Source organism: Humulus lupulus, chromosome 2, assembly GCF_963169125.1.
Source record: "Humulus lupulus chromosome 2, drHumLupu1.1, whole genome shotgun sequence".
NCBI classification, from domain to species: domain Eukaryota; kingdom Viridiplantae; phylum Streptophyta; class Magnoliopsida; order Rosales; family Cannabaceae; genus Humulus; species Humulus lupulus.
The window spans coordinates 120,874,017-120,946,105 of NC_084794.1; the positions used below are offsets into that span (position 1 = coordinate 120,874,017).

The 72,089-nt window shown below is 41.0% G+C and overlaps 1 non-coding gene across 1 annotated transcript; it reads right to left on the minus strand.

The window, feature by feature from the left end:
- Positions 1–9,037: 9,037 nt before the first annotated feature.
- Positions 9,038–9,144, minus strand: LOC133820537 (small nucleolar RNA R71). Its single transcript, XR_009886944.1, has one exon. It is a non-coding gene; the product is annotated as a small nucleolar RNA R71 (small nucleolar RNA).
- Positions 9,145–72,089: the final 62,945 nt, after the last annotated feature.

The following is a 72,089-nucleotide window of genomic DNA, read 5'->3' on the forward strand; positions in this document are numbered from 1 at the left end:
CCAAACTCTGAATTGAACCTAGAATTCTTATCCCTATAGCTTAAACATCATATCTAATCTATAAACAATTCTTACTCTCCTTAACACCCAAGCTTCAGCCTTAGAAACCATTCTCATGCAAGCTCTAAGTTTCAACATTATCCCAATAGAATTCAGTATTCAAGGTTAGATTTTTACCTGAATTGATAGCCTAAAATTCTCAGAAATCCTTGTCTGACCTTAGCTTGGATTTCTCTAGCTCAAACTAGCCTAAAACCTTGAGTTTCTTTCTGTTTTTCCTCAGCTTCAAGACACAAGGAGAGGAAAAATGAGAGTACGGGAGTGAGAGGGAGAGAGAGAGTAAGTTTCTAAATGTTCCAAGAGTGTTCTGATAGTTTCCTAAGACCTAGCTGATCAAATACCTTAGCTAAAAAGACTAAAATACCCCTCAAGTTTCCCAGCCCTCTAATAGCCTCAAGGGTAAAATGGTATTTCTCCCAATTCTTGTTAATTCCTCAAGTCATCCTATAAATTACCAATTAGTCCTGTTATGCCCAACTAATTACCAAATATTTACTCGTTACTCAATAAATCCCAAGTATACATTGAACTTCCCAAAATACCCCAAAGCTCACCCCGTGCTGGGTATTAGACCCTGCTGTGACTATTCCGCTAATCCGCTCACTAGGATCGCCTTGAGCCATATAATACAAATATATCCACATAATAATGTGTTCTCAACCATTTATCATATATAATCACATTTATGCCCTTAACGGGCCAAAATTACAAATACGCCCTTATAAACAGTAAAGGGCCCACATGCATATCTATTTCTCATAAACATGCATATAATTTATTTACATAATCATATAAATCATGCATGCCACATAGTCACACATTAATTAACATAACCACATACAAATATCCAATTATGCCATCTCGGCACGCTAAGCCAGGCACTAAACCTTATTAGAATTTTTGGGTCGTTACAACTATCCCCTCCTACTGAGAATTTCGTCCTCGAAATTTACCTGAATAAGTCGGGATATTGATCCCGCATCACTGACTCAAGCTCCCAGGTCGTTTCCTCGACCTTGCTATTCCTCCACAATATTTTGACTAAAGGAGTCATCTTGTTCCTCATAACCTTATCTTTTCTATCTAGGATTTTCACTAGTCGCTCCTCATACGAGAAATCTGTCTGTAACTCCAGATCCTCATATCTCAACACACGAGTCGTGTCTGAGATGTATTTCCAAAGCATAAAGATGTGGAATACGTTCTCGATCCTCTCCAAGATCTCAAAAGGTCATATAAATCTAGGGCTTAGCTTGCCCTATTTCCCAAACCTCCTCACCCCTCGTAATGGTGAAACTCACAGAAACACGTGGTCCCTTATCTGAAACTCCATGTCCCTACGCTTAGAATCAGCGTAGCTTTTTTATCTGCTCTGCGAAGTGAGAATTCGAGCTCAGATCTTCTCAATAGCTTCATTTGTCTTCTGAACCATCTCAGTTCCCAAATACTTTCTCTCACCCATCTTATCCCAATGGATGGGCGATCTACATCTCCTTTCATACAACATCTCGGATGGAGCTACTCCAATCGTTGATTGATAACTATTGTTGTATGAAAACTCAATCAATGGAAGATACTTACTCCAAGACCCCTCGAAGTCTAGCACACACGCTCTAAGCATGTCTTCCAATACCTGAATTGTTCTCTCAAACTGCCTATCTGTTTGAGGATGTAAGGCCGTATTGAACTTCAACTGAGTCCCCATAGCCTTCTGCAAACCACCCCAAAACTTGGAGGTAAAAATAGGATCCCAGTCCGATACAATAGATTTAGGAACTCCAAGGAGACGTACAATCTCCTTTACATACAACTCTGCATACTGGTCCACAGTATAGGTTGTCCGCACTGGTAGAAAGTGAGCTGACTTGGTGTATCTGTCTACTATCACCCACATCGAGTCATGCAGCCCCACTGTCCTGCGTAAACCTCCCATGAAATCCATGGTGATGTCTTCCCTTTTCCACTCGGGAATACCTAAAGGCTGTAGCAACCCCTCTGGTCGTTGATGCTCAGCCTTCACCTACTGACAGGTTAAACACTTGGCCACGTATTCAACTACATCCTTCTTCATCCCAGGCCACCAATATAAAGTCTGCAGACTCGTCTAATACCCATATCCATCGGAATACAGATCTGATCCTTGTACCATAGTAAACCTGTCTCTGTAATAGAATAATCCTTAGCCACTCAAGCTAGGACATTCCCTCTAACCTCCTGCAACTGAGTATCATCCAACAGACCCTCTCTCATCCTTTCTAGGAGGGTAAACTGTAAAGTAATATTGGCCAACCGGTCCACAACCAGTTCTATCCTCGCTATGGTCATCTCTTTTTCCAATTCCTTTTATATATGCTTCGAACTAAATAGTTGTCCTTGGCCTATCTAACTCAACGCATATGCCACAACATTGGCTTTCCTTAGGTGGTAAAGGATGTCACAGTCATAGTCCTTCACCAATTCCAGCCAACGTCTTTGTCTCATGTTCAGGTCATTTTGGGTAAAGAAATACTTTAAACTCTTATGATAGGTGTATATCTCACACTTTTCTCCATACAAGTAATGTCGCCCAACTTTCAATGCGAATACCACCGCTGCCAGTTCCAAATCATGGGTAGGATATCACTGCTCATATTCCTTCAACTACAATGACACATAGGCAATAACCTTCTCATTCTGCATCAATACGCATCCCAACCTCGATGCATCACAGTACACTACAAACTTTCCTCCCTCTGAAGGAAGACTCAACACAAGAGCAGTAATCAATCGTCGCTTCAGTTCTTAGAAACTACCCTCACACTTGTCTGACCAAGTGAACTTCAGATTCTTCTGTGTCAATTCTGTCATCGGTGCAGCAATCTTTGAAAACCCTTCCACGAACCGCCTGTAATAACCTGTTAATCCAAGGAAGCTTCTAACCTCCGAGGCGTTCCTTGGCCTTGGCCAATCCCTAACTGACTCTACCTTGGCTGGATCTACCTTAATCCCATCTCCATTAATAATATGTCCAAGCAATGTCACTTCTGGTAGCCAGATCTCACACTTTTTAAACTTGGCATACAACTGATGCTCTGTCAATCTTTGTAATACCTGTCGGAGATGCTGTTCATGCTATGCCTCAGAACTGGAGTAAACTAAGATGTCGTCGATGAATATACTCACAAACTGATCTAAGAAGTCCTTGAACACCTTGTTCATCATATCCATAAATGCTGCTTGGGCATTGGTCAAACCAAACAACATGACCAAGAACTCATAATGCCCATACCTCGTACATAAGGTCGTCTTCAGAATTTCCTTGTCTTTGATCCTCAGCTGGTGATAACCAGATCGAAGATCAATCTTCGAGAATACCGTCTTTCCCTGCAACTAATCGAATAGGTCATTGATCCTTGGTAAGAGGTACTTGTTCTTAATGATTAACTTATTTAACTCCCTGTAGTCTATACACATTCTCAGAGTCCCATCCTTCTTCTTCACAAACAGAATCGGGGCACCCATGGAAAGAAGTTAGGTCTGATAAACCCTAGATCCAGAAGCTCTTGCAACTGTATCTTCAACTCCTTCAATTCTGCTAGAGCCATTCTATATGGTGCCCTCGACACTGGCTCCGTACCCGGCGCTAACTCAATGATGATCTGAATCTCCCTGTACGGCGACAGTCCTGGTAAATCCTCAGGAAACACATCCAAGAAATCGCGTATCAATCTGGTCTCTCTCGGCCCCACTGGTGTATATCTGGTTGTATACACCACACTAGCTAGAAAAACCTATACAACCTCCTTGTTAAAGGTCCCTAGCCATGAATGCTAATATCATGGGAATGAGGGGTCCATGCACGAAACCCACAAAAACAAAGGGGTCCATGCACGACACCCACAAAAACAAAGGTCACCATTTTCTTCCTGCAATCTATAGTGGCCCCATATCTGACTAACCAATCCATTCCTAAAATCATATCAAAATCATCCATACTCAATTCAATCAAATCTACTGATAGTTCCCTACTATCTACCATCACTGGCAGTGCTATAATCCATCTCGTAGAAACTATCAGCTCTCTAGTAGGCAGTATAGTCCCAAACCCCTCAGTATAGTACTCACTAGGTCTACACAATCTATCAAACACTTTACTAGAAACAAATGAATGTGTAGCACCAAAGTTAATCAATATAATATATGACGAGCCAGCGCTAAAAAGCTGACCTGTCACTACTGAGGGACTAGCCTCAGCCTCTGCCTGCGTCAGGGTGAACACTCGAGCTGGAGTCAAGCTGTCCACCTTCCCTGGTTCCTCCTTTTACAATGTATGACAATCTTTCTGAAGGTGTCTAACCACCTTGCACAGATAACAAGCCTTGGCTCGGCATTCGCCCAGATGGAACTTCCTGCACCTCGTGCACTCTAGATAACTCCTCCATGCCTCACCGCCTTCCTGGTGGCCACCCTGGCCCCTCCTATCAGGACCAGTAGTGGTCAAGGTGTCAGGGATCTTTCTCTTCAGATCACTGGGGCCTCCACCCCTACCAGGCCCTGTATATGGAGGCACTACCCTGCGAACATCCCGTCTCGCAGCATTCTCCCTCTAGATCTTATTCTCTGCCTCTTCAGCAGTAAGAGCCTTTTCAATAGCCTGGGCATAAGTCGTCTGCCCAGGTGCTGATGTGATCCTCACATCTCGGGCTATCACAACCTTAAGCCCTCGAACAAACCTATCATGTCTGGCTGCATCTGTAGGCACTAAGTCTGGTGCAAACTTCACTAGCCTATCAAACTTTAGGGCATATTCAGTAACTTTCATGCTGCCCTGTACCAATTCCATGATCTCATTCACCTTTGCTGCCTTGATGGCAACGCTGTAATACTTCCGGTTGAACAAATCTCTGAACCCATCCCAGCTCAAAGTAGAAACATCCCGAGTCTGTGATGCCACCTCCCTCCAAATACAGGCATACTCTCTAAGCATATAGGTGGCACATGCCACCCTGTCATTACCCTCCACCCTCATAAATTCTAGGATGGAGGTGATCATACTCATCCACAGTTTAGCCTTCAGTGGATCTGGTCCTCCCTCAATGGTTGGAGGATGCTGTCTCTTGAATCGTTCATAAAGTGGCTCCCACATGTTTCCAACCTCAGGTGGTTGTACAGCTGGTGCCACAGCAGGTGGCACAATCGGTGCAGCACTCCTTGATGGAGCCCGCTGTCTCAAAAGGTGAATATGCTCTTCCTGATTATGTAGTATGGCTTTCATATCAGCAAGTATCTGCTGCGAGTTCTCAGGGACTGGCGGAGGGTTTTGGCCCTACTCATCATCTCTAGCCTCGACCCTTGTGGCAGCTAGTCATATTGATCGCCTTGGATGCATATCTGTCCAAGTTTATCTGCAATCAATGACTCAGCAGTCAGGCAATGATGACAGGTTAACATTCTTTCCATGGTCCAATATCGAAACTCAACCGACAATATGTAGTCAAGATGCAAACAAGCATTTAAAGAATTATTCACATACAGTAGCAATGCTAATAAGCATGCCACATCATAATCACATAGCAGTCAAGGGCCAGGCCCTATCAGTATCTCATGCTCCCTATTAATCATGCAACAAAGCATTTATATTTCATTTAAACATTTAAGCATGTAATCACATATATATAGTTACCAAACCCTGAGTCGAGCTTATCTTAAGTGACGAGTGTACATGCCCAGCTATTCTTCATGAACCCTTAAACCTAGACCACTCTGATACTAAATTATAATGCCCTAGATAACCAAGACCGTTACACTGTGTATTTTAAAATAGTGCAAGACTTGCTAATCAAGTCATTTGAACATAAATGTGATTCTAAATTCAACTAATAGGTTAGGGTTAAAATATTTTGATCATAAACGGTTAATTTTCATTAAAACAAATGTTTGATACATGGGATCCCAAAAACAAGGTTTATGTGGTAAATACAACTCTCAAAAGTTGATACAACAAAAGCAAGTCTAACGGCAAAATACAATTTAGAGCTTTATTCCTATAACTTTCCCTCGGCCATGGCGGTCGAGTAGCTGACGATGTACACTCTGCCCCCAAAGCTCTCCAACTCATGGTTGGTCCAGTTTCCTTTTGCCTTTACTTGCACCACGTAGCACCCGTGATCTAAGGCCAAGCAAAAAAAACCATAAACAACAAACACATATAGCAGTAGTAGCATTCAATCAATTTCAATCCCATTAATGCAATTATTCAGTAGAGTACAAGCATTAAGCTAAACAATGGTAAACATGTATTTTCAAGCATACATCTCAAAAAGTAATACAAATGTTTAGGTGCCGGGGCCCTTAGGCCGAGCCCTCTGTTTGTTTAGCTGATCCCGACTCTCTTAGAACGAGCTGCGTTTAGTACGCTTGTCATCATCCCCAGCACCATCAGGTCATACTTTCATATAATGCATAACAACCATATAATGACATAATAAATACATTTAATTACAGGAAACTCAGTCCCGTTCACAACCACATGGTGTGCAGTTTTCTTACCTCGAATCCCTAACGATAAATAAAGAGCGGTCTTGAGCACGATCCTCAGTCTTGAGCCTTAACGATAATCCTAGTCACAAGCAATGATGGATAACTTATCAAATTCTATTCCAATTAAATGTTTTGGAAATAAATACTAGCCTCCGAAACCTCGAATTCTACTAAAATCGGTAGTAGAATTCATCTCGAGCGCTTAGGTTTGAAACCTCGTGCTCCGCCGAGCCTAAGCGCCCTTTATTTTCCATTTAGGGTAGTGACTTGCCCTTAAGGGTCGCGACCCGCCCCTTAAACAGAGGCCCAGCCCTCCCTGCTGGAGGACATGGGTTGTGACTTGCACCCCCTGGGTCGCAGTGTGTTGAGTCTAGTTTTTGTCATGTTTAGGTGATGTTTTAAGTAGTCTTTTATTTTGTTTTTCTTTCATTTAGTGCGGGTTTATGCTTTGTTTGTTTATCTTTGTGAATATCAGGAAGAATTGAGCACATGGAGGAAGATGTCAAAGAAAGGGAAGAAATAACCAAGTTTTTCAACATATTTTGAGAAAGAATGGATCTCAACATAATTTGGAAGTGTTGGTGATTTTTTGGGATGAAAACTTGAAAAATTGAGAAATCCCTCAAGAGCCACGGCATGAGCAAAGTAGAGCCGCGGCTAGGTGGTGAAACAGAACCACTGTTTTGAAGGAGATCCTCGGGCTGCGGCATGGCTAGAGAAGGCCGCGGCATAGATGGGCATCAACCCAGAAATCGTCGACACGGGCCGCGACATGGCTGACTAATGCCGCGGCATGGAGAGAACATTTCGCCCATGAATTTAGACACGGGCCGTGGCATGGTGCATGTAGGGCCGCGACCCGCCTCTTTTAAAAATTGAATCCTAGGTTTTAATATGGCGAAAAAGAGAGAAGAAACACGTACGGACTGGGGGAGAGTTCTTGCTTGAAGGCTGAAGGCTTGGAGTATTTCTATCTACATGTTTTTCTTCTACTTTCTGATGTTATCTTTAATTTTTGTTGTGATTAGCATTATGATTACGAACTAATTTTTTGTTTAGGATGTTTAATTGAATCACTCGAATCCCTATTATGAACTAATGCAATTTCAATTCTCTTCTTCTTCAATCTTCTTCAATTCCATATAACCTGTTCTTATAGACTGATTATTGATTGGCCTTCTATAGTCATATATATATATATGTTTTTAAGTCAAAATCTGAGAAGTGAGATTTAAATCTGCTGTGGTTATATTGGACATAATTCTAATTTAGAACGAAAGTATCTGAATTAATTGTGTAACTGTTTATTAAGTTGTCAAGATTAATGCTACCTTTGTGGTTCAATTTACCATAGAAATATAGGAAATTGTCACCTAGGTTGAGTTTATAATTCATAGTATGATTATAGGCTGCTGTTTCAACTTGTTAATTGAATTATGTAAAAAGAAGAAGAACTCATACTTTGCATTAGGGAATAATAGGGAGGATAGTTGATGAGATTAAATATCCTAATTGTTTCTTCAGAGGTTAAATCAAAGGTTTTACTATTAGTTGTTAGTCCATTTAATTTTCAATTATTGTTTCTGCACTTTATAGTTTCTCTTGCTGTATTTACAAAAATCAACAAATTTTAATTGATCAAATAGAAAGAGGAATTAATTGATTGGTAATTGATAATTCAGCCCTTGAGGACGATACTTGGTTTTTACCATTTTATTACAAATTGCGACTGTGTGCACTTGCATAGCAAAAATATCGCAACAAGTTTTTGGTGCCGTTGCCGGGGACTGAAAATAATTATCAATATCAGTCTAATTAATTTTTATTCTAATTTGATTTTAATTTCTCTTGTTTCTAATCTGTTTAGTTGCTTAATTTGTCTGTCTCAGGTGAATTTTGGTATATGCGTGGCAGAAGAGGATCAGACAGTCTTGTTCCTTTGAATCCTGAGATTGAAAAGTCCTGCAAGCAAATCAGAAAGAACAAGAGGGAGGCCCAGAAATCTGTGAAGATGGCACAGAATGATGGGGATGGCAGGAATGTTCTAATTCCTACAATTGTACAAGGGGGTCAGGCTCAGAACAATGTTGAGAGGAGCCTGAGAGATTATATACTGCCCACTCTGACGGGAGTACAAAACAGTATACGCCCACCAGCTGTAGAGGCCAACAATTTTGAAATCAAGCCAGCTATTCTACAAATGGTGCAATCCTCTGTGCAATTTAATGGGTTGCCTTATGAAGATCCTCACACCCATTTGTCTAATTTTTTGGAGTTGTGTGGAACCTTCAGATACAATGGGGTGAGTGATGACGCAATTAAGCTTAGGATTTTCCCATTCTCTCTGAGGGACAGAGCTAAAAGTTGGCTGAACTCTTTGCAATCCAACTCTATTGTCACCTGGCAAGATCTAGCTCAGAAGTTTCTGTCAAAATTCTTCCCTCCGTCCAAAGCTGTTAAATTGAGGGGAGAGATCAATAATTTTTGCCAGAATGATGGAGAGTCATTGTATGAAGCTTGGGAATGGTTCAAGGAACTCTTGAGAAGATGTCCTCATCATGGCATTGAACAGTGGATGTTAGTACAGAATTTCTACAATGGTTTATGTCCTACAACCAGAACCATTATTGATGCTGCAGCGGGTGGTACTTTTATGAGCAAGAGTGCAACTGGTGCTTATAAGCTGCTAGAGGACATGGCCACAAACAATCATCAGTGGTCAGAAGAAAGATCATCAGGAGTCAGAAAGGTAGCTGGGGTGCATGAGCTGGATGCAATCATTGCTCTAACAACACAAGTAGCCTCCTTGACAAAACAGTTACAACACAAGTATCTGCTAATGCGGTTCAAATGGCAGCTAGGTGTGAAATCTGTGGTGGTCCTCCTTTTTTGATCAGTGTCCTACCAATATTAATAATAACATTTTGATGGATCAAGCTCAGGTTCAAGCGGTGGGAAACTTTCAGAGGCCAGTAAATAATCCATTCGCCAATACTTACAATCCTGGGTGGCGAAATCATCCTAATTTTTCTTGGAGGAATAATCAGGGCCAGCAACCTTAGTCTCAAGGGCAATTTTAGAATAATATGCCTCAGCCACCAATGCATCAAGGCTCTTCATCACAACAGCCTAGGCCTCAACAGTCAATGAATCAAGCTCCACCTGAAAGGCCTAATGAATTGCAAGCTACATTATTGACTCTCACCAACACTCAAACACAGTTTATGAAAGAAACTCGCTCATCCATCAGGAATCTTGAGATGCAAGTTGGTCAATTGGCAAATATGTTACCAAGTAGGCCTCAAGGAAATTTGCCAAGTAATACAGAGGTGAATCCTAAAGAGCAGTGCAATGCAATCTCTTTGAGGAGTGGGAAGAAGTTGGAAGAGCCAGTCAAGAAGTTTATACCTGCACCAAAAATTGAAGTTGAGAATGAGGGTAAGGTAGAAGAAGAGGTTATTGAAGACCTTGAGAAGAATCAGTCACCAGTGAGTTATGAGCACCACATCAAGATTCCATATCCTCAGCGACTTCAAAAGAAGACACTTGACAAACAATTTTCGAAGTTTCTAGATATTTTTTGAAAACTTCACATTAACATACCTTTCGTCGAGGCACTTGAACAAATGCCAAGTTATGTGAATTTTATGAAGGAAATACTGTCCAAGAAGAGGAAGATGGAGGACTATGAGACGGTGGCACTCACTGAAGAGTGCAGCGCCATTCTACAAAGGAAGCTTCCTCAGAAACTGAGAGATCATGGGAGTTTCACAATACCTTGCACTATTGGGAATTTTGAGAGCATGAATGCTCTATGTGATTTGGGGGCGAGCATTAATCTAATGCCGCTTTCTGTGTTCAGAAGACTGAAGCTTGGGGAAGCAAGACCTACAACAGTGACTCTTCAGTTGGCAGACAGATCAATAGCACATCCTCGGGGTATTATTGAAGATGTTTTGGTAAAAGTGGACAAGTTCATCTTCCTAGCAGACTTCATTGTACTTGATATGGAGGAGGATGCCAACGTCCCAATCATTCTTGGAATACCATTCTTAGCCACAGGACGAGCTTTAATCGACGTACAAAAGGGGGAGTTAAGGTTGCGAGTCCAAAATGAGGAAATAAGTTTTAATGTTTTTACAGCAACTAAAATTCCTACCTGTTGTAGAGTTGACGTGGTGAATGATTGTCAAGATTCAATTGATAAAAAGAAGAAGAAGACCAAAGAACGATTTTGAACAGTTCGACGTCGTATGAAAAGATTATTGTGTGGCAAGTTTGAAGGATTCGATGACATTGGAGATAGTTTCAATATTCTCAGCAGTAGAAGGGAATTCCCCTCGTATGACACGATGGCTCTCAAGGATGCAAGGGGTGGAATTGACCCAAGTTAAAGGTGTAGAGAGTTCAACATCCGGCTAAATGACGTTAACGACAGCGCTTTTGGGAGGCATCCCATTCTTTTAGTTGTTTTGCTTTAGTTTTGAACAATTTTTAAGTGTTGTTTTGGTTTTTATTATTTAGGAAAATTTTTGGATTATTTTTGTAAGTTAAACCGTGAAAAGCGTGAGAATTACTTCACTCCTCCGCCGCAGTACTCTCCATACCAGTGGCCGCCTCCACCACCTCCGCCATACTGATGTGGCGCCAGGTGAGTTCTCTTCCTTTGTTCTTTTCTTTATCACATTGGGGACAATGTGCATCTTAAGTTTGGGGGGGGGGGGAGCTTATTTTGTTTTATTTTTGTTTTGTGTGTTGTTTAGTTTAGCTTTTAGTCTTTTGTGTTATTTTTTGTGTTGTTTAGTGTAACTGTTAAGCCATCATTCTGGTCTGTTGTTGCTTTGTCTTTGCTCGTGAAAAGGAAATTGAATTCAACTATGTGCTTGGTTCAATTGTTTTAGAGTTTAATTTAAAAGTTTTGTGGGAAATTTTTAATATGTTTTGAAAATGCAACATTTTGGATTTTATTATATATGTTTGACTAGGGTTGGTGGTATGACAATTTGAATTTGATAGAACTTGCATTATTTGGCCTTTGAGGCGAAATCCTTGATGGAATGCGTTTTGAAAAGTGATTTAGGAAATTTTATTGGATCGATTGTGCTTTTCAAGCCAACCTTGATTTAATTTTCCCTAGATACCCTCTTTGAGCCTAAAATTCGACCTTTTATTGTTAAACACTTGCTTTGAGCATAACCGAATACTTTATTATTTTTCAGTTCCTAGATTTGTACCATGAGCTTATAAAATATAAAAGGGGATTGATTTATAATGGGTATTACTCTTGTGTATTGGTGTTGGCAATAGAAAAAAAAAATTCAAGAAAAGATTGAGAAAGAAAAGAAAAAAAAAAGAGATTTGAGAGAAACTACTTTTCTTTTGATGTCCCCATTAAAATGCATAAGTTTGGGGGAAAGATAGTATATATATAAAAAAAAAAACTCTCTAGTGTTTAAATTTCTCAATCTTTGGAAATAAAGAGGATCTTTGGGTTGTGTTCAATTGTGTTGTGAATATCAAGATTGGGTGTAAAGTTTATATGCTTATGGTAATGTTGAGCCTAAATGACAATTTCATCTACCCTTGCCTAAGCCTAACACTATAACCCGTGAAAGTCCTTTTGATTTCAAAACACGTGTTATTGACATTAGTGAAGAAGGTTAAGTAATGCAAGCATATTGAAAAATTGGTTTGTGGAATTGTCTGGAATGAGTTGAGCATATATGATAGAGTCCAAGTGTTGTAGTCATTTTCGTAATATATTATTGATCTCCCTAATTGAACTTTACAAATTGGACTTTAAGGCAATTGAGCTGAAATTCTGGTTATTAATATTGCAATTGAGATTTCATGAGTTTTGGCAAAGCAATTTAGATGGTAATGATGGTTTGGCTTGTTCGTGTTGTGTTTGTTTCTTTTTGTTAGTTTAACTTGGTCTTTACTCGAGGGCGAGTAAAGGTTAAGTTTGGGGGAGTTTGTTGAGTCTAGTTTTTGTCATGTTTAGGTGATGTTTTAAGTAGTCTTTTATTTTGTTTTTCTTTCATTTAGTGCGGGTTTATGCTTTGTTTGTTTATCTTTGTGAATATCAGGAAGAATTGAGCACATGGAGGAAGATGTCAAAGAAAGGGAAGAAATAACCAAGTTTTTCAACATATTTTGAGAAAGAATGGATCTCAACATAATTTGGAAGTGTTGGTGATTTTTTGGGATGAAAACTTGAAAAATTGAGAAATCCCTCAAGAGCCACGGCATGAGCAAAGTAGAGCCGCGGCTAGGTGGTGAAACAGAACCACTGTTTTGAAGGAGATACTCGGGCTGCGGCATGGCTAGAGAAGGCCGCGGCATAGATGGGCATCAACCCAGAAATCGTCGACACGGGCCGCGACATGGCTGACTAATGCCGCGGCATGGAGAGAACATTTCGCCCATGAATTTAGACACGGGCCGTGGCATGGTGCATGTAGGGCCGCGACCCGCCTCTTTTAAAAATTGAATCCTAGGTTTTAATATGGCGAAAAAGAGAGAAGAAACACGTACGGACTGGGGGAGAGTTCTTGCTTGAAGGCTGAAGGCTTGGAGTATTTCTATCTACATGTTTTTCTTCTACTTTCTGATGTTATCTTTAATTTTTGTTGTGATTAGCATTATGATTACGAACTAATTTTTTGTTTAGGATGTTTAATTGAATCACTCGAATCCCTATTATGAACTAATGCAATTTCAATTCTCTTCTTCTTCAATCTTCTTCAATTCCATATAACCTGTTCTTATAGACTGATTATTGATTGGCCTTCTATAGTCATATATATATATATGTTTTTAAGTCAAAATCTGAGAAGTGAGATTTAAATCTGCTGTGGTTATATTGGACATAATTCTAATTTAGAACGAAAGTATCTGAATTAATTGTGTAACTGTTTATTAAGTTGTCAAGATTAATGCTACCTTTGTGGTTCAATTTACCATAGAAATATAGGAAATTGTCACCTAGGTTGAGTTTATAATTCATAGTATGATTATAGGCTGCTGTTTCAACTTGTTAATTGAATTATGTAAAAAGAAGAAGAACTCATACTTTGCATTAGGGAATAATAGGGAGGATAGTTGATGAGATTAAATATCCTAATTGTTTCTTCAGAGGTTAAATCAAAGGTTTTACTATTAGTTGTTAGTCCATTTAATTTTCAATTATTGTTTCTGCACTTTATAGTTTCTCTTGCTGTATTTACAAAAATCAACAAATTTTAATTGATCAAATAGAAAGAGGAATTAATTGATTGGTAATTGATAATTCAGCCCTTGAGGACGATACTTGGTTTTTACCATTTTATTACAAATTGCGACTGTGTGCACTTGCATAGCAAAAATATCGCAACACATTGCGCCTAGCAAATTAGAGGCATCCCAACCTCTTCAACCACACGGGCCGTGGCGCCTGAAGAACAAGGCCGCAACTTGAGGCCCCAAACCCAGAAATTCCACCCTTTTTCAGCGTTTCTGTTGAGTCTAAGCCTTAAAATTCAACCCAAACCATTAGCCAAACTCTGAATTGAACCCAGAATTCTTATCCCTATAACCTCAACATCATATCTAATCTATAAACAATTCTTACTCTCCTTAACACCCAAAATTCAGCCATAGAAACCATTCTCATGCAAGCTCTAAGTTTCAACATTATCCCAACAGAATTCAGTAATCAAGGTTAGATTTTTACCAAAATTGATAGCCTAAACTTCTCAGAAATCCTTGTCTAACCTTAGCTTTGATTTCTCCAGCTCAAGCTAGCCTAAAACCTTGAGTTTCCTAACATTTTTCCTCAACTTCAAGACACAAGGAGAAGGAAAAGGAGAGTACGTGTGTGAGAGGGAGAGAGAGAGTAAGTGTCTAAATGTTCCAAGAGTGTTCTCATAGTTTCCTAAGACCCAGCTGATCAAATACCTTAGCTAAAAAGACTAAAATAACCCTCAAGTTTCCCAGCCCTCTAATAGCCCCCAAGGGTAAAATTGTAACGACCCAAAATCACTAATATGGCTTAAGGGCCTTGATTAGTGTGCCGGGAGGGCATAATTGGTTTATGTGTGAATTTATTAATTTAACGTGTGATTATATGATAAGCATGCTTGCATGTTTATATGAATGCAAATGTGATTATATGTTATATTTGTGAGAACCACATTATTATGTGGATAAATTTGCAGCATGCGACTTGAGGCGATCCTAAGGAGCTAGTTAACGCGAAAGTCACAACGGGGCTTAATACTTGACTTTGGGCAAGTCAAGGGGTATTTCAAGTATTGGATGGTTATTTAGGCTATTGGGTTATGGAAATAAATAATTGGAGATATATTTGAGGTTAGGAAGTCTAGGTGGGAATACTGGGGAATTTTACCATTTTGCCCTTGGGGACGTTTCTGGCACCCCGAGCCTCGAGATTAACTTAATTAACTAAGGTTAGACTAAGTAAAATAGAAAACAGTAGAACAAAAACCCAAACCGACCCTTTTTGCTCCTTTTTTCCTTCTCTTCTCTCTCTCAAGAAAACTATTGAAAACTAATGGGATTTGGCTGGGAATTCAGTGGCTTGGGCTGGAATCTTGAAGGATTAGTCCAGTGTCCATGTAAGGAGTTCAATCAAGAACTGAGGTAAGATATAAGCTTTGAGCAGGATGATTAATTCTGTGTTTTGGCTGGGTTTTAAAGTGTTTATGGTTTTGAAATTTAAGGATTGAATTGAAGCTAGAAAGCTTGGATTTTTTCTCAAGAATTGTTAAGGGAGTTGGTTCTGCAGTGGAGGTAAGCTTGAATCTAAGATTTAATGGTTGAATTCTGGTGTTTCATTGCTGGTTTTTGTGTTCTTGAGTTTCTGGGTTTCAGAAATTAAAATGAGATTTTAATGAGTTTTTAAGCTGGGTTTTTGCTAGATTGTATCGCTAGAATCATGTTAGAAGTTTTGTGATCAATGGGTTTTGGAATTAGGGTACTTTGGGGTGGTTTTGAGCAAGGTTGGGATGTTAGGAATGGTGGATTTTCTGGGCACGATGGGATGGAGCGCGACTCTATTCTAGAGTGTCGCGGCCCATGAAGCAAAGAAGAGCCAAGGAGGCTCTGCAGTAGGGGAGCGTCGCAGCGCGTGTCTGTGGTCAGAGAGGCCTAGCCTCTGTTTTAGACCTGTGCTGCGGCCCTTAAGGGAATTTTTGGTTATTTGAAGGTTTTAAGCACGGGAACCAAACCTAGGGTGCTCGGGATCAATTCCACCACCGTGTTTGGTGGAATTCGATGTCCCGGAAGCTAGAACTTCACCCAGAAACCTTTATTTGAATATTAATGGAATCCCTTATCTTGGTTGTGACGAGGTATTAAGCTAGGGCTTAGGAAGCGGATCGTGCTCGAGAGGCGTCGCTCGTAATCAGTAAATTTGGAAATTACAGGTAAGAAAACTGCACCCGGTTGTGGATTCGTAATGGACCTAAGGATTCCCTGCTTTGTATGCTTTATAGAGGATGGCATTATGCCATATTAATAGTAGAAAAATGGCCTAAGAGTGTCGGAGTTTACATTAGCGCATAGGGCGCGGCTCGGCCACTGGTAGCTGAGGATAACTTTTTATGCACTAAGCTCGGTTTAAGTGAGTCGGAGTCAGTGGGGTAAACAGAGGGTGAGACCTAAGGGTGTCGACCCTATTTATTGTGTAATCTGGTTGTTGTGGTTGATTGTTGAATATGATATGCTGAATGGCTAGTTGTTAGCTTGTGAATTCATATGTATGTCAATGAGTTATATGTTTATTAGGGATTGCTAAACGTTTAAACTTGCTTAAAGGGTTTTTATTTATTATCAGTACTTGTGTTGTGATATTACGTTTTCTTGCTGGGCCTTGGCTCACGGGTGCTTCGTGGTGCAGGTAAAGGCAAGGGCAAGCTTGATCAGCCCTGATTTAGAGAGCTCGGGAATCAGAATGTACATGAACAGCTGCTCAGCCGCTACGGTTGAGGGAAGACAGGGACAGGAGAACCATAAACATCTGTTTTTCCTTTAGAATGGCTAGTGGTTGTCTGTACACTGGAAATTTTGTAAACAGACTTTTAAATGCTGTCTCTTTTGGGATCCCATGTCTTAAATGTTTAATTTTATGAAAAGTATCTTTTGAGACCAAAACCTTTTAACCCGAGCACATTAATGACTCTAGCAAGCACGTTTTTAACTAAATGACTTGATTAGAAAGTCCCGCACCTTTAAAAATACACAGTGTAACGGTCTTGGTTATCCAGGCCGTTACAACTTGGTATCAGAGCATCCTAGGTTTAAAGGTTCCTGAAGATCGGCTTGACATGTACATTTGCTGCTAGAGACAAGCTCGATTCAGGGTTTGGTAATGTGTATATATGCTTATATGCTTGGAATGAATTATGAATGTTGTTATTTGTTGGATTAATAGGAAGCATGAGATACTGATAGGGCCTGGCCCTTGACTGTTGTGTGAAAATATTGAGGCATGCTTATTAGCATCGCCGTGCATGTAAATGAATATTTGGATGATTAACTGCATATTGTGTATGGGCAAATGCTTTTACTTTAGCTGTTGTGCGGTAGTGTTGGGGCATGCTTATTAGTAATGCCAGTGCATGTGGATAAATGACTATATCTTGATTGTTTGTGATTGGTTATGTTCCTTTGGTTGATTTTGGAGAAGTTTTTACTCTGTCATCATGGTCTGATTGTCGAGTCGTTGATTGCAGATTAACTTGGATAGCTATACGTCCAAGAAAATCTACGCGACTTGCTGACACTAGGTCTGGGGCCGGGGGTGATGACCATGGCCAAATTCCTCCGCCAGTCCCTGAGAACTGGTAGCAACTTATGGCAGATATGCAAGCGCAATTGCAAAGTGAAGATGAACAGATTTGTTTGTTCCGACAGCAGGATCCATCAGGGAGTGCTGCCCCTATTGTGCCACTTGTAGTGGTACCCGTTGTACAGCCAGGAGTGGTTGGGAACTGGTGGGAGCCGTTATATGAGCGGTTTAGGAAGCAACAACCCCCAATCTTTAAGGGAGGACCTGACCTACTGAAGGCCGAGCAATGGCTGACTATGATTACTACCATTCTAGATTTTATGAGGATAGAGGGGCATGATAGAGTAGCCTGTGCCATATATATGTTAAGAGAGAATGCCCGCATTTGGTGGGAAGTGGCATCACAGACCAGGGACGTCACTTCTTTGAGTTGGGAGGGATTTGAGGACTTGTTCAGCTAGAAATACTATAATGTTGCTATCTGGGCAGCAAAGGTAAATGAGTTCGTAGGGTTGGTTCAGGGCAGCATGACAATTACAAAATATGCCCTGAAGTTTGACAGACTCGCGAAGTTCGTGCCAGACCTTTTGCCTACAGATGCAGCTAGGCAAGACAGGTTTATCGAGGGCTTAATGCTATGATAGCCCAAGATGTTAGGATCACAACGGTACCTGGGGGAACAACTTATGCCCAGGCCATTGAGAAGGCTCTTACCACTGAGGAAGCGAAGAACAAGATTTGGAAGGAAAGTGTAGTAAGGCGGGATGGTCGCAGAGTGATGCCTCCTTATTCTGGGTCAGGTAGGGGTGGAGGCCCCAGTGATTTCAAGAGGAAGACTCTTGACACTTCGACCGCTACTGGTCCTGATAGGAGGGGTCGGGGTGGTCAGGGTGGCCGTCAGAGCGACAGTGAACCATGGAGGAGTTATCCGGAGTGCCCAAGGTGTTGAAGATGCCATCAGGATGAATATCGGACCAAGGCTTGTTATGTGTGTGGGACAGTGGGGCATCTTAAGAAGGATTGTCCAATAGTGAAGAAAGGGGAAGCAGGAAAGGTGGACAACTTGACTCCAGCTCGAGTGTTCACCTTGACGCAGGCAGAGGCCGAGGCTAGTCCCTCGGTAGTGACAGGTCAGCTTTCTAGCACTGGATCTCCTTTTTCTGTGTTGATTGATTATAGTGCTACACATTCCTTTGTTTCTAGTAAAGTGATTGATAGACTGTGTAGACCTAGTGAGTATCGGACTGCGGGGTTTGGGACTTTACTGCCTACTGGGGAACTGGTAATTTCTAGCAGGTGGATTAGGGCACTGCCAGTGATGGTTGATAGTAGGGAAGTTTCGGTTGACTTGATTGAGTTAGATATGGAGGATTTTGACATGATCCTAGGAATGGATTGGCTGGTCAGGTATGGGGCTACCATTGACTGTAGGAAGAAGATGGTGACTTTTGAGCCCGAGGGCAAGGATCCTTTTGGTTTTCATGGGTACGATATGTGGACCCTGCGTACCCATGATTTTAGCATTGAGAGCCAGAGACCTGTTGCAAGGTGGATGTATAGGATTTTTGGCTAGTGTGGTGGACACTACTAGGATGTTGCCAGTGGGGCCGGGTGAGACCAGAGTGGTTTGTGAGTTTTTGGATGTATTTCCTGAGGAGCTACCGGGGTTGCCGCCACGCAGGGAGATTTAGTTTGTTATTGAGTTGGCACCGGGGACAAAACCAGTATCAAGAGCGCCATACAGGATGGCACCAGCAGAGTTGAAGGAGTTGAAGATACAATTACAAGAACTGCTGGATTTGGGACTCATCAGACCTAGTTACTCTCCATGGGGCGCTCCAGTTTTGTTTGTTAAGAAGAAGGACGGGACTTTGAGGATGTTTATAGATTACAGGGAATTGAACAAGTTGACCATTAAGAATAAGTATCCTCTACCAAGGATTGGTGACTTGTTCGATCAGCTGCAGGGAAAGACAGTGTTCTCAAAGATTGATCTACGATCTGGTTATCACCAGCTGAGGATCAAGGATGGGGATATACCAAAGACGGCCTTCTGAATGCGGTATGGGCATTATGAGTTCTTGGTCATGTCTTTTGGTTTGACCAACGCCCCAGCATCTTTCATGGATCTAATGAACAGGGTGTTCAAGGACTTCTTGGATCAGTTCGTCATTGTTTTCATCGACGACATCTTAGTGTACTCTAGTTCAGAGGCATAGCACGAGCGAAATCTTCGATAGGTCCTACAGAGATTAAGGGAGCATCAGTTATATGCCAAGTTTAAGAAGTGTGAGTTTTGGTTGCTAGAGGTGACTTTTCTTGGGCATATAGTTGGCGCAGAAGAGATTAAGGTGGATCCGTCCAAGGTGGAAGTGGTGAGAGATTGGCCGAGGCCAAGGAACGCCTCAGAGGTGCAGAGTTTCCTCGGGTTAGCAGGTTATTACAGGCGGTTTGTAGAAGGATTCTCGAAGATTGCTTCATCAATGACAAAGTTGACATGGAAGAACTAGAAGTTCGCTTGGTCAGAGAAGTGTGAGCACAGTTTCAAAGAATTAAAGCAACGTCTTGTTACTGCACCTGTTCTGAGTCTTCCTTCGGAAGAAGGAAAGTTTGTAGTATATTGTGATGCATCGAGGATGGGTTTGGGCTGTGTGTTGATGCAGAATGAGAAGGTTATAGCTTATGCATTGCGATAGCTGAAGGAGTATGAACAGCGGTATCCTACCCATGATTTGGAGCTGGCAGCAGTGGTGTTCGCAATGAAGGTTTGGCAGCATTATCTGTATGGAGAGAAGTGCGAAATATACACTGACCATAAGAGTTTGAAGTATTTCTTCACCCAGAAGGATCTGAACATGAGGCAAAGGTGTTGGTTAGAGTTGGTTAAAGATTATGATTGTGACATTCTTTACCACCCAGGGAAAGCCAATGTTGTAGCAGATGCATTGAGCCGGAGGGGCTCGGGGCAGTTATTTAGCTCTATTCAGATCTCCAGAGAGTTAGCTGATGAGATGACCAGGGCGAGGATAGAGCTGGTGGTAGGCCAGTTAGCCAATATTACCTTGCAGTCGACCCTACTCTAGCGGATCAAGGAGGGTCAATTGGTAGACGCACAGCTACAGGAGGTTCGACAGAATGTCTTAGCGGGGGTAGCTAAGGATTATTCTGTTTCTGAGGCTAGTATGCTTCGATACCAGGGGCGGATTTGTGTTCCGGAAAATGAAGAGATCTGTAGAGTCCAAAGAACTTTACTTAGCTAGTTAGATAGTAGTATAATAGTAATAGTAGTATTATTGTTATGAATGTGGATTTTTGGTTCAGACTGGGATTTATTTGGACACTCATAGTAACACTTGTAGATTTTCTAAGTTTAACCTATAGTCTAGGAATATTAATTTTAACCTAAGGTTTGATTAATATGACTGATATTGAGGGTAATATTTATTATATTATAAGGTTTAGATAAGACCCAATAATATAATAGCACATGTCATGTGTATGTTTAATAATGATTAAGTATTTTGAGGATTAAATTTATTAAGGTTAAAATTTGAATATCCTAGGGTCAATCAGCAGCTTTGAAAACGTTAGAGGGCTTAGTCAAGGCTGGTTACTCAATTCAAATTAAGCTAAAAATGTGTAATTTCGTGTTTAAATATTCAGCGTATGCCAATATATCGCAGCTATAGGGGCGATATATCGCAGCACAGAAAAAAAAACGTCGCACGATTGCCTCGGGCATACTGGCCCAGGAGATATATCGCCTAAAGGGGGCGATATATCGCCTCCTTCAGGGCATTTTGAAACATTTTGAAAATGTTCTCCATTCAAATCTTCAACCTCTTGATAAGTCCAGCATCTTTCTGAACGAGTCTTCAGCCTCTGCTGAACGATAATTCAAATGTTTTTTCACTTAAAAAGCCATTATTTTTATTCAAGTTAAATGAAGATCTTTTCATTCCTAAACTCTATAAATAGGACCTAGTGCCCAGCCATTTATTCATTCTTCAAGCTAAGTTCAGAGGCTGCAAGTTGCTAGGTTATTGTGAGAGTGTAAACACTTGGGTTGGGGATCATGAGCTTAATCACTATAAGCTTACCAAACACTTGGGAAGTAAGGTTTATTCACATTTCGGTTCAAGGTTTAGATTGGTCATATAAGTCTTCAAGGTATTTCCAAACTCTAGTTTAATTGGTATTATTTTCTTTAAGTTCTCATAGTCTTCTACTCAGCATTCTAACCTTATTTTTGGTTAGGAAATCTAAGTTCTTGAGCATAAGATTCTTGGTAAGTGTATTTTGATGGTATAGTTCCTTCATCAATTCCATCCCTTTTCTTCAATATACTCACCCTGTTATAAATGGTTTTTAGGAGTGTTCTAAGGTCCCAAACCTGTTCTCATATCCTGGTAATTTTGGTAAGGAAAATAGGATAGGATTTATGTGTTATATGACTGTATATGTTATCTTATGATTTTATGTTATGTAATATGCTATGTTAAGTATGTTTGTAGACTTGGGCATATGACCTATACAACTAACAAGCCCCAAATAGATTATGGGCATATGACTTGCTTAGCTAGCAAGCCCCATTAATCTAATGGGCATATGACTTGTTTAGTTTATAGGACCCCAAGTAATAATGGCCATTATAGTATGTATGTGACATAAGTGTTATGATATGTTTTATGTTTATTTATGAAATTTATGTATATGGTTTAAATGTTAGATTTTCCTTGCTGGGCATTAGGCTCATTCCTTTTATGTTTATATGTGTAGGAAAATAGCTTTAGTGGCGGGAAAGGTTCTTGGAAGCTTAGGGAATGTGTATTGAGGCAGAAGGGATTCAAAGAGCCGAGAGTTTCGATTCGAGGATGAAGTCTTTACTTATGGTTTTATGTGTATTTTTCCGCACTTATTTATGTAATCTCTTTTTAATTACCATTATGTTATGTTTTGTTTTTAAAACAATGGGATCCCATATCCTACTTGAGATTTTATGTAAGTTTAACATTTGTTTTTACAAGTTTTAATAAAGTTATGATCTTTTCACTTGTAAGTTTTGTTAAGGAATAGGGTCTATGTGTAGTTTTCATTAATGGTCCAAAGTGTAGAGTAGTTGGGTCATTATAAGATCAGACGAGAGATACTAGATGAGTCTCACACTACACCCTACTCGCTTCATCAGGGTACCACGAAGATGTATCAAGATCTACGAACATTATATTGGTGGCCTAGGATGAAGAAGGATATGGTAGAGTATGTGGCCAGATGTTTGACATGTCAGCAGGTGAAGGCTGAGCATCAACGACCAGTAGGGTTGCTTCAGCCTTTGGGTATTCCTGAGTGGAAGTGGGAAGACATTACAATGGATTTTGTGGGAGGTCTACCCAGGACAGTGGGACTTTGTGACTCGGTGTGGGTGGTAGTAGACAGATACACCAAATCAGCTCATTTTCTGCCAGTAAAGTCAACTTATACAGTGGAATAGTATGCAGAGTTGTATGTGAGGGAGATAGTTCGTCTCCATGGGGTTCCCAAGTCTATTGTATCTGATCGAGACCCTATCTTTACCTCTAAGTTCTGGGGAGCTCTGTAGAGAGCCATGGGGACTCAGTTGAAGTTTAGCACAACCTTTCATCCTCAGACTGATGGACAGTTTGAGAGGACGATTCAGGTGTTGGAAGACATGCTTAGGGCGTGTGTGATTGATTTGGAGGGATCTTGGAGTAAGTATCTTCTGTTGATTGAATTCTCGTATAACAATAGTTATCAATCCACGACTAGAGTGGCTCCTTACGAGATGTTATACGGAAGGAAGTGTAGGTCACCCATTCATTGGGATGAGATGGGTGAGAGAAAATATTTGGGGCCAGATATGGTTCAGAAGACAAATGAGGCTATTGAGAAGATTCGAGCTAGAATGCTTGCTTCCCAGAGTAGACAAAAAAGTTGCGCTGATCCTTAGCGTAGAGATGTGGAGTTCCAGGTTGGGGACCACATGTTTCTGCAAGTTTCACCACTGCGAGGGGTGAAAAGATTTGGAGTAAAGGGCAAGTTAAGCCGTCGGTTTGTTGGACCTTTCGAGATTCTAGAAAGGATTGGACAGGTGGCTTACAGGTTGGCCTTGCCACCGTCGCTGTCAAGAGTTCTTGATGTATTCCATGTCTCTATGTTGCGGAAGTATGTCTCAAATTCGACGCATGTACTGAAGTATGATGGCTTAGAGTTACAGACAGATTTGTCCTATGAGGAGCGACCGATTCAGATTTTAGACCAGAAGGATAAAGTTCTACAGAACAAGATGATTCCGTTAGTTAAAGTGTTGTGGAGAAATAACAAGGTCGAGGAAGTGACCTGGGAGCTAGAGACGGTGATGCGGGATCAGTATCCCGAGATATTAAGGTAAATTTTGAGGACGAAATTCTCAGTAGGAGAGGATAGTAGTAACGACCCAAAATCACTAATATGGCTTAAGGGCCTTGATTAGTGTGCCGAGAGGGCATAATTGGTTTATGTGTGAGTTTATTAATTTAACGTGTGATTATATGATAAGCATGCTTATATGGTTGTATGAATGTAAATGTGATGATATGTTATATTTGTGAGAACCACATTATTATGTGGGTAAGTTTGCAGCATGCGACTTGAGGCGATCTTAGGGAGCTAGTTAACGGGAAAGTCACAACGGGGCTTAATACTTGACTTTGGGCAAGTCAAGGGGTATTTCAGGTTTTGGATGGTTATTTAGGCTATCGGGTTATGGAAATAAATAATTGGAGATATATTTGAGGTTAGGAAGTCTAGGTGGGAATACTGGGAAATTTTACCATTTCACCCTCGGGGACGTTTCCGGCACCTCGAGCCTCGGGATTGACTTAATTAACTAAGGTTAGACTAAGTAAAATAGAAAACAGTAGAACAAAAACCCAAACCGACCCTTTTTGCTCCTTTCTTCCTTCTCTTCTCTCTCTCTCAAGAAAACTACTGAAAACTAAGGGGATTTGGCTGGGAATTCAGTGGCTTGGGCTGGAATCTTGAAGGATTAGTCCAGTGTCCAGGTAAGGAGTTTAATCAAGAATTGAGGTAAGATATAAGCTTTGTGCATGATGATTAATTCTGTGTTTTGGCTGGGTTTTAAAGTGTTTATGGTTTTGAAATTTAAGGATTGAATTGAAGCTGGAAAGCTTGGGTTTTAGCTCAGGAATTGTTAAGGGAGTTGGTTCTGCAGTGGAGGTAAGCTTGAATCTAAGATTTAATGGTTGAATTCTGGTGTTTCATTGCTGGTTTTTGTGTTCTTGAGTTTCTGGGTTTCAGAAATAAAAATGGGATTTTAATGAGTTTTTAAGTTGGGTTTTTGCTGGATTGTATCGCTAGAATCATGTTAGAAGTTTTGTGATCAATGGGTTTTGGAATTAGGGTGCATTGGGGTGGTTTTGAGCAAGGTTGGGATGTTAGGAATGGTGGATTTTCTGGGCACGAAGGGCTGGGCCGCAACTCTGTTTTATAGTGCCGCGGCCTTGCGAAGCAAAGAAGAGCCAAGGAGGCTCTGCAGTAGGGGAGCGCCGCAGCGCCACAGGGCAGGGCTGCGACGCAGGTCTTAGGGGCCATGACCCTTAAGGGAATTTTTGGTTATTTGAAGGTTTTAAGCACGGGAACCTAACCTAGGGTGCTCGGGATCAATTCCACCACCGTGTTTGGTGGGATTCGATGTCTCGGAAGCTAGAACTTCACACAGAAACCTTTATTCAAATATTAATGGAATCCCTTATCTTGGTTGTGACTAGGTATTAAGCTAGGGCTCGGGAAGCGGATCGTGCTCGAGAGGTGTCGCTCATAATCAGTAAATTTGGAAATTACAGGTAAGAAAACTGCACCCAGTTGTAGATTCGTAATGGGACTAAGGGTACCATGCTTTGTATGCTTTATAGAGGATGGTATTATGCCATATAAATAGTAGACAAACGGCCTAAGAGTTTTGGAGTTTACATTAGCGCTTAGGGCGCGGCTCGGCCATTGGTAGCTGAGGATAGCTTATTATGCACTGAGCTCGGTTTAAGCGAGCCGGAGTCAGTGGGGTAAACAGAGGGTGCGACCTAAGGGTGTCGACCCTATTTATTGTGTAATCTGGTTGTTGTGGTTGATTGTTGATTATGATATGCTGAATGGATAGTTGTTAGCTTGTGAATTCATATGTATGTCAATGAGTTATATGTTTATTAGGGATTGCTAAACGTTTAAACATGCTTAAAGGGTTTATGATTATTATCAGTACTTGTATTGTGATATTACGTTTTCTTGCTGGGCCTTGGCTCATGGGTGCTTTGTGGTGCAGGTAAAGGCAAGGGCAAGCTTGATCAGCCCTGATTTAGAGAGCTCTGGAAGCAGAATGTACATGAACAGCTGCTTAGCCACCACGGTTGAGGGAAGACAGGGGCAGGAGAACCATATATATCTATTTTGCCTTTAGAATGGCTAGTGGTTGTCTGTACACTGGAAATTTTGTAAACATACTTTTAAATGCTGTCTCTTTTGGAATCCCATGTCTTAAATGTTTAATTATATGAAAAGTATCTTTTGAGACCAAAACCTTTTAACCCTAGCGCATTAATGACTTTAGGAAGCACGTTTTTAACTAAATGACTTGATTAGCAAGTCTCGCACCTTTACAAATACACAGTGTAATGGTCTTGGCTATCCAGGGCGTTACAAAAATGGTCTTTCTCCCAATTCCTTTTAATTCCTAAAGTCATCCTATACATTCCCGATTAGTCTCTTTATACCCAACTAATTACCAAATATTTACTCGTTACTCAATAAATCCCAAGTATATATTAAACTTCCCAAAATACCCCAAATCTCACCCCGAGCCGTGTATTAGAACCCGCTGTGACTATTCCACTAATCCGCTCACTAGGATCGCCTCAAGCCATATACTACAAATATATCTACAAAATAATGTGGTTCAACCATTTATCATATATGATTACATTTATGCCCTTAAAGAGCCAAAATTACAAATATGGCCATATAAATAGTAAAGGGCCCACATGCATACCTATTTCTCATAAACATGCATATAATATATTTACATAATCATATAAATCATGCATGCCACATAGTCACACATTAATTCACATAACCACATAAAAATATCCAATTATGCCCTCCTGACACGCTAATCCAGACACTAAACCTTATGAGCATTTTTGGGTCATTACAACTCCTCCTCCGAGCATAAACACCCAACCAGTTGTTGAGAGATTATCTCCCACACTCGATATTCAACTTCCATTGGAATATCCTTCATGTATCTTAGGAAACTTTGAATATTGGAAGCTTAGATTCTTATACCTCTCAATGTACCCTAGATCTCTTTCAATCACCTTCCAATGTTCAATACTTGGATTCCTAGTAAACTTAGTTAGTTTACTAACCACTCTACCAATATCTTTTCAAGCTTTATGGTTGAATAAAATTGTGTATTCGCCTCTTTGATTTTGATATGACTAAACTTGTCAAGCACTTTCTTAACAAAGTGAGCTTGACTTAAGGAATAACCCCCACTATTTCTTCTCACTTTTATACTAAAAAATGTATCGACCTCTCCAAGGTCATTAACTTGATAGTGAAAGATAGAAACCTCTTCGTTTCCATAATGCATTGTCGGGATTAGTGCCATTTAAATCATATTTATTGAACAATGTTTTATGAAGTAATAATTGAAATGAATTTTTGTATATATTTATTGTTTATTATTATTATTAGAATAATATTATATGAATTTTAGAAAATTCCCAAATATATTATTATGACTACAATCTTGTATTGGTACGAGATGATTAAGATTGTCGGAAACAAATTTAAGTAGTTCGCAGTATAACAAAGTTATATGGAATCTTTGGATTAAATACTGTAAGCATGGTTCACTAGTATTATGAATACATGTAATCTAGATCTGGATTATGTAGTAGGACATCTTAGTGGAGATACTTTGTATAAAGTGGTTATACATGAACAAGACCAGATATGTTATTAATACTTAATAATACCGTTTACTTTACAAATATCAATTTAACATATCAATAAGATGATCATATAAAAATTGATCTTAATCTGGAAGTTATTATGAACTCATGTTTATGTCATATGAGTTCTTTGATTCACTCGTTATGGTTTGTCAGAATGATCAGGCTGAAAACTTTTATTTTGGGAACTCATTGATGTAGATGGCTAGGGACATAATATATGGATATGGAATCTATACCTTTCTGAGAGGAATTGAATAATGGTTCTCTTAAGGGTTGGCTTTTGGAACTGAAAGGTTATTGAGCTCAAATTCATAAAATAATTTATGAATTAACCATAACTAGTAATGTTGTACCCCAAAAAATACGTGCTGAATTACTTAGCACGTGGTACAACTGGCAAAGAAGTGTATGAAGAAAGCATACTTAAATAACATCTAGCTAACTTTGGACCAAGCAGCTTGAGTCAAACTTGACAGCTTACGACAACCAGATAGTCTCCAGATCGCCTCTTGCGCCAACATCTTAGTTCGAGATGCGTGAGAGCCAGTTCGCCTTCATGAAACTCTGAACATGACCCGTGTCAGTTGAGATTAGTTCTTCGACACCCAACTCGAAGGAATTGTTCAGCTCACGGAAGCCTGATTATGGTGCACAGTGAAGGATCCTAAAAGACTTAGAGATTCCTTATACGCTCATTAATGCTCATATATTATTTTGTATTTATTACCCGATATTGTGGGCATAGAATCAAAAGGCATTAATGTAATTATGTAAATGGGATGTTACCCAAAATTGTATGTTACCATATTTATGCATGGTTACCCAAAACTGTCCATGCATAATCCCTATAAATACAGGGAGAATGGATGAAAAAAGGGATCGACATTTTGTATACTGAAACTCTGGTGAAATTGTGACAAACAATCTCACGGTGAGAACAAAACAGATTAATAAGATTGACTTGTGGACTAGGTGGATTTTAATCACTAAACCACATAAAAAGTGTGTGAGTGTTCTTGATACTTTTTATTTGTCCAATTATGGTTTAGCAAAAGCCTAATATCTCTATTTTTAGATTCCTTAATCCACTTTTGACGAAAACCACGTCAATATATTGGTGTTTTTGTTGAGAGCGTATTAGGCTTAATTCCCCACACATGTTTCACCTAACAGTCACCACGGTGGTGACTCGATCTATGCGTGACAACGAGATAGAGCAACCTGATGATCAGGAGGCTCAACGAGCGACCATCCCCACTGGAGAAGGCTCATCTTCTCAACGCCATCCTAGAAAACAACATGTGGCCAAAGTAATGTTGGGAGCTCAGCCTTACCCCCACCAAATCCCCATTATGGGCCTGACAGCCATCGAGATTGAAAATGCCCAGTTAAGGAATTATCATGCCCAGGCTAACAAGTGGATTGAGGAGATCTTGGCTCGATTAAACCCTTCTACAACCAATGTTAACATCAAAAGGATGAAAAGTGGGTCCCATAGGTCCCACAAGACTAATTGACCCAATCTTAGTCGCTTTGTCAGAAATGCGACTCCGAGCTCCATACCTTCTGAGCAGATTCAGCAAAATACCCAACCTGTCAATCCTCACAGGAATCATCGACCTCATGTCAGCCGGTCTATTCAAACTACAACCCCAAGTTTCGTACCTTCTGAACAAATCTCACAAAATGCTCAACCTACCAATCCTCCCATGAACGATCATTCAACTCACACTCCCAGGAAACAGCCTGGCCAAACAGGGCAAGCTGGGACCGATTCAAGGAGACAAGACATCCCATCAAATCCATCAGTGTTGTGTCCAGAACCTCTGACACAGAGAAATGAACCGGCACTGCCTCCGACTGGGAAATTGGAGTAGACGAAGGGCATGCTAATCTAGGCCGTCCTGATGGAACAAGGATAGCTTCACCGATAAGGCATCCTCCATCGTTGATTCGACACTCAACACCACCTCGCCCACAGAGGAATGTTATAGATTGAGGGTATAGCAAGAGGAATCCTCCACCCTTAGAAGACATTTATATCCCACGACCTCGTGCTAATAATCCAAGTCCTTGATCCCAACCACGAGCTGTAAGCTTTGCGGATGGAAGCTACTGCACAGAGAGCCAGCGCTAGAGCAGGCATGAGAGTGACCTGAGGAATCACTTAAGCTCTGAATAAAGCCTTCGCTCTGACCCACATTCTGACCTGCGTGATCATTTGAACTCACAAAGAGGATGTTCAGCTCGCCACAATGATTTGAGTTACACTCAAGCCAGGGGAGATCCGTCTATTGTACGTGATAATGAGAATATCCTGCCTAACCGAGCTCAAGCTTGGAGGGATAATAACCCATCTAACATGTACAACAGGATGGGAGCTGATAATCAACTCCCAAATAACCTAGACGCCAAGGATCCAACCCTTGAGCGACTGACCCTAATGGAAGAACAGATGAAGAAAATCCTATCTAGAAAATGAGTTGATGATTGCGATATCGATGAGGAGTTCGAGCCTTTTTCTCCTAACATTGCAACAACTATGTATCCTATTGGCTTTAGGATGCAAACCATGCCTACATATGATGGAAACATCGACCCATCCAATCACCTTGGGACCTTCAACACGTTAATGATGGCCCACAATGTCGAGCTCGACCTAAGATGTATCTTGTTCCAAGCAACACTGAATGGATCGACCAAGTTATGGTACAATAAGTACAACAAACATTCAATCACCTCATGGAAGAAACTATCTTTTGAGTTTAAGAGGTATTTGAAGCTTCGAAAGAAGCTCGTGTTGAAGCTGATTTGTTGGTCAACATCAAACAATTGTCCGATGAGTCCCTGAAGGCATATTAGAACCAATTTACCAATGCAGCAGCACGAGCTAGGGATGTTGATGACAAATCCAAGCTCATGGATATGAGGATAGGGATCACAGTAGGAGGTGATTTATGGAAAGAACTCCAGTGGAAATGAGTTAAGAGTGTATATGAATTCCAGGATTGAGCTCAGGAATGGATAAATCTAGAGGAGGCACAATCTGATGTTGCATGAACAGCTAAACCCATGTTCAGTCTGCTGGAGCGATAACAGATGCTGCAGCTACGACTCAACCCGTACCTAGAATAACTTGGCAGGGGGTAATATATGGAAGGGGATTGGTGAGGGCGACTAGAATGGCACTAAAAAGAATAAGCTCAATGAAAAGTACAAGTCCGTCTACACCGTCTATGCCGACCTGACAGATACATGAGAGCTTATCTTCCTAGAAAACTCTAATTGCCTTCCATGGAAGAAACCAGAATCCCCAAGGCACTAGAGGGCGAAGAGAGACCCAGCCAAATTCTACTGATATCACAACGACATCGGCCATAACACTAATGATTGCCTTCAGCTAAAAGATGAGATTGAGACACTCCTCTGGGCTGGACCGTTAGCCCATTATGCATGAAATAGAGTAGTTCCCAATAAGCCAGCGAGGTAAAACATTCAACCAACTCAGAAAAATCTTGTCAATCAACCCTAGGCTCAACTATATAATGGAAATCAGATCGCCCCTCCTCCAATACAAGGGAGGGACATAGCTACTATTGTCGGAGGACCTCATCTGACGGGCACAAGTAATGAGGTCCAGAAGAGGTACATACAGGAGCTGAAAACCCACTATGGCACTGAGTTCGTTCCAGAGTAAAGGTTATCGAAACAACAGCTGTTGGAGAAACAACCAATCATTTTTACAGAAGAGGACACTAGCCATGTCCAGCTCATGCATAATGTTCTGGTCGTAATAACCATTCAGCTCGCCAATCGAAGAGTACGAATAATATTGATTGATAATGGGAGCTCTGTAAACGTACTATTTAGGTCCAGCCTAGAAAATATAGGGCTATTTGTAGCCGATCTTAAGGCGACCTCGATGACCCTATAAAAATTCTTGGGAGAAGGAAAAACATCCATAGGGATGATCGGGCTTGTAGTGACACTGGGAGATGATATGCGAGTTGTTGTTAAAATGCTCGAATTCGTTGTAATCGATTGCCTTACTACATACAATGCAATTTTGGGACGACCCGCGTTGATAACTTTTGAAGCTATCACCTCAATTCGACATTTAGCAATGAATTTCCCCTTGACCTCAGGTATATGTACTATAAGAGGAGATCAGCTCACTGCAAGAGAATGCTATAACACTGCAATGAAGGGAAAATCAAAACTTGGGCAATAAGCGATGGTCATCATTGAAGGGAATGAGGAGCCTCGGGTAATGGAAATTGCCCATGGGGCAGAAGAACCTCAGGAAGAAGATAACGAGGTCGCCCAACATGATGATATTGATCCAAGATTAGGCAAAGATAGGTCTAAGCTCCAAGCATTGGAGGAGCTTGAGGAAGTCAGTAACGACCCAGAGGTACCTTCTAGGGCTGTAAAGATTGGAAAGATTCTTGGAACTAAAAGGAAGAATGAGTTGATTGAGTTTTTGAGAAATAACATGGACGTCTTCGCTAGGTTACATGAAGATATGGTGAGAATCAATCCAAATGTTATAATGCATACTTTGAATCTGGATAGGTTTATGCCTGCAAAAGAACAGAAATGAAGGCTTTTGGGGAAGGAACAATCAGAAGCTTTAGAAGAAAAAGTAGCTCGCTTACTTAAGTGTGGGTTCATAAGGGAATCAAAATATCCGACCTAGATTGCTAACCCTGTTTTGGTCCTAAAGCCCAATGGAAAGTGGAGAACTTGCATTGACTTCTCCGACCTCAATAAGGCATGTTTTAAGGATTGTTTTCCACTACAGTCAATTGATCAGTTGGTAGACGCAACAACCACTATGTCATATAACCAGATCATGATGAACTCTACAGACTAAGAGCACACTAGCTTCATGACTGAGCATAACGTATATTGCTACAAGGTTATGCCATTCGGGCTGAAGAATGTTGGTGCAACATCCCAACGGCTAGTCAACAAGATGTTCATTAACCAGATTGGAAAAAATATGGAAGTGTACGTCGATGATATGCTCATTAAATTGAAGATTGCCAGCAACCATGTATCCAACCTGGAAGAATGTTTTGGCATGCTAAGGAAGTATGACATGAAGCTAAATCTCCATTAGTGCACCTTTGGAGTATCCTCGGGAATTTTTTTAGGCTTCATAGTCAACAAAAGGGGGATAGAGGTGAACCTAGAGAAGATCAGGTCGTTACTAGAAATGCCTTCGCCTAGGTCGCGTAAGGAAGTATAAAGCTTAATTTGAAAGGTGGCGGCCCTAAACTGCTTCGTTTCATAATCCACTGACAAGTGTCTCCCGCTCTACTACTTGCTCAGGGGAGACAAAAAGTTTGAGTGGACCGAAGAATGCGAGCAGGCATTTTAGTGTCTGAAAAATCACCTGGCTGAACCTCCCATATTATGAAAACTAGCAGTTGGAGAATGTTTGTTCTTATACCTAGCTGTGACAAAAAATGTGGTCAGCGCCGTATTAGTTCGAGAAGAAAATCGAGCTCAGAAACCAGTGTACTACGTGAGTAAAAGTCTTATGGGAGCTAAATCCAAATACCCTTTAATAGAAAAACTCGCATTATGGGAGCGGAATCCAAATACCAATTAATAGAAAAACTCATGTTCTGCTTGATCTTTAAGGCAGGTCTTGCAAAAACCTAAAGCATCAAGAAGTTTGCTTAAATCGGCCATCGAACTCAGTTAGTTGAGATATTATATATGCCACGAACAACAGTTAAGAGTCAAGTGCTCGCTGATTTTGTGGCAGAATGTATAGTTTTCCAGAACGAGCCAATGAGAGAACCAATGCAAGAATTGTGGAAACTCTTTGTTGTCTAAAGAGAACAGATCCAGATCTGGGATAATTCTGATCTCACCTAAGGGACATCAATTCCATACAACCCTAAGGTTCAGTTTTGAAGCATCCAATAATGAAGCTGAGTATGAGGCTCTATTGGTGGGAATACGAGTGGAAAAATATTTGAACACGAAGATGATTCAATGTTATAGTGATTCCTAGTTTGTGGTTAATCAGACATTGGGAGAGTATCAAGCTCGAGGTATCAAAATGGTGGCTTATGCAGCTAAGGTTAAAGATGAGTTTTCTGAGTTTGAGTTCTGGTCCATTGAGCAGATACCCTGCAAGTAGAATTTGAATGCTGATGCTTTAGCCAGACTTTCCACCACCAAAGAAGCGAACATGTTAAACGTAGTCCCAATGGATTTCTTAGAAAAACCAAGCATAATAGAATAGCCGGTTGAGGTCGGAGATATTGACACAAAAGCGACATAGATAACCTCATAGTGGAATACCTCACAACCAGTAAGCTATCAAATGACTGAAAGGATATAAGAAAATTGTTATATCAAGTTCCACGTTATGTTATGGTTGAGGGGATTCTCTACTAATGAGGGCATTCGATACCCCTCCTGCGGTGTGTTCTACTCGAGCAAACACATACTATCCTACGTGAGATAATGAACGATTCTGTGGAGACCATGCTGGGGGAAAAACTTGGCTCTAAATATATTGAGGCAGGGCTATTTTTGGCCTACGCTAAAAAATGACTCAGCCTCGTACATCCAAAAGTGTGATAAGTGCCAATGCTTTGCCACAATTTCTCAAGTAGTACCCATGGAGCTAACCATGATTTCAGCACCCTAGTTATTCGCAGTATGGGGGATCGACCTGATTGGTTCACTGCCAACTAGAAAAGGAGGAGTTCGCTATGCAGTTGTCGCCATCGTCTACTTTACAAAGTGGGTCGAGGTCGAGCCTCTGGTGACCATAATCTTGAAGAGAGTTTTTGATTTCGTCGTGAAGAACATCTTATGCCGTTTTGGGCTCCCAAAGAAGATCGTGTCTGACAGTGAAACCTAGTTTGATAGTGATCTTTCACGAACTTTTGTGAGAAGTACGACATAACCAAGAGTTTTTCTTCAGTGGCGTATCCACAAGCTAATGGGTAGGTTGAGGCTGTAAATAAAACCCTAAAGGCGAGCTTAAAGAAACGACTAGACGAAACTAAGGGATTATGGCCCGAGCAGCTCCCACAAGTACTTTGGGCCTATAGGACCTAACATCGTACCTCCACAGGGCACACTCCCTTCTCTTTAACCTTTGGAACTGAGGCTATGCTCCCAATTGAGGCACCAGTGACATCACATAGGCAGAAAACCTTCAACCATGATCGAAACCATGACTTGCTCAATGCATCTCTGGACCTGATCGAGGAAAAGTGGGAGGAGTCACAGTTACAGCTCACCCATTATCAGCAGAGGATCACTCGCCATTTTAACTCGAAATTCAAAGGACAAAGTCTCGAACTAGGTGATTTAGTGCTCCAAAGGGTATTTTTGGCGAACAAAGATCCTAAGGATGGTAGATTGGGACCGAATTGGGAAGGACCCTACCAGATCATGGAAATATTGCGTGAAGGAACCTTTAAACTAGCTCGGTTAAATGGAGAGTTAGTCCCACAGACCTTGAATGCTCTACATCTAAAAAAATACTACCAATAACAAGACTGATTTGTTAGATTTTTATGTTTTTCGCAATACTTCTTTATTGTAAGGCTTATTTATAAAAGCCATTGTTATTTTTTCAGAGTTTGAATAATATAAGGTTACCATGTAATTTAAACGAGGTAGCAAAGTTATCATTTTTTGTAATGCAGAGCTTATTTTGTAAAAGTGGCCTAGAATACTTATAAATTCTGATCTCTTGGGGGGCATATAATTCTCCACAATCTTTGAAATATTCGGCAAAATTTGATAAAAAAAAATTCAACTTCGAATTCGAAAAATTGATTATTCTACTGCTTTTAAAAGCTTGAATTTTCAAAAAAATTATGAATATGAACTAAGTTAAGAAAATTCAAAGAAACAAAACCTAGACTTCGACTAGGAAAACTCCTAGATGTAACCAGGTCTGAGGCTTGCTTCCTAATAGGTATGACGCTATTAGGCGAGCAACCTCATCGATATTGTTAGGAAAAAATTGTTTTGCCTCAATGGAAATTGAAAATAATATTACAACTCTATGCAATATATTACAAATAAATAATGATTGATTAAAAGGAGTTACAACTCTATAACTGAAAATTACAAATAAACAAAGGAAATGAAGAAGATGATGAAGAAGAAGAGAATAGTAAAAACAACTCTAAGCAAAAGGTTAAAAATAAAGTAAAGTGTTTGAAACAAAAGAAAAGAAAAGATTACAACTCTTGAACAAGAAATACAAGTAAAAAGAACAAGAGAATAAGAAGAAAACAATACAATAGAAAGAAGAACAGAAATACAAGAAGCTTTCACTTACACAACCTAAGTGAAGAGGGTTGGGGATCACCAACTTGAACAAGGTTTAAAACTTTTGTCCAAAAACTTATTTCCCCCTAACTCAAGCACTAAGGGATCTCTCTTAGATATTGGAAAAGCTTTATGGAATTATCAAGCCTCAAGGTGTTTCTAGCCAAGTTCTCTAATGGATAGAAATGTTGTGTCTTACAAGTGAGCTATAGGCTCCTATTTATAGAGTTTAGAGACACCCTTTGAATTTCAAATTCCACCAACCCCCATGGCTGTTACCAATGTTTAATTGGATTAATATGGAATTAAAAAAGAGATTTGGGAGTTATTTGGGTTTTTTGAGCCGTTCAACAAAGATTGAAAAAACTGAAAATTTGGTCAGTTTTGGCCTGTGGCCGCGGCCACTAGTCTCTGACCCACAGGCCGCGACCACTGAATGTTGGTAGCCGCGGCCACTGACCAAATTTAGCACAAAAAATGTGTTGTTTTTCCAAACGGTTCCAAACCCTCCCAAATGATTTTGTAACTCCCAAAACACATTATTGGGGTTAAAATCATATCTCTAACAACCATATCACATATGGCTTTATGAAATTCATCTCAATATTGTGTAACAACAATTTACACAATAAAGGGTAATATTTGGAAGTTACAAATTTGTAACACCAAATATGTTACATTATTTGGATATATCTCATATATCTAAATATTGTAACTCTATATTATATGTTACAATATGTTACACACTTTGTCACATTTATTTAATCTAAAACATTATATTATAATATAATATAATTTTACATTATATTATAAAATAATATAACATTCCCCCACAAGATTAAATAGTTATCTATTGTAACACTTATTTAATCAATCATTATATTTTGAAATATAACATATCCCCCACTTGATTAATATTGCATGCAATCATACCACATTTTACTACTCTTTTCATGGTAGAAAAACCTATATGTGATAGTCTAAGATGCCACAAAAATAAAGAATCATACTCAACAATATAGGCAGAATTAGCATTTTTATTGATAACATTGAAAGTTACATCATTGGTGCACAACTTAACCATACCCTCACAAGAGTACCCCTTTTCCAAAAATACATTTGATTTGGTAAGTATAAGTTTACCGGACTCAAAAACGGCTTTAATGCCGGACTTGCCAAGCAAATCACCACTTACCAAGTTTCTACTCATTTCGGGAACATAAAATACATTCACTAATGTAACTTTCTTGTCGGAGGTGAAGTAGACATCAATAGTACCTTTGCCAAGTACCTTGGATTTGCCCTCATTGCCCATTTGTATCTCATGGTTGCCCTTTGACTCTTCAAGGGTCTTCAACAATGATTTGTCATAGGTGACATGGACGACGGCACAAGTATCATACCACCACCCTTTCACCTTGCCTTGGACCGCATTCACCTCACTAAGGGTAGCAACTATGTTTTCCTCTTGAGTTGCATTCACCTTAGGTCCTTGTTGGTCTTTTCTATGCCTACACTCTCTAGCATAGTGACCCTTTTTCCCACACACGTAGCAAGGACCTTTCTCGCCCTTAAACTTGTTTGGGTTGGTTTTTGGACCCAAAGGTTTCTCATTACCCTTTTTCCCTTTGTTTTATGGATGTTTTGGTTGTGACACCGCATTTGCTTTGGAAGTCTCTCCATTAGACCCCTCCACAAGTTTATCTCTACATATCGATTCCTCTTCGATTCGAATATGCTTTTGGATCTCCTCCAATGAATAATCCTCATTTTTATGAAGGATTCTTTTCCTATAGCTCTTCCAAGTTTGTGGTAATTTAGCCACTATATCACCAACTTGAAAGGCCTTGGGAAGCTCAATATTTATCACTTTCAATTTATTAACAATAATTTGCAATTCATGTATTTGAGGAAGAATAGGTTTATCACCAAAAAATTTGAAATCAAAGTATTGAGATATCAAAAACTTTTTGGTACCTTCCTCTTCAGCCTTGAACTTTTTCTCAAGTGCATCCCAAATCTCCTTGGCCGATTTGGTCTTGGTGTAGAGGTCATAGAGCCTATCAGATAAGGCATTGAGGATATGACCCCTGCAAAGAAGATTGTCCTCCTCCCTTTTCCTTCTCTTCTCCACCTCCTCGGGAGTGTCTTTGTCGGATGGCTCGGCTAGAGGAGCCAAGGAAGACTCAAGGATGTAGGCAATTTTGAGAGTTGTTAATAGAAACCTCACCTTGTCTTGCCACCTAGTAAAATTGGATCCATCAAACCTATCCAACCTTACTAGGTCTTGGTTCATGATCTTGATGGTTTCCCCTTCCATTGAAATAAAAAGGGATAAGCTTTTGAATGTTAGGAAAAAATTATTTTGCCTCAATGAAAATTGAAAATAATATTACAACTCTATGCAATATATTACAAATAAATAATGATTGATTAAAAGGAGTTACAACTCTATAACTGAAAATTACAAATAAACAAAGGAAATGAAGAAGATGATGAAGAAGAAGAGAATAGTAAAATACAACTCTAAGCAAAAGGTTACAAATAAAGTAAAGTGTTTGAAACAAAAGAAAAGAAAAGATTACAACTCTTGAACAAGAAATACAAGTAAAAAGAACAAGAGAATAAGAAGAAAACAATACAATAGAAAGAAGAACAGAAATACAAGAAGCTCTCACTTACACAACCTAAGTGAAGAGGGTTGGGGATCACCAACTTGAACAAGGTTTAAAACCTTTGTCCAAAAGCTTATTTCACCCTAACTCAAGCACTAAGGGATCTCTCTCAGATATTGGAAATGCTTTATGGAATTATCAAGCCTCAAGGTGTTTCTAGCCAAGTGCTCTAATGGATAGAAATGTTGTGTCTTACAAGTGAGCTATAGGCTCCTATTTATAGAGTTTAGAGACACCCTTTGAATTTCAAATTCCACCAACCCCCATGGTTGTTACCAATGTTTAATTGGATTAATATGGAATTAAAAAAGAGATTTGGGAGTTATTTGGGTTTTTTGAGCCGTTCAACAAAGATTGAAAAAACTGAAAATTTGGTCAGTTTTGGCCTGTGGCCGCGGCCACTAGTCTCTGACCCACAGGCCGCGACCACTGAATGTTGGTAGCCGCGGCCACTGACCAAATTCAGCACAAAAAATGTGCTGTTTTTCCAAACGGTTCCAAACCCTCCCAAATGATTTTGTAACTCCCAAAACACATTATTGGGGTTAAAATCATATCTCTAACAGCCATATCACATATGACTTTATGAAATTCATCTCAATATTGTGTAACAACAATTTACACAATAAAGGGTAATATTTGGAAGTTACAAATTTGTAACACCAAATATGTTACATTATTTGGATATATCTCATATATCTAAATATTGTAACTCTATATTATATGTTACAATATGTGACACACTTTGTCACATTTATTTAATCTAAAACATTATATTATAAAATAATATAACAGATATAACCAGGTCCGAGGCCTAATTCCTAATAGGTATAACACTATTAGGCGAGCAAACTTCAGGATATAACTAGGTCCAAGGCCTGATTCCTAACATGTATAATGCTATTATGTGAGCAAGTTCTTGGATATAACCAGGTTATTGACCAGAATTAATTGTTGAAGCCATCAAGCGTTCATCTTGACCTGAAGATAACCCCTATGATTGAAAATGTACAAGGACTTAAAGTTCATAAGCATAGCGAGATAATAGGTTAAGGGGAACAAAAATAGATTAGAAATTAGTGAACATGTACTAACAAAAGTATATGAATAACTTGAGGAGAAATAACCTCAAACTGAGCCCGAAGACCATTGTCTCAGCTTTTGAAAGCTTAATTACAATGGGTTCAAAGAACCCGAAATAAAGCATAAAAAAATCTCCAGTAACTTACCCTTGTGGTGTCACCTCATCATCGACCCCTTCAGCAGCTCCAAAAGCCTCCATGGTCTCGGAGCGCTCTTGCAAGAGTCGGCTCTAGAACTTGGTGAGGTAATGCCCCCAAAGCTCCGCATCTAGAAATGAGAAATCTCCTTCCTGATTGTATGCTCAGCACCGATATAACATCTCCTCCAAGGCGTTCGTTGCCTCGACAACATCTTACTGCGCTTTCTCGGCATTTTGCTTAGCTCTCTCTTCGACACCAGACGATTTCTTTTTTTTGCACATCGACTTCCTCAAGTTTCTGGTTGAGGTTGTCGACCTCGAGCTGCAGCTGGTCTCGACGCTGGCTCACTTTGATGACCTGTTCCTTGACGATTCGCTCATTGTCTTAGGATGCTGCCAGAGCGGCCTTGACCTCATCTCTTTGAGCTCAGATCCGAGCGATGTTGCAGATTTGAGCTAAACAAGACTACAAAGGAAAAATACATAGCAGGATTAGCTCGCAAAAATATATATATATATAAAAAAGGAATATGGTGAGAAAGAGGATAACTATAACGCCCTGGTTACTCCAACATGGTTACTATGGACTTTAAACAATGCTTAACTCGCTAAACAAGTCATTTGGTTATAAACGTTCATCTAGGTGTTATTAATAGGCTAAGGTGAAAATCTTGATAAAAAGGAATGGATATATTTTATTTAAAACATAAAATTGTACATGGGCCTATAATCGTGTTTACAAAGTTATTTATAATCCAAAATGGTCATTACAGTGTAAAAATTACAACCCACCGACCTAAGCGACAAAAATAGGGTTAACCCCTAGTTCCTCTGAGAAACACCTTGGCCGTGGTGGTCAAGTGGCAGCATATGTACACATCACCACCTAAGCTCTCCACTCAAGGTTGGGTGAGCTTTTCTTTCCCTTTACCTGCACCACATAGCACCCGTGAGCCAAGGATCAGTAAAAAAAATTATTACTGTATGTATGTAATATCAATAAATGACTCTGGTAATCATTCTGGGGCTTGTAACCCTAATCAGATAATGAGTCACACTTTGGGCTCCGCACCCTAATCAAATAAGTGACTATTAAGTCATACTCTGAATAGATGACTAATAAGTCTCTCTCTAGATAGATGACTAATAAGTCTATCTCTGAATAGATGACTAATAAGTCTATCTCTAGGGCTCTGCACCCTAAGCCATGTAACGTTCAGTCACCTGAGCCTTTTGGCCCTGACTCTATGTAACTAGCCTTTAGACTAGACAAGAGCTTTTAGTTTTCATTGAACTTGTTGTTGGTCAGGCATTTCATGCTCATGTTGATTAGATCTAATCATTTCAGCTTGTGTTAAACACATTAATGTCATTCTTGACTCTTAAGCAAATACCATACGACCAGTGCTCATGTCACCGCTGAACTTGACTGATAAGTCATAGCTTTAGGATCAATACTAAACACCATTGCCGTTCTCTGACTTATAAGTCAATGCCATACACAGATAAGCAAAGCTTCTATGCATTTACTATGCAATCAATGTCAATATATAGAGCACTCAACATGCTTCATCAATAACCATGCATGTCACATACTGGGTGCAGTTTTCTTTCCTCTGGTTCGAGCGTGAAATAATAAAAGAACGATCTTTGAGAACGATCAGTCCTTAAGTTCCTTAGCAGTCACCTAGTTATAACCAATATGAAATCCCATCAATAAAATAAATAATAAAAGGTTCATAATCTAAAACCTCGCTCCTGGGATCTCGAATCGTACTAAAACGGTTAGTAGATTCGATCCCAAGCCTTAGGAAAAGAAACCCCAAGCATAAACCCTTGAAAAACTCCTCTCTGGCACAAAAGGAAGGGGCGGGCTGTGACTTGGCCTAGTGAGTCGCGGCGCGCTCCCAAGATAGAGAGCAATCTGTCTGGGGTACTGGGGGCGGGCCACGACTTGGCCTAGTGGGTCGCGGTGCACCTGCCTAACATAGCCCAGGGGAGGCTCTGGCTTGGGTCCAAGTCGCGACTTGCATGAACTTGGTCTCGACTTAACCAGCGAACCCAGATCCCCTGTCCATTTTCTCAATTCAAACCAGCCAAAATCTTCTCCAATTAAATCCCAAAATCATAGCCAAGCATTACCACAGCATATCCATAATTCAACCAACAAAACCTAAGATTTATAACATTTAAAACCTCATCAAATAATCACTTCTAAGATCCAAACTCTCAAGCTTAAGAGTTAACTCAAAAACAGAGCAAACTAGAAAACTATGGCTGAAATCTTACCTTAAACACAGGTTTGAATCCCCTCCAATGGCTGATCATTAGCCTAAAACCTCAAGCTTTGATTCCCAAACTTGAACCCTCAATCTTGCTTCAAAATTCAAGCCAAGAATAAGAAGAAGAAGAGATGATCGAGAGAGAGAAGGAAAAGAGTCTCTATTTTTGGCTGCCTAAACCTTCTACAACCAGCCACTAACCTTAAGTATATCCCAGGGTCAAAAGACGAAAATGCCCCTAAGCCCATTTAATTCCTATATAGCCACCCAAGGGCAAAATAGTCATTTTTCACTTATCCCGCCAATTATAATTAACGTCTGCCAATTCCCATTATTCCCATGATTCTCAAATAATAATTAAATCATATCCCATTACCCATTACCCATTCATTCCCGGTAATGTACTAAGCATCAAATCACCCCTAGACTTACCCCGAGCCTGGAAATTAACCCCGTTATGACCGAACCATTAATTTGCATTCTAGGATTGTCTCATGCCAAATAACTCAAACATATCCACATTATAATGTGGTCTCATCCATAAATCATAAACATGGACATAAATATACATATATGCAATTATTATCATATAAGCATGCATTTAATCATGTAATTGCATAATAAATCAATTATGGCATTCCTGACCCCCTAATCCAAGCTTAAACCACATTAGGGAATTTGGGACATTGCAATAACTCACAGTTAGATTCATTCCCAAGGCTAAATCCAGGACGTTCCCTGGGGAATGCTCCTCTATGGCCCTCAGGTCCTTGACGTTCACTTGGTTGGCATGACCCACCATGTGATTTTCCATGTCGTGAAAGGATCCACGAAGTGCTTTCAGGATCCTTGCAGCCTCGAGCGACATAATTGGGAGTTGCAAGTCTGGGAGGTGCATGTTTGCGAGCTGGGCAGATGGGGCCTCGCCCTAAATAACTTGAGGAATCGGAGCCGGTTCACGAGGACGAGGAGGAAGAACTTCGTGAAATGTAACTTTAGTTACCTGAGCTGGCGGATGCTTTTGCTGCTGATATTTTTTGGTGGAACTGGCACCTTTATCCTTTGTAGGGGATCCAGTGGAAACTTTGACTCTAGAGGTGCTTTTCTTTGATATTCTCGCCTTCTTGACGATGAGTTTAGTTCTATCCCCACCAGATTTGAAGGCACTCTTCAAGTCCATATCTTCGTCTGCAAAAGGGCGAGCAGAAGAGTCAAATAAAAGGGGTGAGCAGAAGAGTCAGATCCAAGAAATGATTAGTTATGATAACACAAATCAAAGAATATAATAAGAACTTTACCCTTTGAGATAGAGGAGGAAACTACTATGATCGGCTTTGAATTGTGAACCAGGCTGGGTAAAGCCTCTAACTCTTGGATTATTGGAGGAGGGGGAGACTCTAATATTATTTCATTTTGAGACTTAAAGAATTCAAGCTCCTCATCTGGACTAGACTCATGCTTGGCCTGCCTAATACTCGGGGTAAAAACACCATGACATAGGGAAGGCCATGACAAAAGGTTTGAACCATATTCTTCAAAAATAGTGGACCTAAAGTGAAGGATATTATCTACAACTATGGTACATCTGGGATAGCTATGATCATGGTGTATGAAAAAGTAATCCACTCACTAAAGGAGGGTCACATTCAGGTCCTGATAAACTGGGTGTCAACTCACGAGCTGCCTTGTGTTGAATCAGACTATCCTAAAACTGGCAGCAACTCAGTTCATTTATCTATTTGGGTTACCTTGGCCAGAGGTGCCGACTGCTGCCCCTGATTCATCTTGGGCTAAGTCATGATCTTGTCCATCCTTAGGAACCTTTCTTTTGCGCAACAACTGCGCGACCTCCTCTTCTTCATCAACCTCTTTAGCAGCTGGGAGGAGCTCCTGGGGAGGAGGGAGCTCAGGGAGGGGTCCTCGGACCCTGATGGCCAGTGTCTAATCTTTGCAAATCAGCTAGCAGGCCACCATGGTGGCATTATTCACCACCATTTGGAACTCTTTCTCCCTGGTAGGAATACGGTCCAGAGTCTCATATTAACCTCTAAGGGTCTCTGACCACTCTGTTCCCGTATATATAGTTGCACAAGAAAACAACTCAATCAAAATAAGTTTAAACTTGGTCAAGAAAGAATTCGAGTCCATAATTCAAGGAGCTGATAAACTTAAGAGGATGGTTGAAATATCAATGGGTGCAGTTCTTGAATCCTTGTTCCATAAAGAATTGATCCTTGTAGTCATTCAGGTGGCTGGGGAGGTGGATGATGGAGGCTGTGCTAGGGAATCTGGTGAGGTAGTAGAAGCCATCACCTCGTCCCTTTGACTTCGAATTGGCCTTGAGGGAAAAAAAGTACATAATATTGGTGAGGGTGGGGACCTCCCACTCGTGATTCAAAAATAGATCTTTTGGCCTCGCCAGAAGTTGGTACAAAATTGGTGGGAGCTGGAACAGTGCCAAATCGACGTAGTTTACAAAATCTACTAAATACTAGTTCAGGGGAAGAAGGACATATGCCTTCAGGTGCTCATTTCTCCAAGCCCCAAAGTCGTCTTGGAGCAGAGTGTAGCTCCGCTCTCCCTCCATTGGAGGGTGGGAAACAAGACCCTCGGACCCCAACTTGGTACCTTGACTCAGTAAAATTTTATTCCCCTTGCCTTGAGTCTTTATCTGAGATTTGATATGCTCGGCCTCAAAGAAGGCATTGGGGTCAACAACGATCTCCCTATCCACCACTAGGGTGAAGTGGGGAATAGGAGTCTCAAAAACAATCTGCTTACCCTTATTCTTATTTTGGGAAGAAGAGCTCGCCATTGACTTCTTCTAGTTGGCCATAATTTAGTTCACCTGGCGACAAAGCGACCTGTTAGAGGCGACCTAAGATACAACCTTACTACGATGATAAAGGTAAGGCAACCCAGGGTTTTGGATTCGATCTATTCAACCTAAGATATATACGAGATTTCCTGTAGCGCCCATACGTGTGCTCACACATGGTCAGTGACCACGTGTTGTAACCTTGGGAAACCCCTGAAACTTTGAGATTCACGTGTGAGACCTAGTACCTTTTTGGAAAAGCAGTTTAATGCAAAACCACTCGAGAAATCGTGACCCTTAAGTTAACTAGAAATGAACCTAAACACCCTCAAATCTTCACATTCACATATTCAGATGATCCTCTTTCAAATCCAGAATTCCCTGAAAATCACCATTTTTTTTTTTTTGCATTATTTCTAATCCGATCCAGTGCTATTGTTTTTGGCCTAACTAAAAACTCATACTAAACTCAAACAGAACAAAAGTATGAAAATATACTGGAAAATTTCATAAAACTTATTGAAAAATAAGAAGAAGAAATTTAAACCGGATATAAAAATACTTACAGTTTGGTTTTTTGGTCGAGGAAATGATAGCTACATCGGAGGTAATAACCTGAAAACTTCTAGAAAATGAGGGAACATAGAAAGCTCTGAAATTATTTTGAGAAAAAGAAGAGGAATTTTTTTAATTCAAAGGTGGTAAGATTCAGGTCTGGTTCTCATATTTATACGTAAACTTCGAGAATCGATCTAGGCCACATGATTAGATCAGTTTGAGATCCTATGACCTGGATTAAATAAGCCAAGCGACAACAAAAAGTTAACAAGACAGTTGTCACAGTGCTAGAAACTTAATCAGGCGCCTATCACAGACTGACACATGTCCTGTATTCGAGTGAGTGGGTGGGCACATTTTCACATAACAGAAGTTGAAAAGCCCCTACTGTGTGTGTCAAAAGAGAAGTCGTGCACGAGCAGGAGCTTGGGGGGCAAATGTTTTACCCCAAAAATACAACCTGAATTACTCAGAACGAGGTATAGCTGGCAGACAAGCTTATAGATAGAGCATCTAGCTAACTCTGGAGCGAGCAACTCAAGTCAAACGTGACAGCTTACAACAACCAAGTGGTCTCCAGATCACCTCTTATGCCAAAAACTTAGTTCGAGATGCATGAGAGCTAGATCACCTTTGTGAAACTCTGAACATGACCCATGTCAGTTCAGCTTAGTTCTTCGACACCCAGCTCAAAGGAAGTGTTCAACTCGTGGAAGCCTGATTATGATGCATAATGAAGGATCCCAAAAGACTCAGAGATTCCTTATACGCTCATTAATGCTCATATATTATTCTGTATTTATTACTCGAAATTGTGGTCATAGAATCAATATGCATTAATGTATTTATGTAAATGGGATGTTACCCAAAAATGTATGTTACAATATTTATGCACGGTTACCCAAAACTATCCAGGCATAATTCCCTATAAATACAGGGGAGAAAGGATAGAAAAGGGGATCGACATTTTCTATACTGAAACTCTAGTGAAATTGACAATCTCACGGTGAGAACACAATAGATTAATCAAAATGACTTGTGGACTAGGTAGATTTTAACCACTAAACCAAGTAAAAAGTGTGTGAGAGTTCTTGATACTTTTTATTTGTCCAAATACAGTTTAGCAAAAGTCTAATATCTCTATTTTTAGATTCCTTATTCCACTTTTGGCGAAAAACCGCATCAATAAGTAAAGTTAGTGGTACTTAAGGAAACAAGATATTATTAAAGAGGTTAAACGGTAATTAATACCTACTTTAATTATGAACACTTAATAGAGGATTGAATTGTATACAGTGATTAAATCAATGAACATTTTTTATATATTTAAAAGTACTCAATAAATAAATATCTATAATTACAAGAGTACAATCTCATATTTTTAGTGGAATAATATTGCAATTAATAAAATTAAAGTTATTATATTAACGAGTTTTAATTAATAATCTAAATTTATTGGAGCTTGAAATTATAGGTCCATAGGTCTCCGAGATGGCTCTATCAATACTATTTAAGGTAAGAGTTGAAATTGGGAAAAATCAAGAAAAATACATATTTGCAAGAAATTTGTTCTTCATGATCAAATATGTAATTGAGACAAATTAATTAATTAATATAATAATTTTTTAAATTAATTAATACATTGTTCAAAAATTATTATTTTTAAATAAAAGGGTATTTTCGAAAATAGTATTTAAATAATTAACATAATTAATTTTGAATTAGTTATTTTTATTTATTTAAATAATATGAAAAGATATTTCTGATAATTCAAATTGGATTTGAAATGATATTTAATCTTTAATTAATCTGATAAGATGAGTTATCATGTTTAGATGTTTTGGAATAGATAATTATTAAATAATAATTAAAAGAAAATGGTTGTAACACATCCCTGAAGTCAGGGATGTGTTACATGCCAACTACAGTGTATGTTGTAGTTGGCGTGTAACAAGGTCCAAGAATGGGTCTTGCATATTTCTTTTATTTAATTAATTTTTTAATAATTGATTTATAATTTGAATTTTGAATTTTAAAATTTAATTAATTTTTTTATAAATTTATCATATTGAAATTGTTTCATAATACGCTTAACAGAGAGAATATTCTTGAGAGAGAAAATTCTAAGCTTTTCACAGAGAGAAAAATATATCGTATTATTTTTCTCTATCCTTGAAAACTGTCTAAGACCAAATATTCCAAGATTTCATGTGTTGATAATATCTTGTGAATGAGAAATATTTTCCTACCTTTACTCTACGTGCCCACACACGTCTTGAGGTGTAGAAATACATCTTGGAAGATCTTGGTCTGCGTATTTTATAGACTGCTTTGGATTGGATGTTCGTTGGAGATACAAAAAGATAGTTAGGATTCTTAATAGTTCTTCAACTTGTAAATCCTCATCCTTTTATTTCTTTATTATTAATGTTTTGCATGTTAATGGATCCGATTATTTAAAGATTGTTTAAATATTTTTTTTTTGAAATCTCTGGGCCTAACACCCCGTGCTTTCCGCTGCGCATATGGTAAACTAGTTACCAACAATTGGTACCAGAGTGGTCATTAATCTCTGCATACATTAATTGTTGTGTGGGTATAATATGCATTCTTGTCTATTGTAATATGTGATGAATGGGTGAATGTTTATTTTGATAAATGATTGTTCTTAAGAGCCGGTAATTATATGGTGTTTTGGGTTTATGAATTGTTCTTATTTTTTCTAGATCGAAAAAATTGTAAGCCATATGGGGCATAGGATTTTGTATAATTTAATTTTCTACATTTAAAGTGATTTAAAAAAATGTAATCTCGAGCCCCTAGCCCCTAGGTGCCTTCTAGGAACTTTCTGCCTAGATGCATCAGGCGCACCCGCGTGCCCCTGCGCGCCTAGCTAGCTGAGCCTTATCGCGCTTGGCTCTCGCGCCCCTACGCCCTGGCTCTAGCACCACTACGCACCTAGATCCCCGAGCCTTGCCGTGTCTTGGCTCCTATGCCCCTGCTCCTTGCCTCCTGCATGCTAGTCGCATCCTTGTTGCGCCTTGCCTTTACGGCTTGGTGCGTTGGTGGCTCTTTGAGCTACCCCATCAAGCTTAGCCCTAAAATTGCAAATCATCACCGCTTGGTTCCTCACTCGATCCCTGGGGTGGTTAATGGTTTCCAAGAATTTGTGGGTCTGGCCCAAATTGTCAATTGGAATTTTAAAATTTAAGACCAAAATGACCTATTTGACTTTAATTAGCTAAGTTCAATATTTTTAAAAGATTGTTTAAAAATTATTAAATTCATTTATAATTCAAAATTGGGCTTTATGACATAAAAATAATAGAACACCCAAAAGATGGAGATGGAGATTCTACATGAAGCCTTGGTTTTATTTTGATTTCATTTTGTAATTTATTGCAAGTGTTGTAATGTTTCTAGAAATACCCAATACACACGACTCACATTTATTTACTTAATTATTGTTTTTATTTAGTTATTTAAACATTTGAATGTATTAAAAGTGTTTAATAACATTGTCATGCATTATAACATGCCATTCATATATCTAATTTAAGCATACATCTAATATTGAGTAGAAACATGTTTGAATTAGGAATGTCTTCTTTGATTATGTTGACGCGGTTCTTCGCCAACAGGTAATTAATAGAATGAGAGGATGGGATTAGTGCTAAGTAACGAACCGTAACAGATGAATGATCTTAAAATAAAATGGTGATACGAATACTTTTTTAGGTGGTTCAAAGTTTAAAATCCTTCTACTCCACCAGCCAATATTATTGTTATATTTCTGGTATTCTCTGCAGGGTATTTCTTTACACAATAGAATTCAACCCTTTGCAACTCCCAGGGTCTCCATATTTATAGGAGAGGGCACCTGGGGGTTGGCAAAGGGGGGCCATCACGTGACCTTCTTACCCATCATGTCACTTCTGTGACATTCATGATTAATTCCTAAAACCTGACAAATGAATTGTGGTCTAATCAATAGGTAAGGGGGATAATGGGCCGCACGGCCCAACCCAGTCGTGGGTGCCTGAACACGCACGTTTATGCTGTGTGTCCAAGAATTCAGGGATATATCAGACACGTGATGTCTGATATATGCACGTTTACATTGTGTGGTTGACTTTATAAAGGGTCACAGCTTCCAACTCAAGCTCGCACCTCGAGCTGGATGTCTTCTTAACCCGTGGTGTCTATACTTCTGACCCGACTCCTTAGTAACCTTAGCAAGCCTTTGGTTACCTCGAGCTAAATAGGTGGGAGCTGGCGACAGCAGCTCCGGGTACGTGGCATCCACGTGGCTGATGTAATTATGTCATCCCTCAGCTCGTTAATAGCCCGTGGAGAATTAGGGCGTACATTTGCCCCCCAAGCCCCTGCTCGTGGCACATGACGTCACCCAGGGCCACAGTGGGGGCTTTTAGGCTTCCTTGTGGACTCTTCACATTCTGCTCATTATGCAGGCGTCGAGTACGTGGAGCATCGTGGTTGGTGATGGTGCGTCTTCCGAGAACCACATTAAATATTCTAGCCTATACTCGGCCGTCGTTTCGCCTTTCGAGTAGAGATCCTCGTATCCTACATCAAGGCAATCCAACGGCCCTCCTCACTTGGCCTCTTACGTATATAAAAGGGGTGGCCACCTTACGCATGGGCCACCCGTTCATTTGGAAATTTTCTTATTTTCTCCCTTCTTTTCAGTCTCAAAAAACCCTCCCTTTCTTCCGGTTATTGTTCCCAGCGTTCCAGAAGCTCAGGCGCGAGAGATCCTTTGAGGCTTTGGCACCAGCAGTTTCTACAAGACTCCAACCCAGACGACCCTTTCAGCCTCCTCACAATAAAACATTCTGTAAGTTCTCCGCTTATGCATGCTTTAAATTTCCTTTTCACTGTTGCTTGGGTAAATTGTTTCTGTAGACGCATGTAGTATCCTGCTAGTTTTTGTGGATATGATAGGCGTAGGATTTTATTCTAGGGCATTGACCGTAGAAAAAAACCATTTAGGAGTACGACTCAAAGGGTACACTTTCTGGGGAAATTTTCTGGGTAGAAATTTTGTATGCCTATTTGAAATAACCAGCTTTTAGGGTGCAAAAACCGGGTAGCTTAGGGGGCACACTTCGCAGGCGGTTTTGTACTGTTTGCCTACTGAAACTTTCCTTCCAAGGGAAATTTTTTTATTCTGACCCTCCTGACACACGGATTCCGAGTAATCGGGGATCCGTTGGGAGCACAGGCGCGTGTTCATAGAACTGCGTGGTCTCACTCTCCACGGGCTGAGATTACCTCAGCCCGTGTAAAGGAAACACTTTGCGTCAGATTCTTTCCTATGCTTAGGTCGCCTTTTCTAAATTTTCTTCTTTTGTTCATTAGGCGACCAGATGGGACCAAAGAAGAACGCCCCTAAGACGACTGCTGGCAGCTCGTCTTCTCAGCAAGCCAAAGGAAAGGAGGTGGTCACGGACTCTCCAATCCCCATTTTCGGTCCAGCCGTGGAGCAGGAGCTCGAGGTGGGGACCGACGCTTTCTTCGAGGCCGAGAGGATCGTCTCGAAGATCACCAACTAGGGGAAAGTGAATAATATATTCCTTTCCCACAATATTGAGATTGGGAAGGGCGCCCTAAACGGCCGACCTCCCCTAGAAGGCGAGCGGAGCTGCACGCCGCTCGATGAGGAATATGTGGCTAGAGTGACGAGCACTTCAAGGCTGGGGCCTTCCTTTTGCTAGACCAGTACTTCATGGATTTTCTTAATTACATGAAGCTGGCTCCTTTCCAGCTCCCCCCTAACTCATATCGTTTGTTAGTGGGGTTGAGATACTTGTTCCTGAAGCAGGAATGGGAGGTCCCCACGCCGGCGGACATCCTTTACTTTTTCTGCCTCAAGGCAAGCTCGGAGCAGAGGGGGCGAGGGGACGGGTTCTACTATCTGACCCGTTTTCCAAATAGGGCTGCGGTCATCGAGCTGCCCAGACACCCCAACGTTTTTAAAGACCAGTTCTTCATGTCCAAGGGGTTTCGCAATTACGAATATCACTATTTCAACCGCCTTCGTAAGTACCCTTTGCTCTTAGCTCGTAAGTTGATTATTGATTAGCTTCCTTTATTAGTTCCTGACTTAGAAACAATCATGCAGCCATTTTCGTGAGGACGACCAAGTCTGTGACCCTCGGGGGTCAATACGAGACATTGGCGGGGCTGCCCCCCAGCGAAAAGGACTGTCGCCAGCTCGTGTCCGACGAGACGATACTGGCGTGCAAGCTAATCTCCCCAGGCCAGACTTTGGCCTTGAGGAGACTGCGGGGCCTCCCTCCAACTCGTGAGATGGCGCCCATCCCCGAGGAGGAGGCCATGGGAGAAGAAAAGGATGAGGAGGACGAGGTGCCCCTCGTGTGGCGAAAGCGAGCGCTGGAGGTCGCCCAAGAAACGGACGTGGAGAGGGCTCGGTCCGGAGCAGCAGCAGGTCCCTCCGGGCAAGGTAATCCTTATATGTTTAGGGACTTAGATAGGGCCACTGCAGACCTTCGGTTAGCTAGGTTCAATCCCAACTATCCCGTTCATCGCCATCGAAGTTACCCAGACCGCGACGTAACCTTTCTCCAATGCGTTGACCAGCTCCTGCTAGGACATGACATGAGGCGCCCTAAGGGTATTGTAGTCGTTGATAATACCCTAGCCTTTAGGTCAGACTTTTTTGAGGAGTACGGGTCCAACCTTCGGTCGTGGCCCTCCTTTCGGGAGGGTATAGTTGCTCCGGGTCTTAGGCAGTACATAGAAGAGTCTAGTCCCGAGCCAGATTCAGACCCAGAGCCTCTTCCAGCCTGCGAAGTCGTTATCCTAGATTCCCCTGCTGTAGCTCTGGGGCCGGTGGTTGTGACCATAGATTCCTCCTCTAGCTCGGAGGGTAGGATCCCTTTCGATATATACTTGAGATCTGTTTTCCCTTTTACTTTTGTTGTCTTGCATAAATATTTATACTTTTATATTAATACTTTGCCTTTGCTTTATCAGAGGAGATGTCTCAACCGAAGAGCAACGATCTGCGAGCTATGTTCCCTGGAGGGAACCCTTCCTCTGGGGCCTCCGGGCCCATGGTGAAAAGCTCTGGCTGGTGAAGAAGGCCATCGGGAGTACCTCCAAGTCCCCGGCGAAGGGGAAAAACCAGGCTCCGGCAGCTCAGGAGAAAGTGCCTCCCCTGCGAGCTCCCACCCCTGTTCGGGAAACAGAGGTGCCCCCCGGGACCTTGTCAACCACAACCTCCGAGGTGCGCGTCCCGGTGAACCCCCGGGCTCTGGAGAAGATCCCAGACGTCTTTCGGGGGACGGTCTACGAGACGGCGAGCTACACCGTGGACAATTACTACAATGCCGCCGAGAGGGACCTGCGGGTGATCGAGACGAGGAGCTCGGAGAACGTGATGGAGTCTTCACTGAGGATGGCTCTCACGGTAAGTTGGCCTTGCCATTTGTATTCCTTGCTCTTATGCATCACATGTTCGTGTTTTTTTTTTCTCTCTAAGGCAGTTGCCTTACTATCTTTTGGTCTTTCAGGGTGCATTGGCTCTCCACCGGAGCATATCCCGCTCTAGGGCTCGGCTCAAGGATATGAGGGGCGAGCACCATACTGCCCTGGCCGCCCTTAAGACTGCCCAAAAGCAGGAGCAGGATGCCAAGGATGCCCTGGCGATTGTGCAGGCTGAGCTGGATGCATCTCGACCTAAGCTGCAGGAGGCCGAGGCTACCAAGGCCGCCCTAGCCGCTGCGAGGATTGAGGTTGAGGAGGCTAGGGCCGCTCGGGCCACACTGGACGCCGTGAAAGCTGAGGCCGAGGAGGCCAAGGCTGCCCTGGCGACAGAGAGGGCAGCTTCCAGCTCCTCCATGGAGGCTATGCTGTACCACTGCTGGGTCTTCAACCCAGATGGTGACTTCTCCTTTCTAGGGGCGGATGCATGGGACAGCTTCCTGGAGAAGTTTAAAGCTCACCTTCAGCAAGAGGCACCCTCCGAGACTGGGGAGACTTCCGCAGCTGCCGAGCAGGAGGGCGAGGTGGTGACCTCATCGGAGCAGCCTGGCGGGGCCTAGGACTTCTTTTCTTTTTACCATTCGAAATTTTTTTTTTGTAACTTTGTATGAGGTTTTTCTAACCTCGAGACAATTGGCTTTATCAATTTTTTGCTTTTAATTGATTTATCTCCTTTTGCCTCTATGCATTTTGGTAATAGTCTTAGTTTTTTGTTGGTGCTGTGATTGACATTTTATGCTTTTTTAGGAAAAACATTCTAATCAATTTTGAACCAACTTCTAAGATGAGTCTTGGTTGTATCTTGGACATTAAATTAAAAACTTAGTTCGCGTTAATTTTTTATTAATATCTCGTGCTTTTTAAGAAAAACAACGATCAATCAATTTGAATTAACATCTAAGTTTTAGGACCTTGTTATATCCATGACGTTAATTTGAAAACTTAGTCCATGTTAATTCTTGATTAATATCTTGTGATTTTTAAGAAAAATATCGATCAATCAATTTGAATTAACTTATAAGTTTTTGGACCTGGTTACATCCAGGACGTTAATTTGAAAACTTAGTCTGTGTTAATTCTTGATTAATATCTTGTGCTTTTTAAGAAAAATAACGATCAATCAATTTGAATTAACTTCTAAGTTTTTTTAGGATGACCTGGTTATATCCAGGATATGACTTAGTTCGCGTTAATCCTTTATCAATATCTCGTGCTTTTTAAGAAAAACATCGATCAATCGATTTGAATCAACTTCTAAGTCTTTAGGGCGACCTGGTTGTATCCAGGATACGACTTAGTTCGCGTTAATCCTTTATCAATATCTCGTGCTTTTTAAGAAAAACAACGATCAATCGATTTGAATCAACTTCTAAGTCTTTAGGGCGATCTGGTTGTATCCAGGATACGACTTAGTTCGCGTTAATCCTTTATCAATATCTCGTGCTTTTTAAGAAAAACATCGATCAATCGATTTGAATCAACTTCTAAGTCTTTAGGGTGACCTGGTTGTATCCAGGCACCATATGCCCCCCAAGTAATTAGGAAAGGGTCTTTCGTGGTTACTTGAGATTACATTCGCAAATATACACAATAATGAAAAAAGATTTAATTCTCATTGCTTAATAAACAAAAGATGGCCTTTCTGAGTAAGCCTTACAAGGGTATTATTAATAATATTTCTTCAAATGGATGGCATTCCAAGTTCGTGGGACTGCTTCTCCATTAAGCTGAGCTAACTTGTAGGTTCCTTCCTTTATGACCTCGATTACTTGGTACGACCCTTCCCAGTTTGGTCCCAATACTCCATCTTTGGGATCTTTACTGGCTAAAAAGACTCTCTTGAGGACCAGATCGCCAATGCTAAAGGCACGCTTTTTGACCTTTGAGTTGAAATAGCGAGTGATTTTTTGTTGATAATGCGCGAGCTGGAGCTGCGAATCTTCTCGTCTTTCATCAATCAGGTCGAGGGACGCGCAAAGAAGTTCGTGATTGTGGTCCTGGTCATACGCCTGGACTCTATGCGAAGATACCTTTATCTCGACAGGAAGGACTGCCTCACTCCCAAAAGCTAGGGAGAAAGGAGTATGACCCGTAGGAGTTCGATGCGAGGTCCGGTATGCCCACAGTACCTGGGGGAGCTGTTCTGGCCAGACTCCCTTGGCTTCGTCCAATCTCTTCTTAAGGCTCGCCTTTAGTGTCTTATTGACGGCCTCGACCTGCCCATTTGCCTGGGGGTAGGCCACGGAGGAGAAGCTTTTCACAATTCCGTACCTTTCATAGAATTCGGTGAAGAGGTCGCTGTCGAACTGCGTCCCATTGTCTGATACAATTTTCTTTGGCAGCCCGAACCGGCAGTTAATGCTTTTGACCACGAAGTCAAGTACTCTCTTGGAAGTGATCATTGCCAAGGGTTCTGCCTCAGCCCACTTGGTGAAGTAGTCGATAGCCACCACTGCGTAACAGACCCCTCCCTTTCTAGTAGGGAGGGCGCCAACCAAGTCGATTCCCCAGACCGCGAATGGCCACGGGGACGATATCATCTTCAGCTCGACTGGTGGAGCTCAGGCAACTGTGGCAAATCGCTGGCACTTGTCGCATTTCTTGACGTACGAGATCAAGTCCTTTGACAGAGTGGGCCAGTAATATCCTTGCCTTAAGATTTTTAGGGCCAAACTTTGCCCCCCAGTGTGATCTCCGCAAAAACCCTCATGCACCTCTTGCAAAATGGTCTTGGCTTCGCCTAGCAAAACACATCGCAGGATAGGCAGGGAGTGCCCACACCGGTACAATAGACCATCTACCACCGTATACCTTGGAGCCTGGTAAAGTATCCGCCTTGCGTCATTACGCTCTTCAGGTAACTTTCCTTCGGTGAGATATTCGAGGATGGGGATCATCCAGGCCGGTCTGGCGTTGATCATCTCGACCTCCGCCCCGACTTCTTCTATGCTTGGTTTCTCCAAGAGCTCTACCGGTACTAACCCCAAAGTCTCCCTCTCCCCGGAGGTAGCGAGCTTGGCGAGGGTGTCTGCGTTGGCGTTCTGCTCCTGAGGTATCTGTTTGATTGAGCCCTGTTCAAATGAAGACAACTCAATGTGGATGCCAAAAATCCACCAAGAAAAAAATCTCCAGTACATGGTTAAAATACAAGGCTAAAGGACACTTAGTCACATTATCAGGCTCAGACCTATAAGTCTTGTGAAACCGTGAGATGGTCCCAAGGGAAGCAACGTCTTGTGAGCCGTGAAGTATGGCCTTTGTGGATGCTCAATATTCCAGGCTTGTAAAAAATCCAAGGCACATGCTAAGGTCCCATGAAGGCCTAAATACAAGTCTGAGCCACGGGACGCTCGGGCCACCGTCATCTTGCAACTGCCTCACACCACCTCTCGGCGCACCCAGTGAGGTGGCTCGTGCGTCACAGCCACATGCACCCCAGCGAGGCCCTGTCTTGCATAGGAGGATCAGGCACAGGAGTGTCTCGCGAGGCCGACACCAGCGCCTCGCCCACGCATCAGCCACGCCAGGGGGTCGGGAGGCCGACTCCACGCCCTCGCCTCGCCCACGTACTTGTCGCGCCAAGGGCTCGCGAGGCCGACACCACACCAGCGCCTTGCCCACGCACCTGTCGCGCAAAGGGCTCGCGAGGCTGACACCACACCAGTGCCTCGCCCACGCACCTACCGCGCCAAGGGCTCGCGAGGCTGACACCACACCAGCGCCTCGCCCACATACCTGACGCGCGAAGGGCTCGCGAGGCTGACACCACACCAGCGCCTCGCCCATGCACCTGACGCGCGAAGGGCTCGCGAGGCTGACACAACACCAGCGCCTCGCCCACGTATCAGCCGCACCAGGGGGTCGTGAGGCCGACACCACGCTTTCGCCTCGTCCACACATCAGCTGCGCCAGGGGCTCGCGAGAGACATCCCCACCTCAGCACGTCATGTCCATGCCACTAAGAGTTGCCTACATAGTGGGCCTCGTTAGAGGGGCTTAGCCGCTCCCCTTGATAAGTGCTGGTGACAGGACACCACTCTTGCTGTGGGTCTAACAAGAGGTAAGGTCAAGAACCTATTCCACACACCCTTAGGAATGAAGTGGGGATTGTCTCATAGCAATTCATGCAAAGTCAAAAGGAATTGGAGTACGGACATGGTATTCGTACCAGATAGGTAGTGGTCATACAAATGAGGTACCTGTTGTGGTCCTCACCAGCCCACCTCTAACACCTGTACGAAGCAAGTAGTGGAGGCATAACCGAGTACAAAAGCTGAGGTGCTCCCACAAACTCTGACCATGTACTAGAGCCGACACCACTACATCTGATACCACTCTCCTAATAGCGTACTTGTGTACAAATTGGTCTCATGGACCACAATGTATCAGGAGCCATTAGAGCCCCCTATAAAAGGAACCCCTCTTCAACATTGAAGGGGGTTGCAAAATTCATTGTATGCAGAGGCTATTGAGAAATATACAAAGGCTTGCTTCATTGTTGATCTGTGTTTACTTTTACTTAAAGTTTATTTTAAGTTCTTATATAAACATCACTTGACTTACCTTTGAGTTTTCCGATCTAATTTCGTTGACGAGATTTCACCGTCAACACTCAAATTTTACCTTGGCCAGGTAAGCAACCATCTTCGTTCCCCGTGCTTGGTATTCACCTAGTACTTGGTATACCACGAGCTGGGAATCGCTGAAACACTGAACAAAGCTGGCTTGCAGCTCCCGGGCCACCCTCAGCTCGGCCAGTAAAGCTTCGTATTCAGCCTCATTGTTGGAAGCCTTGAATCCGAATCTCAACGCCGAGTGGAATCTATGGCCTTCCGGGGATATCAAAATGATTCCAGCCCCGGAGCCGTTCTCGTTAGATAAGCCATCTACGAAGACCTTCTATGATGCCTAGACCGAGGTGTCCTGGGGCGAATCCTGTGCATTCTACCACAAAATCAGCCGAGGCTTGGCTTTTTATTGCAGTTCGCGTAGTATACAAAATGTCAAACTGGCTGAGCTCAATAGCCCACTTCAACAAACGTCCCGATGCTTCAGGTTTTTGCAAAACCTGCCTTAAAGGTTGATCAGTTATGACATGTATTGAGTGGGACTGGAAATACGGCCTGAGCTTTCGGGAGGCCGTGATAAGACAAAATGCCATCTTCTCCATCAACGGGTATCGGGACTCAGCCCCGAGAAGTCTCTTGCTGATGTAATAGACTGGTTTTTGAACCTGGTCTTCTTCTCGGACCAATACGGCACTAGCTGCATCTTCTGTGACAGCTAGGTAAAGGAAAAGAGGCTCTCCTACCATTGGTTTGGACAATACAAGCGGCTCGGCCAGATGTGCTTTCAGGTCGAGGAAGGCACGTTCGCACTCCTCTATCCATTCGAACTTCTTATTTCCCCGGAGCAGGTTGTAGAATGGCAGACACTTGTCAGTGGATTTAGAAATAAACCGATTAAGGTCTGCCACCCTTCCTGTCAGGCCTTGAACGTCCTTTCGTGACCGAGGTGAGGGAAGCTCGACCAACGACCTGGTCTTATCAGGGTTTGCCTCGATACCTCTAGTGTTGACAATGAAACCCAGGAATTTTCCAGACGCGGCCCCGAAAGTGCACTTCTGCGGGTTAAGCCTCATGCCGTATTCTCTTAGTATCTTGAAGCATTCCTCCAGGTCGGAAACATGGTTATCGGCAGTTTTCGACTTGACCAGCATGTCGTCAATGTACACTTCCATGTTCTTCCAGATCTGGTTGGCATACATCCTGTTCACCAATCTCTGGTATGTAGCACCGGCATTCTTCAGTCCGAACGACATGACCTTGTAACAATAGACGTTAGTTGGGGTCATGAAGCTAGTGTGCTCCTAGTCCGCTGGATTCATGGAGATCTGATTACAGCCCGAGTACGTATCCATAAAGGACATGTGATCATGCCCCGCCGTGGCGTCTACCAACTGGTCGATCCTTGGCAAGGGAAAACAGTCTTTAGGGTAAGCTTTCTTTAGATTAGAGAAGTCGATGCAGGTCCGCCATTTCCTGTTGGGCTTCGAGACCAACACAGGATTGGCGACCCAGACCGGGAACCTAGCTTCGCGGATAAAGCTGCATTTTTTGAGCCGGGCTACTTCTTCTTCTAGGGCTTCAGCTCGAGTCGTTCCCAGGCGCCTCTGTTTCTGGGACTTCGCAGGCACGCTCTTATCGAAAAGGAGGGTGTGCATGATGACGCTTGGACTGATCCCCACCATGTCCTCATGTGACCATGCGAACACATCCAGGTTCTCCTGCAGGAATTTGATCAGCTCCGCCTTCCTCTTGCCACAGAGGTTTTTCCCGAGCTTAACCATCCGTGAGGGATTCTGTGGATCGATTTTTACCTCCTTGAGCTCTTCAATAGCTTGGAGCTCGGACTTATCCTCACCTACTCTTGGGTCTATATCATCACTTAGGATGATACTTTCCTCTTCGGTGCTTTGAGGTTTTTCAATCTCAGGATTAGGCAAAGGTTCCTGAGATTCCTCATTTCCATCCTGGACGGTCATCGTTAACTGCCTGGGTTTTAATTTTCCCTTCATGAAATGTTGTAGCATTCCCTTGCAGCGAGTTAATCGCCACGGATCGTTCATATCCCCGTGGAAGAGGGGAATTTTAGCGCGAGGTGGCGGATGGAGGTAACGACTTCAAAGGCTATAAGTGTAGGTCAACCTAAAATGGCATTGTACACGGCAGGACAAACGATGGCCACGAACTCGAGGAGTTTTGAGACTGTCCGAGGTCCCTCTCCCAAGGTGATCACCAACTCGATCGTTCCTATTGCTGCTGATCCTTCTCCAGAGAATCCATAAAGCATCATGGAGGTTGCCTTCAGCTCGACGATTGACAAACCTATCTTCTCCAGCGTGGACCGGAATAGAAGGTTTACCGAGCTCCCATTATCGACCAGCACTCTCCTAACCCTCCGATTAGCGAGCTGCACTGCTATGACCAGAGGGTCGTTATGAGGGAACTGAACGTGGCTGGCATCTTCTTCAGTAAAAATGATTGGTTGCCTTTCCAATCGCTGCTGCTTTGGCAGATGCCGCTCGGGGATGAACTCCACTCCATTATGAGCCTTAAGTTCGTTGACGTACCTCTTTTGGGCACCTCTGCTCGTGCCAGCCAAATGAGGACCACCAGAGATTGTGGAGATCTCTCCTCCTATCACTGGAGGGGGGATGTCCTGATCTATCCAAGACCCGGGCTGACTGACCGGGACTTCTGGAGCTGGACGGCTTGCAGGAACCCTGTTCCGCGCATACTGATCCAAGGGGCCGACTCGAATGAGAGTCTCGATCTCATCCTTCAGGTGTCTACAGTCATCGGTATTGTGGCCAATTTCGTTGTGGAACCGACAAAACTTGGAAGGGTCTTGCTTTCCCTTCTGGTTCTTTAACGACTCCGGCTTCTTCCAGGGGAGGCGAGCAGAGTTTTCTAGGAAGATGTTCTCCCTAGAGTGGGTGAGATCCATATAAGTCGTGTAGATCGGCTTAAATTTTTCTATGGACTTATTCTTCTTTGGGCCATGCTGGTTGCCCTCGCTGCTCCCCTTTCTCTTGCCTCCACCAAACTAGTTATTCTGTGTAACGGTCTAGGTTGCTGTCATGACCTCCGTTCCCACTCCAGCGGGCTGCTCAGGGACCTGGCTGGTTCCTGCAGCTGAGGCTTGCGCCTCCTCCAGGTTGATCAACCCCTGGGCCCTATTTAGGAATTCGTTTAAGGAGTTGACTCCCTTCCTTTGTATCTCATTCCAGAGTCCCCCTCCAACGAGGATTCTTGTCCTCAAATCCATGAGCTTAGAGCTGTCATCTGCGTTTCTGGCCCGAGCAGCGATGTTCACGAATCTGCTTAGGTAAGCCTTTAGAGGCTCGTCGGGTTGTTGCCTTACGTTGGCCAGGGTGTCGGCCTTGACGCAGGTAGCCTGGGAAGCTCGGAATGCTCTCGTGAAGTCCGTAGAGAAAGTTTTCCACGAGCTGATTGACTATTTCTTACTTTGTTTGAACCAGTGCCTGGCCGGCCCAGTCAAGGTTGAGGGAAATATTAAACACCTTAGCTCGGGGCCAATGTTGTGGGCCATCATTAGGGTATTGAACATACCTAGGTGGTTTGACAGATCTCCATCTCCGTTGAATTTGGACAAGTGCGGCATACGGAAACCGGGCGGATATGCCGTTGCTGCTATGCTGGGGGCGAAGAGCTCGAGTTCGTCCCCAGAATCATATTTGTAACACCCTACTTCCTTAGAGCCGTTACTAAGTGAGTTTAAAAGTGTGCTTTCATCTCGCTAATCGAGGTTTTAGATCAAACTGTGTAATAGAGTTATAAACAGAGGAAAATCCTTAGAAATAATAATTTCCATAGAAAATCATAAAAGGTTTACACTTGGGATCCCAAAATATAGTTTAGAAATGTTTACAACACATTAATTAAACCAAGTCGACTAGACGAAAAAATCAGAGTTTATCTACAAGCATCTCCCAAATAATTCACTGGCCATGGCGGCCAGGCTGGCCAAACATGTACACGCCGCCTCACGCCTGCTGTACTCTTGGTTGGTTGATCACCTCGGTACCCTTTACCTGCACCACAGAGCATCTGTGAGCTGAAGCCCAGCAAGAGAACCCACAAGCAGATAACATATGCTACACATATATCGAACATATAAACATGCCACCAATGGCTAAACACGTACGGCCTAGCCGTCCCAGGCATTTACCAAGCCTTGGGTTCGCGGACCATGCCGTGAGGATATCCCAGGTATCCTTCTGGGGACTCGCCCTGGCAACTCGCACTCCACGTGCTCAGCGCTGCTCCCAGCCCCTTGCCGTTCTCGGCCTTGCACTCAATGTGCCCAATGCCGTTCCCGGCCCTTCGCCGCTCTCGGTCTACACCGTTCCTGACTCAAGCCGGCCATTCTCATCTTAATTCACATAGCATAATAAGCAAGTATAGAATTCTAGCATAATCAGATAAAGGGCTACGCCCCACAGTTCTAACATATTGGGCTCGGTCCTGCATATTAATCCATTCAAACACATTGGGCTCAGCCCTGCACACAAGCTCTATGGGAACAAGGGTTCTCTTACCTGAGATCTGAGCTTCCTGAGCACCGATGTCCCGAGCACAGTCCACCAACGTGAGCCTCGCCGAACTCCTAGTCACAACATATAACAATATCCGACCATCATATTCTAACCCAACAAATAACCTCAAACCATAACCCTAACCTCCGGGACCTTGAATTCTATCAATCGGAATGATAAAATCCATCCCGAGCCTTACCCTTTAAGTTCCCAAGTCAAAAATATCATTAAAATCCTCACTGACACTAAGGGTCGCGGCCCCTCCTTCTAGAGCCGCGGCTAGCCTCAAAACAGAGGCTAGCTCTCCACTGTCCACCACGCAGGCCGCGGCGCGGCGCGGTGCTCTTGAGTTCCCTCAGCCTCCCATGGCTGCGCGTGCATGCGGGCCGCGGCGCACCTCGCTGAACCTAGAATTCTTCATCAATTTCCCATCTTTTCTTCAAGCCAAACCTCACCTAAAACTCACCTATCCAACCCAGCTATTAAACACATATTCCAGCTCAATAATAACTCAGTTACAACATCAAAACCCATTAGAAACCAGCCCAAAACACAACTAGACCACACAAGAACAAACCAAACTTACTAGCATGCATATTCTAATAACCAGTGCAACTTCAGACATAACCATCATAATCAAAGCTTACCTCTTGCTGAATTGAGCCTTAGAACCAGTTCCCTCTATGCTTCAATCTTCAAGCTTCAAGTTCCCTTAGGTTTCCCCAGCTGAAATCCCTTAGCTTTAGTTTAGTTTTCCTTAAGTTTCCCCTTAGGTTTGCCTTAGTGAGTGAGAGAGAGTGAAGAAGGAGAGAGCTATCTCAGCCAAGGGAGAATGTAATAGTCGGTTTCCCAAAAGTTCCACTTAATTCTTCTTTTTGTTTTATTTAACTTAAATCTAAAGGGTTACCTCAAGGCTTGGGGTACCAAAACGTCCCCGAGGGCAAAATGGTAAAATTCCCCAATATTCCCGCCTAGACATTCTATCCTCAAATATATCTCCAAATATTTATTTTCATGTCCCAATAATCCCATAACACACCTAGTACCCAAATTAACCCTCGACTCGCCCCGAGTCAGAATCTCAACCCCGTTGTGACCCTCTGGCTAACCGCTCCCTAGGACTGTCTCGGATCGTGCTGCACAGACATTTCACATACACACAACATATATCACATTCACGCCCCTAATATCCAGTCGGGCCCACATGCACATTTAACTCACTAAACATGCATCACTATCATATAATCACATTAATTCACCCATTAACACATTAAGGCATGATATATCATTTATTGCCCTCCAGGCACACTAACCAAGGTCCTAAGCCCGATTAGCAAATTCGGGTCGTTACAATATTTGTCCTTTTCTTTTCTGATAGGAGCTTCTTCATCAGCTCCTTCATCTGAGCCAGGGGCTCAAGGGTTTTGTCCTGATTTCCTTGGTTGTTCCGGGGCTGTTAGACAGCTTCGGACCCATTGTACGCGTTTGGCAGGTTATTTTCCCTCCTATCTTGAGATAGGTTATATGGGACATTCTCGCTGTCGCGTACCTCGGACAGGTCTTCCCTTGGGCGAGCACGGCTGCTGTTTTCCATCGGGTTTCCTCTATGAGAGATTAGATGATCTCGGAGGTCATCCCTTGGGCTGGCTTGAGGACTTTACGCCAAGCTCAAGCGTTGGCGCAGGTCTCCACCAGAAAGGTCACTTCGGCGGCTTCTAGTCCAATAGCTCCCGTTTGAGAAGCTCGGAGCCCGCCTCTGGGGAGGAGGATTCGGGACTTCTCTGGTCGCCCTGCTACGATGGGAAGGCCATGCAGAAGGTGGATTTCTCCTACTGCTCCCATAAGCTGGAATATCTCGGACTGGCCGAGGAGGAGATGGATATCTTATCAGTGAAGGAGGATGCCTAACCGAGGTTGCAATCCTGGTCCCGTCAGGGTGGATTAGGTTAGGTAGGGGCCGCTCCGCTCTACCCTCCACCGGGTCCTGTGCTCGGCGGTCTGAGCGAGGCGCCGGACAATTGGCCGGGGCGGGCTGTCACTGTGAGCCCTCCCCGAATCTCCTTCGAGAATTCCTTCGAGCCTACCTGGGCGCACTCAAGGGTGGAAGTGAGCTAGGAGTTGAGGTCCGGACCGATCGGCTATACTGTTGCTCGGCCTTAGGTGGTTCCTCAAAAGTGGTCTCCCGGTGGTGCGATGTGGGAGTAGAGTTTGATGTCGGGGGTCTGACCGACAGGCTAGGCCTAGATCGATTACACCAGTGGGACTTATGAGTCTCGCCTTGCCTCTTTCCGACGTTAGCGTCGGTTGTAAGAAGGGGTAATCGGGCCAACACCTCTCGAATCTACTCGTTAGCTTTCGCCAGCTGACTCCTCAGCTGTGCATTCTCCATTTCCACCGTCGTGTAGAAATCCGGGTTCGGATTAGGTGGTCGGGGAGCTGAACTTCCAGTGTCATCTTGGCCTATTGGTTGCTTGCCTGGCCGCTGTTCAACCTCAGGGTTCTGATCATCGGAGATGGCAGCATGATGGGCCTCCAGCCCATCATGTTGGTTCGCCTCGTTACCGTGTCTTGAGCGAGTGACCACCATGGTTGGGTATTTGCGATAGCACCAATCTAACAAGCTCTCAATGAAAGCACCAAACTGTTGACGCGGTTCTTCACCAACAGGTAATTAATAGAATGAGAGGATGGGATTAGTGCTAAGTAACAAACTGTAACAGATGAATGATCTTAAAATAAAATGGTGATACGAATACTTTTTTAGGTGGTTCAAAGGTTAAAATCCTTCTACTCCACCAGCCAATATTATTGCTATATTTCTGGTATTCTCTACAGGGTATTTCTTTACACAATAGAATCCAACCCTTTGCAACTCCTAGGGTCTCCATATTTATAGGAGAGGGCACCTGGGGGTTGGCAAAGGGGGGCCATCACGTGACCTTCTTACCCATCATGTCACTTCTGTGACATTCATGATTAATTCCTAAAACATGACAAATGAAGTGTGGTCTAATCAATAGGTAAGGGGGATAATGGGCCGCACGGTCCAACCCAGTCATGGGTGCCTGAACACGCACGTTTATGCTACATGTCCGAGAATTCAGGGATATATCAGACACGTGATGTCTAATATATGCACGTTTACATTGCGTGGTTGACTTTATAAAGGGTCATAGCTTCCAACTCAAGCTCGCACCTCAAGCTGGATGTCTTCTTAACCCGCGGTGTCTATACTTCTGACTCGACTCCCTAGTAACCTTAGCAAGCCTTTGGTTACCTCGAGCTAAATAGGTGGGAGCTGACGACAGCAGCTCCGGGCACGTGGCATCCACGTGGCTGATGTAATTATGTCATACCTCAGCTCGCTAATAGCCCGTGGAGAATTAGGGCGTACAGATTATATGTATTAAACGAATCATATAATTAATCTAGATTAAGTCAGAACAAAGCGCTAAATTGATTTTAAGTGTTAATTTCAAGACTTATTTGATAATTAATTTTTTAGATAGGCAAATGATATTCTTAATAATTAGAGCATTTATTGACTAGATATTTAAGGGTCAATTTAGTGATATGATTAAATCTTGTTTAATGATTAGATGCTTAATGCAATTAGTAATTATTAGAATATCGTTTGGTAAATTAATTGGATTAATTTAATTAATTAAAAAGCATAAGATGTTTTGAGAAAACACATATTCTAAAATAGTGAGTGGGAGCATGAGTCATAACAATAACTCCTATGTCTCCATTATTAGTTAACACGCTATTTGATGGAATTGACCTCGAGACGCCTTTGTTTGCATCCCCCTAAGGAATGTTTCTGACTTTGTTATTATTCAAAATTAACTTCTATAAAGAATAGGATTGATGGTGTATTTCAAGTTTGGCTGACCACAAGCCACACTCTTGAGTTAAGTCATTAATCTAAAATAACAGGTTATAGTCACAAAGCTTAACTAGGCTTTCGAGCGGACTAGTTAATCTTGATAGGATAAGTGGTTGTTCATATGTTAAAAGAGAAAATAGTTGATTTTATGTTTTCACTTATGGATTTGAAAATTGTCTCAAAATTAATTTGAAATTAATTTTAACTACCATAAGGTTGGTCCATTAATTTTTAAATTAATTTATTACGAAATTAGTAATAATTGTTTATATGTGTTGTTTAAATTTTTTGTTCATGCAACATATTTGCTATTCCAAAACTTACTGATATTCATAATATATGTTGAATTCATTTCATGTTTTATTTATTATTTTAGCAATGATGAATAACTCAAACTCTGTTACTGCTTTACTTGTAAATGAAAAACTCACTCATGATAATTTTATGAAATGGAAATCAAACATGAACATTGTGTTGATTTTTTAGAACTACAAGTTTGTCTTTACTGAGGAATGTCCCTAGGTCCCTGATGCCGCTGCTCCCAAGACTGCAAGGGAGAAGTATGATGCTTGGATTTTATCCAACAACAAGGCTAAATGCTACATGCTCGCTAGTATGAGTGATGTACTCAGAAATAATGAAGACATGGAGACTGCATATGAAATATGAGAGTCTCTTCAAGCCATGTTTGGACAATAATTCGATCAATGCAGGCATGAGACTACTAGAGCCTATATGAACATGAGAATGAAGAATGGACTTTCTGTCAGAGAACATGCTCTAAACATGATCAATACAATGCATGATGCAGAAGTTCATGGAGCAACCATTGATGAGAGAACTTAAGTTAGTCTGATACTTGAATCACTCACATCATCTTTTTCCACATTTACTACCAACTATGTTATGAAAAAGTTGGAGTAAAATATGACTCAGTTGTTGAATGAGTTGCAGACTTTCAAATCAGTCAGTAATCGTAATTCAAAAGTAGAGGAAGTAAATGTTGTTGATTCTAAACCTTCCTCTTCAAAAGGGAAAAATAAGAAGAGAAAGAAATCCAATGAAAATGACAATTACAAACACGAAAAGAAGCCTACAAAGTCATACAAAGGAAAGGAACCTTCTTACAAGCCTTGATTCTTCATACAAGTCAAACTTTCTTGATGAAGATCTTGGAGAAAACTAGTAATCTTGAAAGATAGAGAAAGAAAGGGAGATTTCTTTTTTAGAGAGAGTGAGAGGTGAGTTATCAATTCACCAATTAACTCAAATGAACCATTTAAATAGTATATAGGAACCTCATTAGACTTAACCAATGAGATTAGATCATTTTAATTTGAGTTTTGGAATAAAAAAAACTTCACTATACGGACCTGTACGGTCGACCCAGGTGATACATCGCCTAGCACCAGGCAACATATCGCCTAGTCTATTAATTTTTAGTCTTTCGATGCATCGCCTCCCAGAGGTGCCGCGTCACCGACGCCTCTATTTTGATGCTCCAAAATTTGTCGCAAAGCATCCCCAAATTCTCCCAAACTTTTTGGGTACTCTCATATACTCAAAAGAAAGACTTTGGACCCAAGAAGATGATTTATAAATGCCTATACTGAAAGTCACCTCTCACATGTTAGCTTTTGTGAAATCGTTATGGTTTTTTGCACCTCTTCGTGCCAAACCAATTTCACCATGTATTTAACCAATCACAACAACACGTACCCTTAAACATGCATACCCTTATATGGGGAACCAAGCATCAACATCATCCATTCCAACATACATTCCCACAAAGAGTAAGCATCGGTTCCAAGAGAACAATTGTTATCACGGGTGTAAATATGATTACACTAGTTTACAGAGACTCCTAGTTAACATTGGGTTACTCATCCTTGGCCAATTGTCACGGACTTGAACCAGACCGATAATAATTGTCATGGACTTGAACCGGACCTAATAGTAATTGTCACGAACTTGAACAGATCGAATAATAGTCAGATGTCATGGATTTGAATTAGAGCGATAATAATTGTCACGGACTTGAACTAGACCGAATATAATTGTTACAGACTTGTACTAGACCGATAATAATTGTCACAGACTTTAACCAGACCAAATATAATTGTCACGAACTTGAACCTAACCGATAATAATTAGGGGAGTCTACAAAATTGCACTAAAACTTAAAAAATATATGAAAAATACGGTGCATTACAAAAATACGGAGCTTTTTTACAGAAACACGGAGGGACAAAAGTGTAAATACGAAGTGACAAAACTGTAAATAAAAACTAGCTATATGTAGTGTTTTTGTGAACAACATTTATAAACATGTAAACATTTGTTACAATTGTAAATAGCTGTTACATTTTTGTAAATATCTGATACAAAAATCAATTATTAACAAAATTTAACAAAACTAGTTGTATAACTAAAAATTATATTTTTGTAACTAACATTTACAAAAATAATTTATAATTTTAATATCAAAATGATGGTAACAAAGATTTACAAATCTAATCTAAAAATATTCAACATTTAAAATGGTGACTATTAGCAACTATATTGTAACACACAATTATTAAACCAATAACTAATGTTACGACATTATAACAAGTAAACATATGTTACATTTTAGTAAAATAAATTTTACATTTTTGTGAACAATTTATAGAAAAATCAATAGAAAAAAAGTCTTTCTGTCAACAAAAAAAATTATAGACTACTTTATAACTAAAAAAAAAATCATTTTTGTAACAATTTTTTTTAAAACTAGAAAGTAAGAAATTTATTTTGTAGCTAACAATTTTAAAAATATTCAAAGAATAATGATATTGTGATTATATTTAACTGCATATTATAACATATAGTTAGTAATATTAATTTCAATTAACTATATATTGTAACATATAAACTATAATAATTTATATAAATATAAATATTTCTTGTAATATTAATAAATAAATTTATGTTGTATATAGAATATGAAAGTTATGAAATAAAAAAGAAATATGTCATTGTTTAATTAAGAATATTATACATATGAATACCAATATCTAAAAAATATTGAAAATCAATAAAATGCCATCAATATGTGTTTATATTCAATTAATATATCTCATATAAATAGTTTAATTTTATTCTATCACAATAAAAAGAAAGAGAAGAAAAGATTTATAGTTGCTTGGGAAAACTAGTACGAATCGTATTTTAGTAATTAATTTTGGATTACCGTATAAATCAATTTTTTTTGTAAATTACCGTGTTATTTGTATTTTTCCTAATAATTATCACGGACTTGAGTTGGACCTATAATGATTGTCACGGACTTGAACCGGATCTATAATGATTGTCACGGACTTGAACTGGATCGATAATAATTGTCACAGACTTGAACTGGACCTGTAATGATTGTCATAGACTTGAACTTGACCGATAATAATTGTCACGGACTTGAACTAGACTTATAATGCTTGTCACAGACTTGAACCAGACCGACAATAATTGTAAACAGATCAAACCACATCACGATGAGTACCCACAAGGTTACAGTCTCTTTCTAAACCTTCTACGATAAGTGTAAGCATTTCCATGTGTTCCTATACTAACATACATAACACGAGCCATTTCATGTTGTAGACATTGAAGTCAAAAGTTGACTTACTAGTAGTCCTTAGCAATATGTAGAATTTTCCTCTACTAGAAGTCTAGTCCTCAATTAGCCAGTACTGTAGTTAGCCATACAATACACTCGGATTAATTATGGTGATTAATAATTATTAAGTTTTCTTTGGACATTAAGATAAATATATAAAATATTGAACTAGTACAACAATTCGTTATTGGTTTTTCAAACCTTCCCTCTAAGCCCTCGCGAACCTTAGATTCTTTAGATAGGTTCAACCATAATTACTTTCCAAGATTTATTCTATTCTCGACCCTAGCTGGGTTATCTAAATGTAGAGTGCTAATGATTCACTAAGCTTAATCCCTTAACAAATAGTGGCAAAGAAAATTGCTCAATTAGTACTCGATAATAAGGAAAATAAGTTAAACTTTTGACTATAATTAGGTTCTAGAATAATTAATTTTTTAAATCCCCATTAGATTTTATTTAGAAAAGAGTTTCTTTTCCATATTTATTTTGGAAGAATTGGCTTTGGGTTCCTTTTTATTTATTATTATTTATTTCAATGTAAAAAAAAATCTAACATTACGAGTTTATTCCATCTTTAGATAAAAAAATAACCCTAATATGTTGTTAAGGTGAAAATCTAGGTATATTTTGGAATATTATTCCAAAACATGCTTTCTAGTAAAAAGTCTAAAAAAAATTCTAGTGTTGAAAATAATTGTTTCAGTAGTGATAAATTGTCAACTTTGGAAGGCTGCCATTTTAAATATTTAGACCCAAAAGTTCCTAATTTTTACAGAGTAATTTTTGGATATCCCAAAAGTTCTATACCAAATTTTAGACAAAAATATACATTTTAACTAGGTGAAAATAGTCTCCAAAAAGTATGGTTTGAAATGTTTTATTTGAAATCTGAATTTTTTTTTCTAAACTTAGGAGACATACAAAATCCATTCGGATAGGTATTTTGATCTGATTTGTCTTAGGTCCAAATTAGGTTATGGCAAATATATCTTTGAGAAAAAATAGGCCAAAATGATAATTTTTTCTTTGTGAAAACTTTCATCAAGGTGGCTGCCTAGAAGATTTTATTTCAAAATCTTATATTTTCTTCTAAATTTAGAAGGAAATAATTTCTAGGCTTTTGTATTATCTTTCTATGAAACTTTGCCAGTTTGATTAAAAATATACAGAGAGTGTTAAGTTTTAAAATCAGCCCAAAATATTTAATTTTGCCTACTCAAATATTTTTCCAAAGTACAAGGGCCAAACAAACAAAAAACGTTTTTCCAGATCTCTTGTCAAGTTTAACATTTTATAACTCCTAATATATTAATCATATTTCATGAAGCTTTCCAGATTTAAAATTTAATATACCAAAAAAAAAATTCACAAAATTGAATTCGAAAATACTTTGATTTACTCCGTCTACCAATATTTTTTCAGATTTGTACAAGTTTCACAAAACGTGCATAACTCCTAGCATACAAAATATTTTTGAGTGTTTCAAAAAACTTAAATAATGTACTCTTCCTATAGAATTGATTTATGGTATTTATTGTTATGAAATAAGTCGTTAAGGAAGTGCTTGACCCTTTGAAATTCAAGTAAAAAACTTTAGCAGTAAGCATAAGATCATACAACTTAGTGGAACTTTGGATTCCAATGTAACAACAAACCCTATAACCATGCATGTATAAATCATACATCACAAACACAATATTACAGTCCAAAAGAAGACCATAACACATGACACACTCATACAAAACATAATTCCTAAGCTTGTACAAAACATAACCCAAAGTTCACTAGAGTTTTACCTTAGTTGCTCTAGGTCTTTGTTGTGTGTGTCCCTCCTAGGTTTCAGGCCTCTCCACTATTCTTCAATATCTTCAAACCTCTCCCAAAACATCACAAAGTCAGATCATAACCCAAGAAAGAGAAGAAAACAAGAGAAGAAATGGACATTTCAAAACTAGAGACTTACCTACTTGATGATCAAAGTTGCATGAAAGCTTCTAAGTGAGCTTGAGAAACTTGTGGCTGCCTTGAGCTTCTAAATCTTAAAACTATGGTTAAAAATTGTTAAAACTTAGAGATCATAATGCAAAAATGGAGAGAGAGTAGGGTGGGTGGCAAGGAGGTGTGATGATGATGAGTTGATGTGGGTTGGGGTGGAGTGGCTTCCTAGGCTCAACAAGTGTACTTTGACACTATTTAGAGTTGACTACACATGTAATTAGGCCAATACACTTAGCCACCTCCTAATGATCCCTCAATTTCCCATTTGTATTTAAATAATTGACTTTAAAAACCTGAAACTATAGTGTATTCTTGGATTTTTGCATAAGTGCCTTTTCAAATAGGCCTAAAAGTCCACTTAAGGGGTGGTTCAGCCCAAAATTAAGGTCCAAGGGTGGTATAAAACTAAAGTCCATTCACACATGATAAAATTATAAGTATATCCACCCAAAATGTCATAAAAGTCCCCTTATATTATTTGTGGAAACCTTTTTCAATTTGTTTACCTCAATAAGGTCAAATAAGCATTTTCTCTCAAAATAGATATTAGGATTCTTTCCTAAGAATTTTATTTAAAACACCTCTCATAGCATTCTTAATATTCCTATTCCCAAAAT